The following is a 72089-nucleotide window of genomic DNA, read 5'->3' as shown; positions in this document are numbered from 1 at the left end:
GCGACCATACCTGAGTCAATTCATTGATCCTAACCAGATGGTTGTGCCCATACTATGGATCTAGATTATCATGTACTCTCTTATGGATGGCTGCGACCATACCACGTACATCATGTATTTGAGCTATCAATTGTATCTCTCAATGCAGATTCTCGGCGGCAGCTACATGTGTTCTTGTAAAGCATTTCACCCCTCTCTCTCTCTCGGGCCTCATGCTTTAGGGGGCATCTGTTACACAGTAATTTGTCACCATTGGTCACCGTCCCTGTTACCCCTGTTTCCATATATTGGAGGACGCATTCCGGGACTTGTGAGCAGTGACATAGTCTAAAAACACTTGCATTATGTTCCCCTGAGTATGCACTTCATGTTCCCTAAAGACACCTTCTGCAAATTATCCCTAAAAAGTGCCCTTTTTCCATTGGCGCGGGTCCACAGTGTCTTATCCACGCCAATCACTGAAATCCTCAAAAGGGGGTGTGACCATTGGCGCTCTGTCTTAGAACAACAGTCACGCCAACCAAGTTTGGTAATGATTTTGGACAAACGCGCACCCATATGTTTTTTCCCTTCAGATCACGAAGTCTTTTGAGGATAAAATCCATCTGATAGAGGTCGAGAGTCATCATCTATCCTTGACATCTATCCACAGTGGCTTTTCGGAGATAATGTCAATCCACAATGAGTGTCCTGGTGCATTGTATCTTCCTCCCTTCTCCATCTATAAAAGTCTGTCCTCATGCATTAGACAAGCTAGTTTTTGGAGTAATGCTAGTTGTGATTATGCTTGTCCTGAGTGATAGTAAGAGTCTTGAAGCATAGGGAGGTTATGCTGCCGGAATCCTGAGAGAGAGAAGGTCTATTGCAAGACATACATAGTTGCTCGCCCAGTCAGAGGATAGGTTCAACGTCAGAACCTTGGTTGTATCTTTCTCTGCTTATTATTTCATTAATAAACGACTACTGTTATGGTTCCAATCTCATTGTTCATCATGATAATGTTTGGTTTATTTCCTTTCTGACTGAAATATAGTTGTATGTTAGTGGATTTTATGCTTGTTCTCGTTTCATTCTTTGCATGTGCAGGTATCCATACGCGGGGATCGCAAGGATTGTGACCTGCCGGAGCAAGGGAACGGGATTGTCAACTCGTCTTCGACATTAGCGTTGGACTCCAGGTTGGTTCTCGTCATCCGCTTTTAATATACAACTAGGAACTTGCGTAGTAGCGCGTTTTGATTGTTGCTAGTCCCATTTTGGGCTAGTGGGATTGCCTCTGTCCGCAGAGGGGATTTACCTCTCCAACAGGCTCTCTCCATTAAAGACCAAAAGGTCACAGAGTTGGTAAGGAAAAGAGTCTGTGTACTCTAGTGGCTTGGGGCATCTAAGAACCACCGTACCAAGCAAATTCTGTTTCAGGAGACTCACATGGAGCTCCTTCATTGTAATTCTATGCTTTAAGACGCAATAAAAGAAGGCCACCACTGAGAGCTGGACCGGAGACATAGACCTGGAGGATAGGGTGAACTCCTTATTAAATCCTTGTGTTCTTATATTGCTTACTGTATTTCTCTGTTGTTTTCCATTTCAAGTGTCTGTGTATTTGCAATCTGATCGATCCATTGCCTAAATAACATAGACACACACCAGCACATGAGTTTGTAATACCTTCATGTAATAAATATTTAACTGAGGTCACTCATAGGGTGATTATCAGATCACTTGGTTGTATGTAACTCCTTAGCCATTCACTCGTTCTCAGCTATCAAGAAGTGAACACTCGAGCTAGTGGCTTCAGCATATGCTCTGGTAGTATCGGCCAATGTTGCTGGATACTTGCGCATGTCAGACATGATCACTCATTCCTCAAATTGTGAAAGAGATGTGCGATCCTCTAGAGTCGACACTCTGCAAGATTGTACAACTCTATGTTGGGACTCATCGAATGAGATGTTTTTCATCTCTCCCTTCAGATTGTCTCCAAGTATTTCAGTGTCTCCTTGGTCACTTGGGACTTGCTCCACTTTCAGATCCAGTGAAGCTGGTGAGTCAACCTCCTAGTGGTGAGGCATGAGGTTGATGTATTTCTCTAACTCTTGTTGGTCCATATTCATATCCATCTGTTTGAGTGATTATTCTATCTCTTGAGCAAAGTCATGCTCCTGCGACTACTCACCCTACCTGCTTGGTGCCAGCTATTCTGATGAGTCTACTGCCTGTACGAGCGCAGTTTCATCTATTTGTACTTGTTGTTCCCACTGTTTTACATGTTCTTGTTGTGTTTCCTTCTCCTTTTTGTGCAGCTCTTGTTCCTTCCAGAGTTTCTCATTCAACTCATGCAACTCCTTCTCTGTTTCCTCCATTCTCCATTTTTCTCTCTACCTTTGCATGTTCCTCCTATCACGTTGTTGCCCCTTCACCTCTATTGTCAAACCTGCTTTTTGCACAAGTTGGTAAGCTTGGAACTTGTAGCTTTGTTCTACCTCCGTGTTGTCCACAATATTCCTCTTGCCTTTGTCCTGCGCTGGTATGTTTATCTCTGCTGCTGCTCGTGCTAGTGCTCTCCTAGATTTTGCTTCATGTTTCTTTCCTAACCATTCCACAGGGCTGCCAACCGGTTCATTGGGCCTAGAGAAGCTGTAACAATATCTCCATGGGTATTCCTACGCCCAATGATACGCCCCGTTGATCCACTGAAATTGTACTCTCGTGTAGTGATATTTTACAAAACAATGTGGATCATATAGATTGTAGCTTCGAGCGTCGAATGGATATTTCTTGATCTCCTCCGCTTTGGCATCCACATGCTTGAAATTTTGTATCTAGTATAACCCGATCCGCAATAGAATAGTGAGCCAAGGTGCCTTCTTCTTTCGGTGCAGCCTAGCTAACAGTCTTGCCGAGATGTGGTATGATACTTCTTGTATGACGAGCTTGTACGTGGCAAACTTCGGCAAAACATGCGGAGGCTTCTCCGTACTGTACATACGTATGAAGGTGTTGGATGGTGAGGCATACCAATCCTCTTTATTGATCAGTACCTCCATTGTTGCCTTCGACATGCAAGGTGGATCCTGCTCAAATATCATCTTGTACACCAGGGTGACAAAATGATCTAACAATTGTGTGATAACTCCTCTAAAGCTACATTCAAACAACATTTTACAGTAAGTGTTCACAGAGGTCTCCACTGATGTTCGTGCCCACTTCAAGCCCAAGAACTCTTGACGGGCACAGATTGCATCCAAGATGAAGTGGACATGTATATTTCTTCTTGCTAACCTTTGGGCAGCTGTCGAGCCCTTGTTACCAGTTCCTTCAGCCGGTGAGCCAACATGTCAGACTAGTTGCATGCTTTCTCTTCATTGTTGAGTTGGTCCAATGTGATCACCCAACTCTGCGGGAAGGTCTTCGTTCTCTCTTGGCCATACAAGTGAGATGAAAATATGACCAAGTATTGATACGCCTTTCGTAGTATCTTCGTCTTGTAAACCTAGTTGGGTGTCATCCTAAATTTGGCCAGCTCCTTTACCCAGTTCTTCAAGATATCCCTGGAACTGGCATTGCTCCTAGGTATCCTGAAGGGTGTCTCCATGGTGATCATTGGCTTCGAAAAATGATACATTTGTTGATAATCCTGTGCCCTGAAGGTACCAATCTTCGTCTTGCTGACACTGCTCAATGTCATTGTCTCAAGATCATTGTGCGAGACAATCCAATGTATCATGTCCACGCAAGGGAATGTAGGATACCTGAATGCAATCCAGTACAATCCAAACTTGTGAATCATAAAATAGACTTGGCAGTCTTCGAGCTCTTCCCTAAATGTGCTTGAAAATGCATCATTGATCTCTTTCCATTTCATCTTTATGTCCTTGTCTACAATCATCTTGGTGTCTTCATAGATCAGCAAACTTGTAGACACTCGCTCAACTATTGCTCCAGCTACGCTTCCGTCGGTGTCCTTTGATCCTGCTCTCTTTAAGGCCATTGATCTTAAACTGCTAAGCTATGGATAAACACCTGCTATATCTAGAGACATGGCAACATGCATGGCAAGAAATCTATCAGCTAAAACCAAAGCAAATTTGAGGAATGACATGCAACATACTTGGGGATTGACTGGAAAGGATTGTGCAATTTTTCTTTGGAGGTCGGGACACTGGCTACCACAACTGCACAAAAGGCAGTTTGGACTACTGGGAGGCTGGTTGACTGCTGGAATTGTGCAAGGTGCAATCCCAACTAGCATGTTGGTTGTTGGGATTGCGCAATGCACAATTTTAGTTGGCAGGGATTGCAAGCGTAGTGACTACATTGCATGGGCCAGCAGTCACTGCCTCTCATAATTGCGCAATGCAAGACTAGAGGATAGTCACTAGGTAGAAATGCACATTTTCTGGGAGGAAGGTAGAGCCTCCCCTCTCAGAATTGCGCAATGCTGCCTTGATGAGGTAGAGTTTTGGGCCAAGGTTGCCCAGACCCACTGGTGAGGAACTGAAAGAAAATGTGGATGTGAATGCATGGCGATACTAAGTATAACTAGGAGTGAATGAATGTGCATGCAAACAGTGAATGGAAGATTTAGAAAATGGAAAAACATGCATGTGTGTGAAGCGAGTCGCCAAATCGGTGACCGTTCATGCAAAAGAGTGTCATGCATGTGACAACAGTGAAATGCTAACAAAAACTGAAATGGTGCTAGTAAAAGCTAATATGCATGTCGACGACAACAAGTGTTCATAGAAATCAAGCAGACAACACTCACACAAGCCAAAACACAAAAAGCGATAGAAATGCTGCAAAAGACAAGTTAAGCAGACTTATCTGGAAATAGTTGAGCTGGATGTGTCGAAGACTTCTGGATGTGCTCTAGGATGTCAGAGCTCCAAGATCGATGTGAAGAAGTGAGCTCTGAAGCGTCAAATAAATAAGTTTGATGTTCATGACGCGCATGCCACAAATCTAGGAAAAAGTGACACTTGGAAGAAAGTTTCTAAAACGATCTTTGCATGTAACCTCGAGCTGCTAAAATTGTCTTCCTAAAATATATGGATTCTTTTTGGATGTTGCTTTTTTCTATTTTAGGAAATAGTAGGCCATGTATGCAAGTCGATTTTTCTTGGTCTCGAGTAGAACCAGCCAACCCGGTGGCACATGCAACAGTCTGCTTTCTTGAGGGAGAAATTTTCCCATTTGTGGGATGGAGCTAGGCTGGCTTCCCAGAGGGATTGCGCAATTTCTGGGCTAAGCAGCTGACTGCTACCCAAAATTGCACAATTTCTAGGCTGAGCAGTCCTGCTGGGTCAGATTGTGCAGTTTTCTGAGGGAAGGTTGACAGGTAGGATTGCGCAATTTCTGAGCCCAGTTTGCTTCTAGTCAAATTTGCGCAATTTCTGGAGGGAAGGCTGGTTCCCCTCCATAATTGCGCAATTTCTTGAGGGACCTACTTAGCTAGCTACTAGACCAAGTCTGGGGAAGCAGCCTATGAGGGGAACGCAGCAAGCTATCATGCACAGGTTGTCATGCTGCTAGAAAACCACTGAAGCTCAAGTACTTGACGGTGCAAGACATGTTGTTGAGGATGGTTGGTAGGGAAGCTCCAAAACAAATCTAAGGAAAAATTTTGAAGGGTGGTTGTAGCTACTACAACAGGGTCCAACGTAAGAAACTCATTTTTGAATTGATGGGCTCTAATTTCACTTTTATTTCCAAAAAAATTATTGAGTTGTTTCAATGCTTCATCAGGGGTACGATGTTCTGTGATATGGAATCTAAGGTTTGGAGAAATAGACATCCCTATCAACCCACGTGCTTGATCTTGCTTATTTTCCCATTTGGCTAGCTTGTCGTCATCTTTAAGTTTAAATTATTGGCCTGATGATATTCTATAAAGACCTTTACTTCTAAGTAAATCCACAATGTAGGATAACCATTGGAAGTAGTTGGTGTTGTCAAGAATAACTAGGCATGAACTTTCTATTTTAAAAGAAACTGAAGCTGAAGATGTTGAAACTAAGTGTTCCAATGGAAAGATCTCAAAAAAATAGGCCAATTCCAAAAAAACGGCTTCCAAATGAAGAAATTATGGCTTTTTGAAGAAAAGTTGTTGAAGACGCCGACGAACTACGTGAATGTTAGGAAGTGAATGATAATGTTATATTTAAACCCCTCCCCCCCCCCCCAAACTTAATCTAATTAGCTCACTTTTAAAAAAAATTACTTTATGTGACCCACTTTTATAAAAAAGTAAAAGTCACTTTTACAATGGTACTTTATGAACTACCCACTACATTATAACTTAAATAAAAGATAAAATGACTTCGGAATTATAAGTGACTCACTTTTTATAGTGGGTGAGAACACTTTTACATAAAGTAACTTTAAAACATAAGTTACATGTGTTTTTTGAAAAAGTAACTCAACAAAAAGAAACACTTGAACCCAAGACCTCTATTCTCATAAAGTAACTTTGGACCAAGTGAGCTAGTTTAAAAGGTTAGAAATTTTGGAAACGAGGAAGGGGTTTTTTTTTTTTTTTTCTCACTAAAGCTTTGGAGTGTGTGTTTATTTGAAAAACCTCTTTTTTCCTACAAGACAAAAAAAAAACACACACAACCCAAAATGAACATGCAAAATAAATCCAAGCCTTATGGCTTAAAATTAGATTTGGTCGGAAACTAAATATTTCCTCAATATTTCAAATTTTCTGAGATCACACTAAGGTGCAGCGGAAAAGAGCATACTCATGAGAAAAATAATTTCTTTCTGTCTCTGGTTTGCCTAGATTGCACAGAGTGCGGGGCAAAGAGCATACGCAGAAATGAAAGGTATAGATCTAGTAATTAAAAAAAAATAGATGACCATAAACCGAAATAAACAGAGAGATAAATAACTATAACTCCAAATAAAGACTGTATACCTCCAGATCTTAAAAATGATGTAGCTAGGGCTACTGGAAACCTTCACATGTGAAACGAAAGGGGTTCCTCACTGGAATAGATGCTCCTACACAATAGAGAAGTCCTCTAGGCCTAAAAGTGATCAGAAATAGTAGATCTGGGAAACGACTGTCGGATGCAGTTGTACCAACTTCGAATTTGGGTCACCAATGAATGCGGCCCTCGAATAGCTCTGATACCATGTAGGAATTCATAGGTTAAGTTCCTTAGATAGAACACCAAAGGAAACCGCTCACAAATAGATCACAAATCGGTACACCAGTATTCTTGACATGGTTAAAACCCTCAAAGAGGGAAATAGTCCACGACCTGAGCCAATGCGGCCACTTCAGGAAATTTATTAATGTAAAAGAAAGATATTTTACATAAGCTTCTCTCATGAATGGTCACCTTACAAATGACTCTCCGTGCTCTTTAAATAGATATCATGGACCAATTGAGTGTTAAGCCACGAATTAAGTGTCGGTAATACCGAGGAGAGAATGAACTGTCAAATCACTTCATGTTTAGAACATATCATGACCGTCGAATTGTAAGTTACAAAAAGTACATAGTAAAGAAACACACTTTACCTAACTATACACTAAACCAAATTATACTTGACTATTTCCTATGTGTTGGAAATTCTAACATTTTATGTGTACCTTAGAACTATTTCTTTCCTTATTTGCAAAGACTTTTATCTTGGAAGGGTCAGGATTTAGCTTACCTTTCCCTTTGTCTGGTACTGGAGGAATAACTTGGGAAGCAGTTCCCTCTTTTTTCTCTGGTTCTCTTGACCTTTTCTTTGAAGATCTTAGATTATACTTATATTGGGGTTGTGCTTGCATGAAATATGCAAACTATTTGCAATAATAATCTCTATCTTCCTCATCTGTGGCTGCTTCTCTATCATGACTAGCCTCCTGATGAGCCATATTCTCATGTTTTTCTTCGGAAAAAGAGGAATACAAATTTCCTTACATCTCCTACGTATCCGACGATTTCTCATTGGGATCCTCTTCTAAATATAGAGGATGAGGGATCTGGTTGAGTTGTTCATTTCTCTCCCTTAGAAGTATTTGTAATGGAGGCCTTCTATACTGTGGGTTGTAACTCCGGTTGTTGACTTTAGAATTCTATTTGGAGAGACTCTTGTTCTCAATTTCAAGCTTTCCAACCTTCTGTGACAAACTCTTGATGAGTTTTTCCAGTTCATCCATCTCTGAGTTTGATGATTGTCTATCTCAACCATAGGAGGATGCCTCTTATTTCCCTCTTTTATTATCAATAGGTTCTTTCTTTCCTCTTGACTTTCCTGCTGAGGTGAAATTTCATTCCACCTCGAGTGCATCGATTTGGAGTTGATCTAGAGTGAGAGACTTCCTTTCCCTTAGAGTAAAGCCAAAGTCAGAGTCAAAGGCTCCCAAAAAATCTACTCGAGCAGTAGTTGGAGGAGGCTTTATCTCAGCTAGCAAGTTATTGTACTACTTATTTGAACCTTCTTATAAATTCTAAGATATCCTCTGTTGGCTTCTTCTTTATTTCGTTAAACTTTGTGAGGAGGTACTCATGGTTTCTCTTTTCACCCCATTTCTGTGTGAAAGGGTTTTCAAATTCCTCCTAGGTAGTGATGGAGGCATTGGGCAGGGCTTTGAACCACTTTCTAACCTCTCCATCGAGGGATTAAAAAAAAAGGTTTCATGACCACATCCAATTGTTCCACGTTTAGGTTCTCAACAAAGGCGCTAAAGGTTTGTTATGAAACTAGCTCACAAAAAGATATAAAAGATAGATCAACGCCTTACAATTCAGCCTCTTCGAGGGGGCAACCTCCTTTACATTACACAAATGAACAATTCTTGGATGATACAAATAACTAAACCTCCCTTCTATATATAAGAGTCTAAGGTGTCATAATATAATCAAGCCGACATAACGGTAATAGCATAAGGGCACAACAATAACAATAGTGGGTTTCTATGGGGCACACTAATAATAATATGGGGACAATAGGGGCACAATAGTAACAATAATGGCTACAATGACAATAGTAATGGGGGAACCACTAGTATTATAGGGACCTAACATGCCCCTCTCCTTCCTAAAAGTGTTTTCCTCAACGCTTGAGTGGTTCTGGATGCTTCTATATAAAATTCTCATCCTCCCATGTGGAATCTTCAGCGGATAAGTTTTTCCACTTTATGAAATATTCCGAAATTGATTGATTTCGTAGTTGTCGAGTTCTTGTTTCTGTGACTACTTCCAGTTCCCATATGATTTTTCCTTCCTCGTCAAGTTCTAGCAATATTGTTTGAACTGGGAGCTTGTCACCTATAACCTTCTTTAAGCATGAAACATGGAAAACTAGGTGCACTCGGGAAGCTGCACGAAACTCCAATTTGTATGCCATAGTACCAATCTTTTGCAACACCTTGTACGAACCATAATACTTTGGTGATAATTTATTATCCTTCTTAGCTTGCTTGAGGGACATTTTTTTATATGGTTGTAGCTGTAGGAATACCCAGTCACCTACATCAAAACTTATTTCGCTGTGATGTTGATCTGCCTGTTATTTCATTCTATTATGTGCCAACGCGAGGTTATCCTTTAAGAGTTGGAGAACTTGTTGTTGATGCCCGATGTGATGTTCCACTGCTTGAACCTTAGAATTTTCTCTTAAATATGATGTGATTGATGGTGGATGATATCCATAAAGTGCCATAAATGGGGTCATTTTTGTTGCAGTATGGAAGGAAGTGTTATACCACCATTCAACCAGAGGCAACCATTCAACCCATTGTGTCTGTTTATCAGATACAAAGCAACGAAGATATCCTTCCAAACATTTGTTTACTATCTCTGTTTGCCCATTAGATTCAGGATGATAAGATGAGCTATGAGCTAATTGAGTACCGAGACAAGAAAATAATTATGTCCAAAAATTTCCAGTGAAAATGGGATCTCTATCGCTTACAATAATCTTTGGGTTTCCATGTAGATTTTGAATTGTTTCCATAAATGTAGTAGAAACTATACTAGCTTTAAATGGATGTGATAATGCACAAAAGTGTGCATACTTGGTAAGTCTGTCAACTACCACATGATGACACTTTTTCCTTCGGACTTGGGTAAACCTGTGATAAAATCCATTGAAACCTCCTCCCAACATTGGCTTGGAATGGATAAAGGTCGTAATAGACCTGGGGTCTTAATTGTTTCAACTTTATTTTGTTGGCAAACCAAACATTCCGCCACAAACTTTTGAATATCCGATTTAAGGCCATCCCAAAAAAAATCCTTCTTGATCCTGTGGTAATTTTTTAAAATTCATGAGTTCCCTCCTAAGGGAGAAGTGTGCAATTCCATAAGAATCTTTTGTTTGAGTTGGGAATTCTTACATAGGTATAAGCAATCTTTGTACCATAACAAATCATTTTTCCAGCTAAATGTATCAGATGTACTGGGATCTTGTTGTATCTTTTGAATTAGTTCCCACACTCCATCGTAATTCTTCCATTCATCCCTTGCTTCATTTATCCAATCTGGTTGGATAATAGAAATGGCGCACAAAAATGCTTCCACATCCTCATCCTTTCTTAAGAGTGCATCTGCCACAACATTTTGCTTCCCTTTTTTGTAGATGATTTCAAAGTCATAACCCAACATCTTTGTGACCCATTTTTGTTTCTCTTTAGAGGATAATCTTTGTTCTAAAAAGTATTTAAGACTATCATGATCCGTTTTTACCTTGAAGTGTCTTCCCATTAGGTAGGGTCACCATTTCTTAAGTGCATGTAGTATTGCCAACATTTCCTTCTCATAAATAGCTTTGTGTAAATACTTTCCTTTTATTGGATGACTTTCGAAAGCAATGGGTCTTTCATCTTGCATTAAAACAACACCAATTCCATTTCCTGAAGCATCACATTCCACAATAAAGGTTTTTGTGAAGTCTGGCATAGCTAAGACCGATGCTTGGCACATTGCCTCTTTAATATGTTTGAAGGCCTTTGTTGCTTCTAGAGTCCATGAAAATGCATCTTTCTTCAATAATGTTGTTAGAGGTGTTGCTATTCTCCCATAATTCTTAACAAACTTGCGAAAATACCCTGTCAAACCAAGAAATCCTCGCAGATGCTTTATGGATGTGGGGATTTTCCATTCCTTAATGGCTTTAATTTTGCTAGGGTCTACCTTAACACCTTCATGAGATACAATATGACCCAAATATTCCACCTCTTGTACTCCAAAGAAACATTTGGAGCTTTTTGCATATAATTGTTTCTCCTCCAATATTTTGAGCACCCTGTCAACATGTTCAACATGATCCTTCCAAGAATTGTTGTAGATTAGTATATCATAAAAAAATACGAACACAAATTTTCTAAGGGTTTGAAAATAGAATTCATCAAACCTTGAAATGTATAAGGTGCATTGGTAAGGCAAAAAGGCATGACCAAAAATTCATAATGACCCTCATGAGTTCTAAATGATGTTTTCGGAATGTCTTTAGTCTTCATTTTGATTTGATGATATCCTAAACGAAGATCCAACTTGGTGAAGTAAATTGATCCATGCAATTCATCCAATAATTCATCAATGATAGGAATGGGAAATTTATCTTTAATAGTGAGCTTGTTGAGATCCCTATAATCCGAACACATGTGCCATGATCCATCCTTCTTGTGCACCAATACTACTAGAGCAGAGAGAAATTTGACTAGGTTGAATTATACCAGCCTCTAGCATTTCTGCAACCATACATTCAATTTCACTCTTTTGGGCATAGGGATATCTGTTTGGCCTGATGTTTGGAGGAACACTTCCTAGAATCAAATGAATAGCATGATCATGATCACGAATAGGTGGGAGGCCTTTGGTAGTCTCAAATACCTTGGAACGATTGTCCAAGACTTTTTGGAGTTCTGGAGAAATAGATGATTTCTATGTGGGAACCTCTAGCGAACATAATTGTGCAATTAAGTCACGTTGTTCCCTCTTTAGAAGATTTGTCATACCATTAGAGATGATTATCTTTCCTGGTTTCCCTGCAATATCCCTTAATTCAACTTCTTTTCCTTCTGCACAAAATTTCATGAAAAGTTCTTGAAAATTAAAAGTTGTTGTACCCAAAGATTGTAGTCATTGGAATCCTAGTACAACATCAGCACCACCCATTGGAATGGAAAGCATTGGGATATTCAATACATATTCTCCCATGGATAGCTTGATATTATGGCACTTTCTAGAGAAATTTATGGTTCCTCCACTTGCAACCATCACTTGACACTCTAGTGCTGGATATAGGAAGCAATTCAATTCCTTGGCTATCTTACAATGAATAAAATTATGCGTACTTCCCAAATCAATCAACATTATTACCTTTTTATTCTTGATATGTCCTTCTATCTTGATAGTTTGAGGAGTGGTAATTCTAGCCAATGCATTACAAGATATGGTCGGATTCATTTCTTCTTTATCTAGGGTTTGCTCCTGGAGTATATACTCTTCTTTTGACATTTCTTGTTCCTTTTCTTCCTCCTCTTCACAATCTATGTAGAATAATTTCTTCTCAGCACACTTATGACCTTTAGTGTATTTTCCATCACAACTGTAACAAAGCCCTTTTGCTCTTTTTTCTTCCAATTATTGTGGTGTCAACCTTGTAGGTTGTGGAAGACTATGGGTAAAAACACTTCCATATTTATAGTTGTGAGTGGTAGGCTTCCTGGTTGCCATAATTTTTCTTTCCATTTTTCTTGCTAACCTGAATGCCTTCTTCAATGAATCAAGTTCCCAAAGGCGAACCTCATGTTGGATATTATCCTTTAAAGTCACTATGAACACATCAATCCTATGCTCCTCTGGAATATCTTTTACCCTTATGTTCAATTTTTGGAAGTCCTCAATGTGCTCCATCATTGAACCCTTTTGTTTGAGATTTATCAATTGGCTAAAAAAGGTGTTGATTTTTGTATCCTCATAATGTGCTATCATTTCTTTCATAAAAATTGCCCAAGTGAAAATTTTTTATGAGAGCAAAGCCATCAATACCATACAAACTGATTTGGTTCCAAATATAAAGTTGCAATACGTACCTTTTGTGTGTTTTGCACATTATGGAGATCGAAAAATTGCTCCATCTGTAGTATCCATGTTCCGAGATCCTTGCCATCAAACTTCCTCATATCGATTTTTGGAACATGGTGGGTCTTCAATCCAACATTAGAGTCTATGAAATCATGATTAACATTTCTTGTGTTCTCACCATGAGTTTCCTTTACTACCATTTCACCATTAGTAACCATTTCTTGTAGCAACTTATTCAAATTTATCTTCAATTCTTCCATCTTAGGATCCATCTTAGCGTCCATGCCATTCATCTTAGCTTCCATGCCATCCATCTTAACTTGCACGCTATTCATATTAGCTTCCACACCATTCATCTTGGCTTCAATTACCTTTTGTGAGAGTGAAATGTGTTGTACTTGGTCTTGTAATTTTGATATATCATGTTGCATTTCTTCCTCTTCTTCACAAGTCATGCTAGAGCTTTCAGGTTTCTTACTAGGTGTTTCCATTTTCTTTCTTCGGGGCATCAATTAATGCTAGTAATTCTTCACTATTCCCTTTGAATTCCTTCAAACTAATTTTTCAAACCAATCTTATGCAAAAGTTAAAAAAAACTACACACCTTTTTTTTCACTTTGTAAGAGCTCGATATTGAATCTGTTGTATCTTTTTAACTGCGGATCTCAACTATATGAAATTGTGTCCTGCAGTAGCCCTTTGAGTCCTCTTTCTAACCTCGCAAGTCTGATCAAGATTGGATTCTCCAAGGAAGAGTTATGCCAAATCTCCCACAGTGACCTGATTATATACTAGTTCAGTAGAGCGAACTTGTATGGAGTGTCATGTGTCACTGTTTCGACCTCAGTACCTGAAACTGATATACAAAAAACCACATGCTGTCCTATTTCTAAAATGTCTTATGAAATTTTAATCTGATGCTCAGAACAAAAGTTATGACACCTATTTGGAATGTAATTCGGGAGTCTACAAAAACCCTAAATTCCTCAGATCATATCTCTGAAAATGTAGTGAGACAAGCTATGAAATTCATACCCGAAGTTCATAACGATTTCAGCTCAAATGGGTTTGTTTTTTATCTTCTAAACTATCACAGAAAATAAGTTATAATGAAACTTCCACGATGGCCTGTTTGGAGTAGCGAAACCCTAGAATCGAAAGCTCTAGTACCAAATGTTATGAAACCAGCTCACAAAAAGATAGAAAAGATAGATCAACGCCTTACAATTTAGCCTCTTCGAGGGCGCAACCTCCTTTACATTACACAAATGAACAATTCTTGGATGATACAAATAACTAAACCTCCCTTCTATATATAGGAGTCTAAGGGGTCACAATATAATCAAGCTGACATAACAGTAATAACATAAGGGCACAACAATAACAATAGTGGGTTTCTATGGGGCATAATAATAGCAAAAGGGCTACAATGAAAATAGTAATGGGGGAATCACTAGTATTATAGAGACCTAACAATATTTCAATGTGTCTCTCTGTCGTGTTATCATCTTCCCCATTGAACCTAGGCAGATGCTTTAGGTATTCCTAGGGAATTGCACTTAGAGGCTGAGGTAAATTATGCGGTGCATATTTATTTAGCAAGCAAATTGGAAGAGCCATCTAGATTAACGGAGGGGGATTGAGACTTGCCTGAGGAACTTGGCCCAAAAACACAGTGGTAAGAGTGGCTAGACTGAATGTAGGGTATGTCAGGGCCTTAGGAAAAAATCTTGAGTACTAAGTAACAATGGGATGAGAGCTGGATGAGGAAGCTTCAAAGGCTAGTGAGATGCTAGCACAGGCAGGGAGAGTTTTCTCTTTCTAGACTTTCCTAAAAAATAATCTTTCTGGGTCAGATACAAATGGGGCTTTCTACTGAGACGTATCTGAGTGAGTGTGAGGCCTTTTAAAAGCCAAGACGATAAAATGATGATGGGGTTTGTGGAGTCGCCAAGGTGATGTGGATGCAATCAGAACTTCTTTTCTCACCTACACAAATGTTGCTCAGTTTGTAGTATCCCAGGGGAAAAATCCTTCAATACGTTCCCCGAAAACGACGCCATAAAATGTTGTAGCTCCAAGAGACATTCTCAGATTGCTTACAAGACTAGTGCCTGGGCACATCTAAATTTTGCAGTGACTCAAATGATTCTCAGTAAAGGGATACCTCACTTACATTCTATATGTATATATAATGGGTTGGTTCATTCACCTAAAGGAGTAAAACATGAATTTCTGGCACTTATTCACATATACAAATCTCAAAAATATGCATAAAACAATGGAGGCTGAGTAGTTCAAGGACTTACAATTTAATAAGGTTTTGTAGATCAATGATAGAGAATAAGGAGAAGGAGAAACTCATCATATAGAGCATAAGGCTTCAAGAATTCTACACTTAACACATAGAGCTTGAGGCATTAAAAAATTTTGTACTTATTTGAGTTATAAGCATATATAATGGATAAAGGAGGGACTGAGTGCTATGATTCATGTAGCGCAAATTTAAAGCTATAGTTTCAATAATCCATATAGGAACATGTATAAACAATGTCGATACAAATGAATCTGTGATATAGTTAGAAGCACTTACATTAACATATCGATACAAATGAATCTGTGATGAGGCTTGAAATATTTTTAGTGGCTATGATTGCATGACTTCAGAGAAGAAACATGAACATAAAAAAGGTTTTAACAAAGGGATAACATATTATAATACTTGAAGGGGGAATCACCACCATTTCCTTGATATTCTGAAAAATATGTATTACAAAGCCATATAATCTGAAAATAACATGTAGTGTTTTCTTTAGAATTTATGAACCTTTCTTAAGTCTTGCTTCCTCATATTTATCAAGAAAGGAGAAGCCTTGATCATTCATTACATCAAAAATCTTAGGCCAAATCTCAACTGTCAGGTTGATTAGTTGTCTCGGCCAAGGATGGCTCTGTGGCCCAAGAACATTACAGAATTAATTGCCTCATTAAAGGGAGGCACATTACAAGACAACAATTTAGTCAAAATAAAACGAACATGATAAGAAGATATCTGTTGGCATTTTGGCACAGGTGTGGCGCTACGGTACAGGTGTTGTCCTTGATGGCAACTCTCTTTGATGACAGATCTCAGTCCAGACTACAAGAATGAAGAGAAATTCCATATACGCAGGTTCATTAAGCCCAAGTTGCGTATACACGCAGGTACGCTATATACTAAGTCGCGGATACGCAGTCTCGCTATATACGAAGTCGCGTATACACGCAGTTTCATGAACAGAAAAGGGCGTACATGTCGAGAAGCTTTCTTTTGGTCCATGGTAGTTAGTCCTCGGTACTTGAGCCTATGTTTTTGACCAAGGTATCTCGACAGGCGTGTTGATCCCTAGTTTTGAAGTTGTTGGTATTGGATTACTATGGTTTTGGCCCGTGGTATTGAGCAAGGCCTAAGACTATAAAAGGAGAAGAAGATCATTAGGCAAGTGTATTTGAAAAAGTCTTGAATATCTGATAAAGAAAGAGATCTAGTATGCAGGTTCTGGGTTGCTTGATCTAGGCTAAGGAGAGATCACACCAGGTGATGGAAGACTAGATCTAAGGACAGATCGGGATCAAAGGGTTTGAAATGAACTATCGGTATATGGTTGATTATGCGTATTTTTAGATCTGCATACTGACGCAATGTTATGTTCTGGGTATGACTAATGTCTGGTACAGCTGCAAGTTATGAGAAATTATTTTTAGATCTGTACGCAGGTTGTCTTTGGTAAAAGCGCGTGTATACGTGGGTTGGTCTCATTGAAGTAGCGTATATCTTTTGAAGTTTAATTTTTGGGGTTGCAATTGGGTCTGACTGTTATTGCAGAGTTCTGTAGTCTGCTCTGTGTTCTGGTGACTGGGTGTTGACAGGGTTTCAGTGGTTCAGCAATTCAAAGATTGATGATGCTAGTATTGGTTGTCTTGTGCTTCAATGATCTGTTATGAAAATTGGATGAATTGTGGTCTTCAGATTGTAATGTTGTGCTTCAGGAATATCCAGTCTGAAAATTGATGAAAAGTGGTACCTGAAGGAAAGAAGATTGTAGGCCAGCACCTACGTACTAGTATCTTAGCTAGTACAAGAGCAAAGGGAGTTGGAGCTCCCTTCCAGAAGAGTCTGGAAAACGAGAGAAGGTTGTAGCCTTCTGAAGGTTGTAGCCTGCGTACTGGTATAAGGCTGCACTAGTACAAAAGATTGTAAACTGAAGTTTTTATTAAAGAAAGATAGAGACGACTTGCAGCAGGTGGTTTTCACCCACATTGGGTTTCCACCTTATATCATGGTGTTCATGTGTGTGGCTTTTATGTGATGATCTGTTCTGTTATACTGCACCTGTTTACTATTAATATGGTTAATAATGTCCTGATGCATTTACTGAAGATAAGCTAACTGAATCATAAGTTTTCTGGTTATACGCTGGTTGCTTTAGACACAGTAGCGTGTACACGCTGGTTCACTTAACTGAAGTAGCGTATATGTTTCTGAGTATGAAATTGAAAAAGTTTTATTGATCTGATAATACTGATTCACCCCCCCTCTCAGTATTATTTCCAACAATTGGTATCAGAGCAGGTCCTTCAGAGAAGCTTGATCGCTTGAAGGAAGATTGTTCATCATGAGCAACTACGAGAGAGAAGCATCAATCAGGCCACCGGTTTTTGATGGGACAAACTTCAATTATTGGAAGGTAAGAGTTACTGCCTATCTTCAATCTCTTGGTACAGAAGTTTGGGATATCGTAGAGACAGGCTACACTTTCCCTTCAGCTACTCCTACAGATCCAGCCGAGAAAAAGAAATATGAAACAAATGCGAAAGCAGTCAGTACTCTATTGGGATGTATATCCCAATCAGAATTCATGAAGGTAATGCACTATAAATCCGCAAAAGAAATATGGGACAAAATTGTCACGAGCTATGAAGGAGACGAACAGGTAAAGCGTGTTAAACTTCAAACTCTCAGGATTAAGTATGAGACTCTCAGAATGTATAATGATGAAAGTGTGGCTAACTATTTCCTTAGGGTAGATGAGATTGTTAATTGCATGAAAAACTTGGGAGAAGAAATAAAAGAGGCTATTGTGGTTGAAAAGGTTCTAAGATCATTGTCCCCCAAATTTGAATCTAAAGTGTCTGCAATAGAAGAAAAGGAAAATCTACGAACTCTTACTATGTCTCAGCTTCACGGAATTCTAACTGCTTATGAAATGAGAAAGGGAGGTCCATCAGACAGAAGAGAAGCTGCTTTCAAGGCTTCAGGCAAAGAAGATTATTATGAAGCAAGTCACGTGCCAGAAGATGAAGAAGAAGAATCAAATTTTGTCAGAAATCTTCAAAGGGGTTCTGGAAGATTCAGAGGTAAGTTACCTTTTAAATGCTTTGCTTGTGGAAGAGTAGGTCATTATGCTGCCAAATGTCCTCACAAAGATAAGAATGACAAGGGAAAGGAACCTGTTAGATGGAACAAGAAACAAAATGAAAAGAAGAAAAGCTATTACACTCATGAAGATAGTGATGGTCTTTCAAATAGTGACGAAGATGAACAGGGTAATAGATATAAACTTTTAATGGCTTTTGAAGATGATGACTACATGGATGCTATAGATGTAGAAGGCTTTTGTGAAGAAATGAATAATCTCAAAGTTTGCTTAGAAGAGAAAAGTGCTATTATTGATTCTCTACAATGTCAACTGGCTGAAAAGGAAAAACATCTTGAAAAATTGGAATGTGAGATTGTTTGTCTTAGAAAGGAGATTGAGAAAACAAAAGCGATTAATCTTAAATTTGTTAAAGGATCTGAAACCTTGGATGAGATTATCAATGTGCAGCGTTCTCCTCTGATTAAGACAGGTCTGGGATATAATGGAGAAACATCTCAAGCTTCTACCTCTAAAAGTTATCTTGATGCAGCAAGGAGGAGCGAGCAAAGATCAAATAAAAGTCATCAGGTGAATCAGGGACAGTTTACCTCAAGAACAAATAAAGACTATCAAGAAATTCGGGGACAAGCTGCCTTAAGGACAAACAGAAGCTACAATCAGCCACAGGTAAAATCTTCCCAATTTGCCCCAAGAATGGATGCCAATAGAAGCTACAATCGGTTGGATGATAGATCTGATTATCGCAGAAATTTCTTTAATGGCCAATGTTTTTCTTGCCATAACTTCGGTCACAAGGCAGCTCAATGTGTTGCCTACAAGACAATCATGACTAGAGAAGCTCAAAAGCAAAGAAGTATGACTGGAACCATGAAAAGGACTTATAACAACTTTTCGGTTCTTGAAAATGAAGTTGAATGCTCTATTTGTAATAACTTTGGTCATGAAGACTCTGAATGCAGAAGCAAATTCTGGAAGACAACTCAGAAGGAACAAACCTCTAATGTCAGAACATGGAGAATAAAGGAACCGCAACCAGAAAGATGTGGGATAGCCTTTTATGCAGAAGGTCAAGAAAGTCTATGGTACATTGACAGCGGATGTTCGAAGCATATGACAGGGGACAAAGACAAACTTGAATCATATACCGCATTAGAAAAGGGAAAGAAAGTTTCTTTTGGAAACGATATCTCTGCCGCCATAAAAGGAAAAGGCGTTGCTCAGTTGAAAGAGAAGGTCAAAGCTGGAAATGTTTTGTATGTTGATGGGTTGAAGCATAATCTTCTGAGTGTCAGTCAGATGTGCGATCAAGGAACAGAGGTAATATTTAGATCAAATGGATGTTGTGTTCGTGATCTTGATACAGGTGAAACAGTGATCAAAGGAAGAAGGACTCCAAATAATCTATACATATTTGAAGAAAAACAACAATGCTATTTGAGCAAGGATGATGAACACTGGCTATGGCATCGGAGGTTGGGGCATCTAAGCTTTTCACAAATAAGGAAAGCATGCAAATATCAGGCAGTTCGTGATCTTCCAGATATCAAAATTCCAGACAACACCATATGCAAATCATGTCAGTTTGGAAAGCAAACCAGAACTAATTTTCCTGAGAAGGAAGGATCAGCTAGCATGCCTCTTGAGCTAGTACATACAGATACATGTGGTCCATTCAGAAAAAGAACACCTCGAGGAGAAGAATATTTGATATTATTCATTGACGATTTCTCCAGGTTTGTCTGGTTAGGACTTATGAAGCACAAAGATGAAGCATTCGAAAAATTCAAATCCTTCAAAGCCTTGGCTGAAAATGAATCAGGACACAAAATTAAGTGCCTCAGATCTGACAGAGGTGGGGAGTTTACCTCGAATGAATTTTTCGATTTCTGTGAAGAACATGGGCTAAGAAGAGAATTCTCTACAGCTAGAACTCCTCAGCAAAATGGAGTTGTGGAAAGAATGAACAGAACAGTCCAACAAATGGATCGTGCTATGCTTGATGAATCAGGTACTCCCGCAACTTTCTGGGGTGAAGCTGCACATGCTGCGGTTATTATTCTCAACAAAAAAATGTCCGAGTAAACAGCACTCAAACTCCTCATGAGCTCTGGTGTGGTAAGACTCCTTCGGTGAAGCACTTCAAAATCTTTGGGAGCAAATGTTATATTAAGAATACTGATGAGCAACTTGGCAAACTTGAACCAAGAGCAGATGAAGGCATTCTTCTTGGTTATTCTCCACATAGCAAAGCATACAAGTGCTACAATAAAAGACTTGGCAGAATTGTTGACAGCATTGATGTTGTGGTTGATGAGAAGGGATACATTCCTAGGCAAGTTCATCATGAAGACATCGAAGAAGATGAAGTCTACCCTCAAAGACAGAATGATGAAGAAGAACCTCAAGAAGAAGAAGAACCTCAAGAAGAACCAGAGGAGCAGACAAGAATGGAAGAAAAGACTCCATCCAGATATGTTCAGAAGAATCATCCAGAATCTCAGATTGTGGGGCAGAAAGAAGCAGGAGTACAAACAAGAAGAACAATTGCAGAAGCTTCAAGCTATTTGGCATTACTCTCTTCCATTGAACCACTAAATGTGAAAGAGGCATGCAAGGATGAATGTTGGGTCAAAGCAATGGATCAAGAACTTGAGCAGATCGAAAAGAACAACACTTGGGAATTGGTTCCTAGACCAAAAGATAAGAATGTCATAGGGACAAAATGGGTCTTCAAAAATAAATTGAATGAAAATGGAGAAGTAATTAGAAACAAGGCCAGACTTGTTTGTAAAGGGTATGTGCAGCAAGAAGGAATAGATTTTGAAGAGACCTTTGCTCCTGTTGCAAGACTTGAGGCCATCCGAATGTTCCTTGCTCTCTCAAGCTTTCAAAACTTCAAGGTATTTCAAATGGACGTGAAATCAGCCTTTCTGAATGGAGACTTAGAAGAAGAAGTATATATTGAGCAGCCAGATGGTTTCATTCTTGGGAATGATCCAAACCTTGTATGCAGATTGAAAAAGGCTCTCTATGGTCTCAAACAAGCTCCAAGGGCTTGGTACTATCGTTTGGACAAATATCTTCACCAACAAGGTTTTTCAAAAGGATCAGCAGATAGCAATCTCTATATGAAAGTTGAAAATAACAAATTGTTAATACTTGTTGTGTATGTAGATGATATTATCTTTGGCAGCAATGAAGAGGCTATGAGTCAAAACTTTGCCTTGGTTATGCAGAAAGAATTCGAAATGTCATTACTTGGAGAATTGACATACTTTCTTGGATTGCAAATCCAACAAAATGAAGGAGGTATTTTCTTGTCTCAAACCAAGTACCTCAAGCAGATCTTGAAGAAGTATGGCATGGAAGATTCAAAGCCAGTATGTACCCCCATGGTTACAGGATGCAGCCTCAGTGCAAATGATGAATCAGCAGCAGTTCATCAACCAACTTATAGATCCATGATTGGGAGTTTGCTCTATTTGACAGGTACCCGACCAGATATTATGCATGCAGTAGGAATTGTTGGAAGATTTCAAGCCAACCCAAAGGAAACTCATCTTCAGGCAGTCAAAAGAATATTTAAGTATCTTCAAGGGACTCAAAACTATGGCTTATGGTATCCTAGAGATACAGATCTCACTCTTCATGCTTACACAGATGCAGATTGGGCCGGAAGTGTGGATGACAGGAAAAGCACAAGTGGTGGTGCATTCTTCATGGGTTCCAGATTAGTATCTTGGTTCAGCAAGAAACAGAGTTCGATTGCTTTATCTACAGCTGAAGCAGAATACGTGGCTGCGGCATCTTGTTGCACACAACTTCTTTGGATGATGCAGACCTTGCAGGATTTTCAAATCACTTGCACTCCACCTGTCTCTATCTTATGTGATAATACAAGTGCAATCAGCATTTCAAAGAATCCAGTCATGCATTCAAAGACCAAGCACATACCAATCAAGTATCACTTCCTCTGGGAACAAGTGCTTGAACAAAAGGTCAAGTTGGAGTATGTTCCTTCTAAAGAACAAGTTGTTGATATTCTCACAAAACCACTGCCCAGGGAGACTTTTGAATATCTCAGACAAAAGCTGGGAGTAGTTGATGCTTCATCCTGTTGTTGAAGCCTGTTGTTCTAAAGAAAAGTTGGTATACGCGTGTTGTATAAGGGATATCCGCGTACATACGCTGATTTATGCAGGTGAAGTCGCGTATATGGAGTTCTGAACAGCAAGGGCAGACTCTGGTTGGAGAAGGTCTGAGATGGGTATGCCAGAATCCTTCAGGCACAGGTTCAGGGGGTGCAGCAGGCACAGTTTCAGGGGGGAGCAGCTTAAAGTCTAATAAAGCATTGTTGGCATTTAGATGCTTTTGGTTCTAGTTCACAAACTATGGTTGGTTTCAGGAGAAGGAGCACAGAAGGAAATCTTGGTTGCTGATCTAAAAGATGATTATCAGATGCTGCTGATGACTTTCATAAGTCTTGGTCTAGTTTTTTTCGTCTCTATGTCATGTATCTCTTTTGTGATATCTCTTTTATGGTGTCAAGGTCATGTAACGGCCTTTGTTGGTTTCCCCACTATGCCTGGGATGAATGATGTAATGTATTTGGTTGTTATATGTAAATTTCTGATGTATCCCCTCTTGGTTGGGAGTATGGATGTATGTATTGAGTCTTTTGGTGATAGGAAGGTCCTTTATGATGTATAAGTCTTGGTTCTCTTTGAAGAACATCTTTTGCAGATCTTGCCTACAGTCAGGGGGAGCATGTTCAGCACAGCAGAGCAGAGATATCAGCATGTACTCAGGGGGAGCACAACCCTTTGCCCTTGATGACAAAGGGGGAGAATGATTCTAAGGATCTTGGATCTTGGGGTTGCCATCAAGTCCAAAGGGGGAGATTGTTGGCATTTTGGCACAGGTGTGGCGCTACGGTACAGGTGTTGTCCTTGATGGCAACTCTCTTTGATGACAGATCTCAGTCCAGACTACAAGAATGAAGAGAAATTCCATATACGCAGGTTCATTAAGCCCAAGTTGCGTATACACACCGGTACGCTATATACCAAGTCGCGGATACGCAGTCTCGCTATATACGAAGTCGCGTATACACGCAGTTTCATGAACAGAAAAGGGCATACATGTCGAGAAGCTTTCTTTTGGTCCGTGGTAGTTAGTCCTCGGTACTTGAGCCTATGTTTTTGACCAAGGTATCTCGACAGGCGTGTTGATCCCTAGTTTAGAAGTTGTTGGTATTGGATTACTATGGTTTTGGCCTGTGGTATTGAGCAAGGCCTAAGACTATAAAAGGAGAAGAAGATCATTAGGCAAGTGTATTTGAAAAAGTCTTGAATATCTGAAAAGAAAGAGATCTAGTATGCAGGTTCTGGGTTGCTTGATCTAAGCTAAGGAGAGATCACACCGGGTGATGGAAGACTAGATCTAAGGACAGATCGGGATCAAATGGTTTGAAATGAACTATCGGTATATGGTTGATTATGCGTATTTTTAGATCTGCATACTGACGCAATGTTATGTTCTGGGTATGACTGATGTCTGGTACAGCTGCAAGTTATGAGAAATTATTTTTAGATCTGTACGCAGGTTGTCTTTGGTAAAAGCGCGTGTATACGCGGGTTGGTCTCATTGAAGTAGCGTATATCTTTTGAAGTTTAATTTTTGGGGTTGCAGTTGGGTCTGACTGTTATTGCAGAGTTCTGTAGTCTGCTCTGTGTTCTGGTGACTGGGTGTTGACAGGGTTTCAGTGGTTCAGCGATTCAAAGATTGATGATGCTAGTATTGGTTGTCTTGTGCTTCAATGATCTGTTATGAAAATTGGATGAATTGTGGTCTTCAGATTGTAATGTTGTGCTTCAGGAATATCCAGTCTGAAAATTGATGAAAAGTGGTACCTGAAGGAAAGAAGATTGTAGGCCAGCACCTACGTACTAGTATCTTAGCTAGTACAAGAGCAAAGGGGGTTGGAGCTCCCTTCCAGAAGAGTCTGGAAAATGAGAGAAGGTTGTAGCCTTCTGCAGGTTGTAGCCTGCGTACTGGTATAAGGCTGCACCAGTACAAAAGATTGTAAACTGAAGTTTTTATTAAAGAAAGATAGAGACAACTTGCAGCAGGTGGTTTTCACCCACATTGGGTTTCCACCTTATATCATGGTGTTCATGTGTATGGCTTTTATGTGATGATCTGTTCTGTTATACTGCACCTGTTTACTATTAATATGGTTAATAATGTCCTGATGCATTCACTGAAGATAAGCTAACTGAATCATAAGTTTCTGGTTATACGCTGGTTGCTTTAGACACAGTAGCGTGTACACGCTGGTTCACTTAACTGAAGTAGCGTATATGTTTCTGAGTATGAAATTGAAAAAGTTTTATTGATCTAATAATACTGATTCACCCCCCCTCTCAGTATTATTTCCAACAATATCTTCGTGCCCAACCCTATGATTGCCACTGCTTCAGGTTGGATTGTGCTCACGGTATGGCCTCCTATGCTTCTCAACCGACTCCCGTCGCTTCTGCCTTTACTTCTTGAACCATTCCTCCTTTAAAGTTTGGAATGGGTGTTATCCATTTCATGCTACAGTACCGAAACAGAGGACACCTTGGTGGTACCTCGTTTTCCCCCTGTATGGGAGACCATGCTGGGTAATCAAGTCTTCCCGAGCCACCAAGTCCTTTTTAACTCCTGTCAGCACCGACCCTGCTTCTTTCATGTAATAATGGGATTTTCTGGATCATCCCACGCTGGGTTTGAATGCACCACCTGTTTTCTTTAAAGCCACAACTGCCGACCCATCATGCCTTTAAAGGTCAGTCTTGCACTATCAACATCTTGATATACTTCGTGATGCTCTCTTGGTGGAAATATGGAAGACTTTCCCATGTTTCCCTTTTTCTTTAAACAAATGTTGTAAAACAGATGAATCCCAATCCCCCTTAGCCCCTTTCACTTTAGCTCCTTTTCGTAATTTTCTTCATATAACCGGGGGATGGAACTAGGGACTTAGCCTGAGGGTGTTAAAGCCCTTTAAAATCTTGTTTGGGGGCATTTTTCATTTAGTACATGAAATCTCGCACACTGACAACTTACAACTTTTTCTTTTAATACCTTCCCTTGAACCTTGCGATTGTCGATCTATGGGGTTAGGTCCACCCAAGGTATCACAATCGCAATATGGGAGAGAATGTGAGGATGAGTGGGTTTTACGGAGGGGGTCAAGAGCGGTAAGTGGTAAGTGAGGGGGGGTGTGAAATGATATGATATGGATACGTAGCAGAGGGGATTGGCGGGGAAACTGCTTTTCGGACCCCCCCCCCCCCCCCCCCCCCCGCCTTTGCTGATAAATGGAAACATGGTGGGGGGGTCTGAAAAGGCCTGGGAGTCATTGATCTAGGCGGAGTCGATCTGGACCATCTAGAGATGGGGAGCGTCTAATAGATATATGGTCTTTGAAAAAGGGACAAACCCGACAACTTTTTTAACTCTGTTTTATAAAACATCACATTCGGGGGGTTCCCGCATATCAAAATCGCAACATCGGAAGGGACTACGGTGGAGGAGGGACTTGACTTGTGTAATTGCGATGGGTGATGTCATCACTGCCACATGTCACCCTGTGAGTGGTGACACGTGTCACCCTGAAATTCCCCCTTAAGACCCCTAAAAATGCCAAATATGCATGCCACGTGTCCTCCGTACTACCCCGTCATTGTGATGTCAATTGCTATGTCATCATACAGGCCAATGGTATTGCGCCACATGCCCCCTCCTAGAGGAGAGAGAAAGGGGCCTTCTACCCTTGGTTTTTCATGGATTTCCTTTGTTAAATGATTTTGGCCTTCCCCAGAGATCTAACGCTATTATTGCAAAATCGTGACAATGCAAGGTTCTAGAGTGGTACACCTGTTGACCTGTCGATAAGCCTAGAGCCTCCAATCACCAATAAGCATGGAACCTAGATCCACCGATTGTGATTTGCGATGTCGGCGATCGAGGATTTCCATGGCCAAGTGCCTGTGTGCCACCCCTTTGCGCATGTGGTCACCGATATGCGATCTGCGATATCACGAATCGGCTGATCCCAACTTTTGATGTCTTCCTCTTCATCACTGCCTCAGTAAACCATGATTTGCGATGAGCCTGAACCTCCGATATTGTTCTCTCCTTCCCTTGAAAAGGCAACAGACCCTCTAAACTTTAACAGGCCATATATTTTGATCCAGAAATCCATTTTCAGACTTCCTTATAACATTGGAAAGCTCATTCCGAGAACTATGCAATGGAGAGGTTCTGATTTGGCTTCAAGTTCTCCTATGTCCTAGAAGATGGCTTAAAATTTCACTACTCTTTGGCAACTTTAATCAACTGAAAAATCATAATGCATTGAGTGACAACAGGGGTCAAACTTGAATTTACACCCCAATCACTAGAGTTGACTGGCTTAGCAGACTCATAGCCCTAAGTTTTTTCGCAATAAGGATTGTGGTAAGAGAATCGATCATTGTTGGGACATTTAGATGTGCCATTAGAATCCTGTTCTTGGGCCCAAGCATTACGCATACTATTGCCAAAATAGAAACCCAGAGGATAAATGTTTTGGCATTTAGGTTGGTCATTTGGCTACAAATTTGTGAATATGGAGAGCTTGTATTGTATTTTGTCCATTGTTGAATATTAGATGATACTGCACAAGAATAAGGGGTTAGGAGAACAAATAAAGAACTTGCCTTGAGAACAATTTATATACAATTAGTCCTAATAAACTCTCTGATTCAAAATGCAAACTCAACGTCTATGGTTTGTACTCAATTGACAATGCAAACAAGGATCTGAACAATCAAAAAGTACAACTTCCATCTCATTTCAAGTGAGACAAATTCATTATCATTGCTTGCTTCCTCTAACAGTGTAGCTTTAGAATGACTTTCATGATAACTTTTAGGCATATCCATTGTCTGATTATTATCACTTGAATTTGTTGAATCCCTTTTTGATTCTGCCTAAGCATGTGAACCATTCCCCATGCCCATTTCAATCATTGCTCATTCCTCATCCAAAATAGAAACAAAATCTCCATGTGCATCTTCAGGTTCTGTAGCTTGATTCATGTTAAATGTTATGAAACTAGCTCAAGAAAAGATAGATCAACGTCTTAGAATTCAGCCTCTTCGAGGGGGCAACCTCCTTTACATTACATAAATGAACAATTCTTCGATGATTCAAATGACAAAACCTCCTTTCTATATATAGGAGTCTAAGGAGTCACAATATAATCCAGCCGACCTAACAATAATAATATAAAGCCACAAAAATAACAATAGAGGGATTCTATGGGGCACAGAAATAACAATATGGGGGTAATAGGGGCACAACAATATAAATAAGGGGTATAACTACAATAGTAATGGGGTAATCACTAGTATTATAGGGACCCAACATGACCCTCTCCTTCAGAAAAGTGTTGTCCTCAACGCTTGAGTAGTTCTGGATACTTCTGCATAAAATTCTCATCCTCCCATGTGGAATCTTCAGCGGATAAGTTCTTCCACTTGATAAGATACTCTGAAATTGATCGATTTCGTAGCTGTCGAGTTCTTGTTTCTGTGACTGCTTCCGGTTCCAATATAATTTTTCCTTCCTCATCAAGTTCTGGCAATATTGTTTGAATTGGGAGCTTGTCGCCTATAACCTTCTTTAAACATGAAACATGGAAAACTGGGTGCAATCGAGAAGCTGCAGGAAGCTCCAATTTGTATACCATAGTACCAATCTTTTGCAACACCTTGTACGGACCATAATACTTTGGTGATAATTTATTATCCTTCTTAGCTTGCTTTAGGGACATTTGCTTATATGGTTGTAGCCATAGGAATACCCAATCACCTACATCAAAACTTCTTTCACTGCGATGTTGATCTACCTGTTGTTTCATTCTATTTTGTGCCAACACGAGGTTATCTTTTAAGAGTTGGAGGACTTGTTGTTGATGTTCGATGTGATGTTCCACTGCCTGAACCTTAGAATTTTCTCTTAAATATGATGTGATGGATGGTGGTTGATACCCATAAAGTGCCATAAATGGGGTCATTTTTGTTGCTGTATGGAAGGAAGTGTTATACCACCATTCAGCCAGAGGCAACCATTTGACCCATTGTGTCTGTTTATCATATACAAAGCAACGAAGATATCCTTCCAAACATTTGTTTACTATCTCAGTTTGCCCATCAGATTGAGGATGATAAGATGAGCTATGAGCTAACTGAGTACCAAGACAAGAAAATAATTCTGTCCAAAAATTTCCAGTGAAAATGGGATCTCTGTCACTTACAATAATCTTTGGGTTTCCATGTAGCTTTTGAACTGTTTCCATAAATGCAGTAGAAACTGTACTGGCTTTAAATGGATGTGATAATGCACAAAAGTGTGCATACTTGGTAAGTCTGTCAACTACCACCATGATGACACTCTTTCCCTCAGACTTGGGTAAACCTGTGATAAAATCCATTGAAACCTCCTCCCAACGTTGGCTTGGAATGGATAAAGGTTGTAATAGACTCGATGTCCTAATTGTTTCAACTTTATTTTGTTGGCAAACCAAACACTCTGCCTCAAACTTTTGAATATCTGATTTAAGGCCATCCCAAAAAAATTCCTTCTTAACCCTGTGGTAAGTTTTTAAAAATCCTGAGTGCCCTCCTAAGGGAGAAGTGTGCAATTCCATAAGAATCTTTTGTTTTAGCTGGGAATTCTTACAGAGGTATAAGCAATCTTTGTACCATAACGAATCATTTTGCCAGCTAAATGTATCAGAAGTACTGGAATCTTGTTGTAACTTTCCAATAAGTGCCCACACTTCTTCGTCATTCTTCCATTCCTCCCTTGCTTCGTTTATCCAATCTGGTTGGATAATAGAAATGGCACACAACAATGCTTCCACATCCTCATCCTTTCTTGAGAGTGCATCTGCCACCACATTTTGCTTCCCTTTTTTGTAGATGATTTCAAAGTCATAACCCAACATCTTTGTGACCCACTTTTGTTGCTCTTCAGATGATAATCTTTGTTCTAAAAAGTATTTAAGGCTATCATGATCTGTTTTTACCTTGAAGTGTCTTCCCATTAGGTAGGGTCGCCATTTCTTAAGTGCATGGAGTATTGCCAACATTTCCTTCTCATAAATATCTTTGCTTAAAAACTTTCCCTTGATTGGACGACTTTCAAAAGCAATGGGTCTTTCATCTTGCATTATAATAGCACCAATTCCATTTCCTGAAGCATCACATTCCACAATAAAGGTTTTTGTGAAGTCCGGTGTAGCTAAGACCGGTGCTTGGCACATTGCCTCTTTAAGATGTTCAAAGGCCTTTGTTGCTTCTGGAGTCCATGAAAATGAATCTTTCTTCAATAATGTTGTTAGAGGTGCTGCTATTCTCCCATAATTCTTAACAAACTTGGGATAATACCCTGTCAACCCAAGAAATCCTCGTAGATGCTTTATGGATGTGGGGATTTTCCATTCCTTAATGGCTTTAATTTTGCTAGGGTCTACCTTAACTCCTTCATGAGATACAATATGACCCAAATATTCCACCTCCTGGACTCCAAAGAAACATTTGGATCTTTTTGCATATAATTGTTTCTCCTCCAATAGTTGTAGCACCCTTTCAACATGTTCAACATGATCCTTCCAAGACTTGCTGTAGATTAGTATATCATCAAAAAATACTAACACAAATTTTCTAAGGAATGGTTTGAAAATTGAATTCATCAAACCTTGAAATGTTGAAGGTGCATTGGTAAGGCCAAAAGGCATGACCAAAAATTCATAATGACCCTCATGAGTTCTAAATGCCATTTTCGGAATGTCTTCAATCTTCATTCTGATTTGATGATATCCCGAACGAAGATCCAACTTGGTGAAGTAAATTGATCCATGCAATTCATCCAGTAATTCATCAATGACAGGAATGGGGAACTTATCTTTAATAGTGAGCTTGTTGAGCTCCCTATAATCCAGACACATGCGCCATGATCCATCCTTCTTGTGCACCAATACTACTGGAGCTGAGAAAGAACTTTGACTCGGTTGAATTATACCAGCCTCTAGCATTTCTGCAACCATACGTTAAATTTCACTTTTTTGGACATAGGGATATCTGTATGGCCTGATGTTTGGAGGAACACTTCCTGGAATCAGATGAATAGCATGATCATGATCACACATAGGTGGGATACCTTTGGGAGTCTCAAATACCTTGCAATGATTGTCCAGGACATTTTGGGGATCTGGAGAAATAGATGATTCCAATGTGGAAACATCTAGCGAACATACTTGTGCAGTTACACCTCTTTGCTCCTTTTTTAGAAGCTTTGTCATGCCATTAGAGCTGATTATCTTTCCTGGTTTCCCTGCAATACCCCTTAATTCAACTTCCTTTCCTTCCGTAGAAAATTTGATAAAAAGTTCTTGAAAATTAAAAGCTATTGTACCCAAGGATTGTAGCCATTGGACTCCTAGTACAACATCAGCACCTCCCATTGGAATGGAAAGCATTGGGCTAGTCAATAAATATTCTCCCATGGATAGCTTGATATTATGGCACTTTCCAGAGCAATTTATTGTTCCTCCATTTGCAATCATCACTTGACACTCTGGTGCTAGATATAGGAAGCAATTCAATTCTTTTGCTACCCTACAATGAATAAAATTGTGGGTGCTTCCTGAATCAATCAACACTATTACCTTTTTCTTCTTGATTTGTCCTTCTATCTTGATGGTTTGAGGAGTGGTAATTCCCGCCAATGCATTACAAGATATGGTCGGATTTATTTGTTCTTCATCTAGGCTTTGTTCCTGGAGTATATCCTCTTCTTTTGACCTTTCTTGCTCCTTTTCTTCTTCCTCTTCACAATCTATGTAGAATAATTTCTTCTCAGCACACTTATGACCTTTTGTCTATTTGCTATCACAATTGTAACAAAGCCCTTTTGCTCTTTTTTCTTCCAATTGTTGTGGTGTCAACCTTGTAGGTTGTGGAATACTAGGGGCAACAACACTTCCGTCTTTATAGTTGTGAGTGGTATGCTTCCTAGTTGCCATAATTTTGCTTTCCATTTTTCTTGCTAACCTGAATGCCTTCTCTAATGAATCAGGTTCCCAAAGGCGAACATCATGTTAGATATTATCCTTTAAAGACCCTATGAACACATCAAGCCTATGCTCCTCTGGAATATCTTTTACCCTTATGTTCAATTTTTGGAACTCCTAAATGTGCTCCATTATTGAACCCTTTTGTTTGAGACTTATCAATTGGCTAAAAAAAGTGTTGCTTTTTGTATCCTCATAATGTGCTATCAATTCTTCCGTAAAAATTGCCCAAGTGATAAATTGTTTACGAGAACAAAGCCATTGATACCATACAAACTGATTTGGTTCCAAATATACAGTTGCCATACATACCTTTTGTGCGTTTTGCACATTATTGAGATCGAAGAATTGCTCCATTTGTAATATCCATGTGGCGGGATCCTTGCCATCAAACTTCCTCATATTGATTTTTGGAATATGGTGATTCTTCGATCCAACATTAGCGTCTATGGAATCATGATTAACATTTCTTTTGTTCTCATCATGAGTTTCCTTTACTACCTTTTCACCATTAGTAAGTATTTCTTGTAGAAAATTTGTCAAATCTGTCTTCAAATCTGCCATGCTTGTCTTCAAATTTTGTTCAAATCTATCTTCAAATTGTCCATCTTAGCTTCCATGCCATTCATCTTAGCTTCCACGCCATTTATCTTAGCTTCTGTTAACTTTTGTGAGTGTGACATTTGTTGCACTTGTTCTTGTAATTTTGATATATCATGTAGCATTTCTTCCTCTTCTTCATGAGTCATGCTAGAGCTTTCAGGTTCCTTACTAGGTGTTTGCATTTTCTTTCCTCGGGACATCAGTTACCGATAATAATGCTCTACTATGCCCTTTGAATTCCTTCAAAATAAATTTTCAAACCAAGCTTAAGCAAAAATTTAAAAAAATATACAAACCTTTTTTCACTTTGTAGGAGCTCGATATTGCCTCTGATGCATCTCTGTACTTTCCAATCATCTAGTTCTGAATTTGTGACCTATAGTAGCTCTCTGTGTCCCCTTTCCAATGCCACCAGTCTGATCCAAATTGGATTCTCCAAGAAAGAGTTATGCACAATCTCCCAAGATGACCTGATTATAGACCTTTCCAAAAGAGCGAACTTGTATGAAGTGCCACGTGTACAATTGTCTATCTTTGGTTCTGAAAACGATGTACAAGAAACTACAGTCCGTCCTCTTTTTGTACCTTCTTACGAAATTTCAATCTGATTCCCAGAGAGAAAGTTATGACGATTTTCCCCAGGTCACCTGTTTTGAATGTAATTCAGGAGTCTACAAAAAGACCAACTTCCTCAGATCATATCTCCGCAAATATCGCGCAAAAAGCTCTGAAATTCGGACCCAAGGTTCAACGCGATTTCTTCTCAAATGGGTTTTTTTTGAAACTTCTGAAACATCACAGAAAAAAAGTTATAGCGAAAATGCCACGATGACCTGTTTGGAGCAGCGAAACCCTAGAATCCAAAGCTCTGATACCAAATGTTATGAAACCAGCTCAAGAAAAGATAGATCAACGCCTTAGAATTCAGCCTCTTCGAGGGGGCAACCTCCTTTACATTACATAAATGAAAAATTCTTCGATGATTCAAATGACAAAACCTCCTTTCTATATATAGGAGTCTAAGGAGTCACAATATAATATAGGCGACCTAACAATAATAATATAAAGCCACAAAAATAACAATAGAGGGATTCTATGGGGCACAGAAATAACAATATGGGGGTAATAGGGGCACAAAAATATAAATAAGGGGTATAACTACAATAGTAATGGGGTAATCACTAGTATTATAGGGACCCAACATTAAATCATGTCTTTGCTTCCTTAGAACCCTTTAGTTTAGGGGTCAAACTTTAATTTACACCCCAATCACTAGAGTTCACAGGCTTAGCAGGCAAGAATAAGGGGTTTAGATTGGGATGTTCTTATTTTATGTGAAGCATGCAATGCTTTTGAAGCATGTTAAATAAATCAGAATATAAATTTGGTTTGTACTGCATCTTTCCCTTTTAGATTATGCATACCTTTTACTAAGAGATGTAGTTTATATTTTATCTCTACAACTTCTCTTGTCAGTGGACAAAGACTACAAAAATACGTTTACCATAAGATCTCGAATGAAATTCCTGAAGGGCCTTATTGTGTTGTTTACATGCATACTTCCGTACAGAGGGGTGAAAAATTCCCTAGGATGTCTACATTGTGGTTGATCTATGAAGAACTTCCTTTGGCTTTTAAAGAAAGGCTTCAAGTGGTGTATTTCCTACATCTAGGGATTCAGTCAAGGCTGTTTTTTGCAACCCTTGGCCGGTTCTTCTTGAGTGCAGGGTGAGTAATAAGCCGAGTTTTCATTTTGATTCAGTTAATTTATTAGGACTAATTGTATATAAACTATTCTCAAGGAAATTTATTTATCTATTATCCTAACCCCTTATTCTTGTGCAGTATCATCTAATATTCAGCGATGGACAAAATACAACACAAGCTCTCCATATTCACAAATTTGTAGCCAAATGACCAACCTAAATGCCAACACATTTATCCTTTGTGTTTCTATTTTTGGGGGGGAATGGATGCATATCTAGAACATATGCTTTCATCTCCAACATATTTCTATCCTCATTGTTACTATCTGTATGTTCACATTAACACTCTCTTCTACTTACTACAGCTAGCATGTAGTCACGAAGGCCTTCCACATACTAATGTATTGTTGATGAGAGTATAATAATTTCATTTGGTTGAGCATTAAGATTTGTTTCCCTTCCTCTCTCCTATATCATATTCTCTGTCAAATCAGCAGTATGTATACCAACACTGCTCCTTTTGATGGTTGTATATTTATTTATTTATTCTGGAAAGTTTACAGCTGCATATGGAGCTTTAGAGACGAATTTAAGAGTATTGTGGAGTTCAACCCTCGTTTCTTCTATGGACGTTGTAATAAAAACGTCAAGGTATTCTTCTATGGACTCAGTGTGTTTCCTTCGGGAAGTTCTTTGTAGACACTTGAAGTCTATTGCATGATTCAGGTTCTATGAGAAACAAGTATGGCTAATGCATTCTCTGTAGTGGTATTGCCCAAGTGCACATACAACACTTCCCTCAACTTAAGGGTCATCACAACCCATCAACTTCGCTACAATAAATTCAACATCCATGTACTTATCAAAGCCCAAAATTTTCTTAGAGGACACAAATTTAGAAGCACAATATACAAAGCTACCGCTACCATAGTTGAGATTGAAAACGAAAGTGATATAGCCAGGCGTGCCCCAACGCTACCCTTTAAAGTTGGACATGGTTTGGATTTGCATAGATTGGAACCTAGACTACCCTTGATTACTGGAGGAATCAAGATTCCTCATGAAAAAGGTTGTGATGCTCACTTTGATGGGAATGTGTTGCTTCATTATGTTGTGGATGCAATCTTAGGAGCATTAGGTCTACCTACTTCTATTACTCTACCTACATTGTGAAGAGTATCTAGCAGAATCTTGCATGTCTCTATATCTGGAGCGCATCCTTCAAATTCAAACTAATTAAAGGCCTTTAGAGCTTCATTAATATTACCATACTTACATAATGCACTTATAAATACACTATAAATGTCACTATCTGCAATGTAATCCTTGTCAAGAAATAAGCTAACAAGCATATATGCTTCATGCACCTGCTGCTTTAAACAAAATCCATTTATCAAGACACTACAAGTATTGATATCAAATAAGAAATCTTATTTTAGCATTGCATGCAAAATCTTTAATGCTTCCAACATCTGGCCTTTCTTAGATAAGCCCTCAATTAAAGTCTTGCTTGTATCAAAGATCATGCACCTCTCTGTTTTTCACTACATCATCAAGGACTGTAGTTGCTTCATGCAACATTCCCTCTACATGCAACATACTCTCTTTATAGAGGGCATTCAACACATGTATAGATAGAAATATCAGTGCATTTCCCACTTTATACATTCCATCCAGGTGTTTTTAACAACAATCATTGTACCAACTATAGAATATTTATGAGAAACATTCAATCTGTGGAACTCAAAATGCTTGCTTCTCAATCTGTCTATATCATTTTCATTTTCCTCAACAAAGGCTTCATTAGAATCTTCTCTATTGTAGTATACTACCTTGGCAAGCACAACCAAATTTGTTTTTTTTATCATCTAAGTTAGTAAGCAAAGCTCTCCATATTCACAAATTTGTAGCCAAATGACCAACCTAAATGCCAAAACATTTATCCTCTATGTTTCTATTTTGGGGGGAAAATGGATGCATATTTGGAACATATGCTTTCATCTCCAACATATTGCTATCCTCATTCTTACCATCTGTATCTTCACATTGACACTCTGTTCTACTTACTACAGCTAGCATGTAGTCATGAAGGCCTTCCACATACTAAGGTATTGTTGATGAGAGTATAAGAATATCCTTTGGTTGAGCATTAAGATTTGTTTCCCTTCCTCTCTCCTATATCATATTCTCTATCAAATCAGCATTCTGTATACCAACACTACACCTTTTGATGGTTGTATATTTTGTTTTTTTGGAAAGTTTACAGCTGCATATGGAGCTTCAGAGATGGATTTAAGAGTATTTTGGATTTCAACCCTTGTTTCTTCTATGGGAGGTGTAATAAAAAGGTCAAGGTATTCTTCTATGGACTCAAACCTCTCTAGGATATATTTAACCTCAAAAGCACATGATGCACCTTTTCTTGTTGAATTCATTGTGAGGCGTGTGACCTAACCTCACACATTTTTTCAATGTTATCAAGCAGAGGACTGCTACATTGCACTTGCACTAAAAAACTCAATTATTGATTCTCTCTTCATTAAAATTGAGACCTTCATGTAGATACCCAATACCATGAGTCAATACAAGATGCAATTTTTTGAAGATAGCATTTCACACATGTAATCAAAGCACAAGGGATTTGGGGATTTCTCCACTTGAAGCACTTTGGAGTTAAAGTATTGAAAATATAGCCCCATGTTGAGCTTCTTTAAGTCCAACATCGAGCTCACTTTAAAAAAAAATAAATGTCAAACATCCCGCCGTAGTCTTTTTTCATATCTTACTGGTGGATTTAGAAGAAAAGTTCCTTATAAGAAAGGAAATTTATGGCTACTTTGGGATATCCTTATTCTAGATGATGATGATGATATTGAACCCCAACTAACACAAAGAAAACTTGTACAACAGAACAGGTTAGGGTGCATATCAGCTCAATCATGGGAGTCTCCTGCAAAAGGAGAAACCTTTGATGTTGAATATTTTCCTTGAGAAACCCTTAACTATAATCTTAATTTGGACAAGATTGTAAAGAAACAAACTCGCATAAAAGAGAAAATGCATCTCCTTATTGTAGGATGGAGATTTGGGTTCAAATATCGTAGGGGGCATCATGATGTTTGTTATATTTCCCCTACAGGTCAAAATTACTATTCTCTTTTACGAGCATGTTTGGCATGGAAGCAACAACAAAATATTCAGGGAGTAATAGATGGAAATCATGACGATAATGTGGAGGCTAACAAGTCAAGAAAATGCTTTTGGGGGGTGTTTCTTCATTTCCTCCTCTTGCAAAAAACTAGGGCATGGGCTGCAAGAAACATGTCTTCAAACGTTGTATGTCCAAAGAGGTTAAGAAGAGTTTATAGGTTTAGGGAAGTAGTAAAACAATAAAACAACAATAATGGTAAAACAATAAAACAACAATAATGAAATTGTTGAGGATGCTTTGAAAACTAACATAGGACTAAAGAGAGAGCTTTGACTAGGAAAATGTGATGAGAAGTGCAAGCGCACAAGGACTGAAACTCAAAAAGTCAAGGCAAGGTCTACTAGCAATTTATGGATTTGGTAGTAAAAAGAATAAACTTGGTTTAGAAGATTTGCTTGAAGGTCAGAAACGGAAGAAAGGAAGACCATGCCCCCTTGTGAATAGCTTCCTATGCTACCTATGCCCAATTTTTACTACACTCTCAAGGATATTGTATTTGAGGCTGCAAAGAATAAAGAAGGATTAACTTGGTCCATTCACCATCCGACACACATATTTGGCTTCTCTCCTTGGAGCTTGATGAATGTTTTAGGCACACTGTGTGTTTACACTGCCATTTGCAAACATGAGGGGTTGTCTTTCAAGTACCCAGGGAACAATATTTCATGGGAATAATTTATGGATGCATCTTATGCAGAATTGATTGCAAAACAAGAAATTTGGCTGCCATAGATCCTTATCAAAAGAACTAGGCCTTTGATTATGCTAATGGAGATGTGTATAAATGGAAACGTCAATAGAATACTTGCACAAAAATTTGATCCGGAACCATTACCATATGAGGATGAAGGGTTCAGTCTGAATGAGGCAATGAAAGACAAAGGTCTGGTCTGGGAAGCAATTTTTAATGAAAGTAAGCTCTTGGAATGAGCACTTGGGAAGGAAGTTGTGCATTCCTCTATTTTGAGTAGATTGTTTGATTGCATTACATTTAACATTAAGATTTATTTTTTCATTCAAATTTGGCTATAGTTAGATCACCTAACATATCACATTTTTTTCATCTATTCTCTTCGTCCATATGTGCTACCGACTTACGACATTTCCTTTGCAACATTTGGTGAAAATATTAGTTCCAGTTATCACGAACCATGAAAAAAATATATTGGCTATCCAATCGCTTTAATTCTGGTTAATGTAAAAAAACCTATATTAGACATCCAATCACTTTAATTCTGGTTATTAGGAACTATACAGTGTTTAATACCCATTGGTGTGCTTCATGATATTTCTGAATTCAAATATTAAATAATTCATTCACTGAGTTTTGATTTCTTGAATGAGGTCTGGTCTTTTAGGCTATGTGTTACTATAAGGCGTGTGATAATTTTATAGAATTTGGAAAAAATATTCCTCTGATAGAGATAATGACAATGTGGTTGCGCAGGGTTTTGCGGTATTTATTTTTATTGTGTAAGAATTCTAAAATTAGTGTTTTTATGATTTAGCGAAGACCAGTGTCCAGCGCCATATGTTGAAGTTTTAATTCTTTTGGTGGCAAAAATTAGGTCAGGCGCACGAGCGCATAGTTCACGTGGTCAGGGCGGAGTACTTTCCCGCTCCCCACCCATGATCGATTCTCATGGTTTATGGTGCTGCACGGCAGCATATGTGGTTCATTTGGCATGTAATATATGTATAACTATGTGATTGATCCAATTGTTGGTGGAAGCAATGTTGACGGAAAACGGCGGTACGATTTCATTGTATGAACAAGGTGGTAGGGAGGTACAAACACATTAATTGTGATTGTATGTATAATGTACGAACATGTTGAATGTTGAACGATCTGAAGCAACTAACAACTATATGTATATCATTGTTTATTGTTGGTGGTGTATTGTTCACTGATACACAATAATTGTATAGTGGCATAACATCATATGGAAATTTGTATAGTGCAAAAGAGGCAAGGCTAGTGGTGGTGACTGCGAACGATGGATGAGATCAAGATAGACTATATGCTATCAACAATTTTAGCAACAAATAGGTATAGCTTTTACACACTCTTTTCTTTTTCTTTTTTAATTATTTATTTCATTTTATTTTTTCAAATTCTTTTCTTTTAAAAAACAAAATTATATATATATATATATTCTTTTTTTTTAATATAACTCATAGGAATTTTTTTCCCTTTCCTCTGCTCTTTGTTTTTTGATATTATATAATTTTTATTTATTTAAAAAAATAATCAATGAGTTGGATTCTTATATATATATATATATATATATATATTCAAAAACAATTCTTAATGTCTTGTTTTTTTCCTTTTAAATATCCAAAGGCCTAATTTTTTTTTGCTTCATTACAAACATTAGAACTGGGGAAACTCCAAAGATTTTGAGAATGTGGCTAAAGCCTGACCAAAGGCTCAGTGATAAAAAAATCTTGACTCTAATACCAAATGTGACGAACAAAGTTCATTCACAAGTTAATAAATCCATAATACTTGGAATATAGTAAAGAATTACATGTGTTAAGAGGTTTCGATGCCGCGACCTCCGGGTGTTAACTGTTATGGCCGCTCCTACACCAGTCCATTAACCGGATGTTACCTGCTCCGGTCTATCTCGTGTCTACCCCAACTGCTTACGGTTACCCTCTCCCAACCTGGTTTTCCGGAACCCTCAAGTTTTTCTCCAACAGTTGACTGTCGTTTTGTTGTCCTAGTCTGGCAGCGGTTGTTACACTAAAATTTGTCACCATGACTATTTGCAGTTAGTATGGCTCCATCAACTGTTATACTATCCTCCTTAGAAAGTCTTATACCTCTGCTCCTCATGTCAAACCCCAAGAAAGAGAGAAAGTCCTTAAAAAGTCAATTAGCTCTGGTTACGCAGTTTCTCTTAGCCTTACCTGTGTGTACGCACCTCAAGTTAATAACACCTGGTTTCTTGTATTTTAAATGCATGTTTAGGGAAAGATAGTGCTTAATTGTCTTGTTTGTCACTAGAGAGCCTTAGCTCGTAGGGAGTTCGGTTTTGTCCGCAAAATTGACTCTTTCCGCATGACAAAATGGCGACTCCACTGGGGAATCCATGGATTTGATTGATACTTTGATTTGAGAAAATCTGATTTCTTTCTAGTTTTCAACTGATTGACTGTGAATTTGGGTGGAATAGCTTAGGATTGAGTTAGTTTTTATTTTTCTTGATTTTGAGAGAGTACGCACCCTCTGCGTTAAGCACAGTGCGTACCTGTACGCACTTTTGTTGTGTACACAGAGCGTGGCCGCACCTGTGCAAATAGGCTGCCTGCGTACCCCTGTCAAAAGCTTAGAAAATTTCCATTTTTTCCTTTTTCTCCTATTAGATTTTGTTTATAGCTTGTTTTTGCTGCCTAGATCCACTGTTCACCTGTCAGAAGCTTTCATCTTGGCTAATTTCATTGGCATTCCTGCTTTAAGCTTTTATCAATTGGGTGTTTTGAGTCTCTTTTTTTAGAAATTCTAAATTTGATTTCCTTTGGTCATTACTTGGAGGTTTGTCTCAGTCTTTTCACAATTTTGCATCTTTTTGCTCTTGTTTTTGCAAAAAAAATTCCCCCTCATTCGCCAGGGGGGGGCTAAATTGTGTATGAGTGTTAATCGCCTTTGAGTGTTTTTATTTTTGATCTTTGGAACTCTCACCCAATTTTCTCGACTTGCACTTGATTGGTTCTTAGATTACATTAGAATCGTCTTGTGTTTGAGAATTCTCTTGCATAGATCACATTTGCATAATTAGAATTCTCATTTTCAGAATATTAATGAAAAATGTGCATAGATTACATTTGCATACTTTTCAAGTGAATTGTGCATAGATTACAATTGCATAGTTTACATTCTGAAAAATCAATCGTAGATTTAGATCAGTTTTCTTTGATTTGAATTTACACAAAAATAAATATAAAAAAAAACTATTTTGGAATTGATTTGCATTAGTTTTTCTTGATGAAATTAGTGCATTAGAGAATTTGTTATATTTTCTCTTAGTGATCAATTTTTTGCATTGTTGGAAGTGAATGGAAACTCTCTCCCTACTTTAGTTAGGATTCATCGAATTGAAAGGATTACATTATCATATTCGATTGCATTCAGTTTTGAGTCGGGTCATAACACCATTGGTTTCGTATCCATTTAACCCTTTGAGTAATAACAGCCTAAATAACACAGCGCTTAATTAAAATTCATATAGTAATTTTTACATTTCTAGGGCTCTGATACACCAACATAGCTTAGGATAGTGTCTTGGAGTAGGAGAGTAATTAACTCTCCAAGACAGTAAAACCAAACAAGTAGCTTATCTTGCGGTAGGATTAATCCAACTGTTACATTTATACTCTGGGAAAGCTCCTCTTAAAGGAGAAGCACGAGATCGTGTCCGAACCAGTGAGGGAATCAATCCTCCTTCATTGGGAACGACGCCAGATATGCACGTACTACAAACGGTAAACCTCAGATTAACCATTGTCGAGGAGCCTGGGGTCACTTGTCGGTAAACCTTGGATTATTGTCAAGGAGCCGGCAAGGGGATTGAGCTTGTTACTCTGCCCTTGCGTGCTATCGGATCGTAGACTGTTCCCCCAGGTATATTTGTTGCTGTTGGTGACCTTAGTGACCATTATCTTTAGGGTTCTACCCAAGGTGACGGTGGAGGGAAGATCCCACTGTACCTGGAGTAGACGTCGGCTAGACTCACTTGGATTTTCTGGGGGGTTCACTTCACTCGAGACGGTTAAAGTGAAGGAACTTGTGCCAGTCTATTCATTAAGCAGGTTGCCGGGGTAACTGTTCCACCTGCCACTTCTGTACTGAATTCTGCGATGTTGGATTTCATCACCAACTAGTGTTTTCGGTCCGGAAGGTTACTGTTTGTGTGTGGTTTGACTCCTAGATTTGATAGTGCGTGTTAATTTGTTTGTTTTTACTTTTAGAGACCATAGGTGTGAAGTGTGAATTGTGAATTTTAATTGTTAGGTGTGAATTATGAATTGTTAATTTTAGTTTTAAATTGTTAATAAAATTCACTGAAGTTGAATATAATGGCAAATGTTCCGGAATTTACCAACCTAGGAACCCTCCTAACGAGAATCCTAGTACTTTTCCTTACTTTGGAAATGTTGGTCCTCCTTATATGGCTACTTTGTCATTACCTGGATTTACAATAGGTTTACCAATATGGTTATTTTCAACTTCGTTGGCCCCAAATACTCCAATTGTTCCACCTCAACCGAATGCTTCACCTCAACAGAGTTCACCATCTCAACATCACCAACCTTCTGTTGACCCTTTACCTTCTTCACCTAATTTTTCTTCCTCCATTTCTTCCTCTTCGCTTGGTAAAAGCCTTGACGCTAGTAACTAGGTGTCCAAGAAGGAGAAGAAAGGGAAGAAGAAGAAGAAGAAGCAAGATAAGAAAGAAGTCAACCAACCAACCATGGCTGTAAGTGTTAGTTGTGTTGAGGAAACCTCCAACATGCATCGTAAACCCAAATACCCTTGCAATCTTTGTAAGGGTGACCACTTCCTTATCAATTGTCCTGGTATTCCAAAGGTCTTGGAAGTATGGTCAAAAAAATCACATCAACTTTCCATTGATCCATCAACCAGTGATAGTCAGGTTCCTGGGAAAAAGGGTAAAGTTAGGTTTCCTTGTAAGTTATGCAAAGGGAGTCATCAAACTCACATTTGCCCTCACATGGATGAAGCCTCAAAATTGTTGGAAGACCTTACTGTTCCACAGCAAGAATTTCCAACTGGTTACCGTAAACTTTCTCCCAACCTGCCGTCAACTGACCGAGTGATTGATCTAATTTCAAGTACAGTCGATCACACTCTTCCATTGGAGAGTGAAACTCATGTCACTCAGGTTGATGATCCATTAGTTGATCAAGTGGTCGATTCAATTTCACATTCGATCGATCCCACTTTCCCTTTAGAGAGTGAACTTCATACCGCTCAGGTTCTTCTTGTTACATCAGATTCTTCTATGCCGGGGGACATTTCACCTATTTCCACAGAACCCCCTCCAAGTACTGAGGTCTTTTCCTTTGATTGGAATAGATTGACAGAACCTCGTCTTCCTTCTTCCATCCCTTTCGAAATCATTGTCAAGGCTGGTGGTAGGGACATGCATCGCACACAGGTAGATGAAGGCGCTTCTGTTAGTATATTATCCTCAACTACTCGGAAAGCTTTGGGTTCCCCTCAGCTTGCACCTATTACGCAGAATCTGAAAGCTTTTAACAAAACCATTAGTGAACCTTTAGGGATCCTTCCTAAGTTTTCTATTACCTTGGAAGGTAAAACTGTCTGTATTGATCTTATGGTAGTTGGAGGTCCCTTGGATTTCAATTTACTCCTTGGGCAAGACTATGTTTATGCAATGAAAGCTGTCGTATCGACACTCTTTCGCGTGATGTCTTTCCCTCACAATGGCAGTATTGTGACTGTAGACCAAATTTCATTCCCTAGTCTTGTTTCAACTACCAATAATATGACACCCCTAAATGTTCCTGCTTCTAAAGTGGTATCTACCCCGCCACGGGTTAATTATGTGGCAACTGGTCCCATGTTTTCAGTTACCGATGTAAGTGAACCTCTCACTGTTTGCTCATCTTCCTTTGATTTAGATCCGGTAATTGACATGGAAAACTCTATGGGATTACTTGAACACGATGTTCTTATCCCTTTTGAGTCCCTTGACATGTGTTCCTTCCAGAGAACTATTCTTCCTTCTGATGAAGACCTCTTGGAAGCCATGATCAAGGTATGTCCATTGACATGTCTTTCTTCCAGTTGGAAGCCATGATCAATGCTGCGAGGATAGTTTTGTTCCTGTGTCAACCTCGTTAAAAAATGAAACAGGCTAGTACGAGGAAAGTTCCTTTTACTGTGTCAACCTCGTTAAAAAATGAATCAGTGTGTGCGAGGATAGTTTTGTTCCTGTGTCAACCTCGTTAAAAAATGAAACAGGCTAGTACGAGGAAAGTTCCTTTTACTGTGTCAGCCTCGTTAAAAAATGAATCAGTGTGTGCGAGGATAGTTTTGTTCCTATGTCAACCTCGTTAAAAAATGAAACAGGCTATTACAAGGAAAGTTCCTTTTACTGTGTCAACCTCGTTAAAAAATGAATCAGTGTGTGCGAGGATAGTTTGTTCCCGTCTCAACCTCGTTTAAAAAATGAATCAAGGATTTTATGAGCATAGTTCCTTGTCTTGTGTCAAGCTCGTTAAAAAATGAATCAAGGATTTTATGAGCATAGTTCTTTGTCTTGTGTCAAGCTCGTTAAAAAATGAATCACGGATTTTAGAGCATAGTTTCTTGTCTTGTGTCAAGCTCGTTAAAAAATGAAACAAGGGTAGGTTATGTAGGTAGATTGTAGAGAGTAGTCATGAGCATAGTTCCTTGTCTTGTGTCAAGCTCATTAAAAAATGAATCAAGGATCTTAGAGAATAGTTCCTTGTCTTCTGTCAAGCTCGTTAAAAAATGAATCAAGGTTTTTAGAGTAGAGTTTTTTGTTAGGTAGATTGTAGAGAGTAGTTATGAGCATAGTTCCTTATCTTGTGTCAAGCCCGTTTAAAAAATGAAACAAGGGTTTTGAGGATAGTTCTTTTCCTGTGTCAACCTCACTAAAAAATGAAACAACTCCCACAAGTCTTTCCAAGATTTTGAAAGTGAACCTTCATTTTATCCAGCTGGTTGAATGCAATGAAGCTTGGGGGGCATGTACCTCGCTTTGCATCATTGTGTTGGGGGCATGCGAACTTATAACAAGCATAGTTTTTGTTTCAATCTTGCGTAAACATGAAACTGAATCCGAGCATAGTTCTTTTCCTGTGTCAAGCTCATTAAAAAATGAAACAAATCCTCCTCTACTTGAGTCGAGAGTTTGATTAGATCTCATAAATGTTAAGTTGTATATTTAGGTTAGTTATTTCAGTGTTTTGCATAATTTTCTTACAGTTTTAGGTCGATTCTTTCAAATGATCTCGTGCATGAACCTTCATTCCATCCAGCTTGTACTTAGTTGAATGAAATGAAGCTGGGGGGCATGCGCTCTAGCAGTTACGCTTAGGGGGCATCAAGCACAGTTTTCTATCTGTTTCAAGCTTGTGTAAAAATGAAACTACTTTGAAGCATAGTTTTTCTCTGTTTCAAGCTTTTGTAAAAATGAAACCTATCTCGAGTCAATTTCAGTTATTTTCAAGACTCATTAAACTCATGAAAATACCGAGATTATTTTGCTATCTTTCATTCTCGTAAAACAAATGAAAATGCCAAGTTCTTTCCGTCTTTTCCTTCTCGTAAATTAAATTGAAAGTCGGCCATATGAGTACATTTTTATCATTTTTTCGAACTCGTTAAAACTTATGAAAAAATGAAAACCAGGAGTACATTTTTATCATTTTTTCGAACTCGTTAAAACTTATGAAAAAATGAAACCTTGGAGTTCTCTTTTAAGCCCTTTTCAGACTCTTAAAATATGAAAAGATTGCCGAGCGTTTCTTTTACACTCGTTAAAACGGAATTAAAAGACGGTCCTCTTATAGCCCTTTTCTGACCGTAAAAACATGAAAAGATTGCCGGATTTTTGTCGTTTCAAATTCGATATTGGAAATAAAACGACGTGTCCTTGATCGCTTTTTACTTTTCAGGTCAGAGACACTAATCATGAAAGTACTCCTTGGTCGTAAAGATCAAGCGGTTCTCTCAAGTATTATTTTATACTTTTTCGGGCTTGGGAGACACAAATTTACGAAAAAGTTCAACCCTGGAGTCTTCTTAAGTTTTTTCAGACTCTCTAAAATTGAAAAACGCCGAGTGTGGCCTATACGGGACTCGTTAAAATTTCACAGTAAAGGACCTGTTCGATTACAAACAGGAACGGACCACTCCTTCTTAGGGTTCGAATCTAAACTAAGTTGGACTCATCCGAAGGATGAGCTTATAATCAAGCATATGTTATCCTCCTCAAGCTTGTAAAAAATAAAGAGGTACTTGCCAGAAATGGTGGGGGAAAAGAGAGAAAAATGAGCCTATTTGTTATCCTTTGTCTCAGAGAAACCTTATCACCGCTCTTGAACACGACACTTTTCATTCACCTGGGTTGGGAAATCCTTTGCCTCACAGTTGATCAAACCACATTGAAAGTCTTCAGTCGGGTATTAACTTTGGGTCAATTGTCACCAAGCCATCTGTCGTGTCGTTATGTGTTCAAGAGGTCACTGCAAATAAACCATTCATCTGCAAAATACCTGTCATCCATCTTGACTATCCCTGAGTCAGTCCTTACAGCTACATTTCTTCAACTTGAACTATGATTTCGTGTTGTGGGCTTGCCTACGACGGATCGCTTTCTATCGACATCAGCACATTATCTAAAAAGATGATCTAGAAATCGTCAGTACCTTGAAGTCTGCATGCATCAATGGCAGGTTTCTCGCCTTTGACGACAGTTTACATCATTAACTTTCGATCGAAGGATTCTGTGACATGTTCGACATCAACACATCCATTCACATCTCATGGATTGTACTGGGTACTTTGAGAACCATTGACATCACTGGTGGTCTCTCTCACACTTGTTAACAGTTTACATCATTGACTGGTAATCAAGTGGTTTCTACCATGTTCGACATCAACTCATTTATTCACATGGATAGAATCGTACTATTTCGGGAAGTAGAAATGAAGACCCTGGATCTAGTTTCTGCCATCCAGGCTGCGAGGAGTTTTGTATTCATTATATAGTAGACTAATTATAAACAGATGGTTGCGTCCATACTGTGTCTACATGAGTCTATGATTATGATGTACTGCGAAATCATTCCTGTATCAGAGCAGTAGTTAGTTTGTTAGTTAAAGTTTTCAATCTGAGTATGGGAATGCCTACCTCAGCGATGATATGATCTCATATAATGTATTTTGTGTTGAATATTTGCAGGTTCCGACTGGGCTCTCCACGAGATAATCCTTGAAATGATAAAGTACTTCACCCTTCCTAGATGATATGAAACCCTAATCTACTACAGGCTTCGCACTTTAGGGGGTAATCTGTTACACTAAAATTTGTCACCATGACTATTTGCAGTTAGTATGGCTCCATCAACTGTCATACTATCCTCCTTGGCAAGTCTTATACCTCTTCTCCTCATGTCAAAACCCAAGAAAGAGAGAAAGTCCTTAAAAAGTCAATTAACTCTGGTTACGCAGTTTCTCTTAGCCTTACGTGCGTGTACGCACCTCAAGTTAATAACACCTGGTTTCTTGTATTTTAAATGCATGTTTAGGGAAAGATAGTGCTTAATTGTCTTGTTTGTCACTAGAGAGCCTTAGCTCCTAGGGAGGTCGGTTTTGTCCGCAAAATTGACTCTTTCCGCATGACAGCGGTCATAACTTCCCCTAACAATGGATGACCTGGGTGATTTCCTGGACCCTTTGGAGGATGTGCCCTCATGGTCCCCCACTAAAACCACAGATTCCGGTTTATTCCCTTTCATTTCCAAGTTGACGGACGAGGTAGAAGCCCTTCCTTCGATCACCAGACCACTCATCTCGTCGGTTTCTGTTCCTGAGTCTGCAGCCTCACCTCCAGCGCTCATCTCTCAGACCAGCTTACCGTGTTCGCAAGCTCACAGTGCTCCATTGCTCAAACCTGATTATCAAAACCCTATCCCCTGAAAGCGTTCTGATTCCTTCAGCGGGGATAGGTCTCATCTCTCCCGACCCCCCTCAGGGTTCGAAGACGAAGGCTGTGAAGCACTCAGCATCGAGGTCCTACTCGGCAACTGCACAGGGTCATTTTACTAGCATTGGTCCCATATCAGGTATTTTTGCCACCATCCCTCAGGAGGCAACAGAAAATCCTAGGGTTTCTCTGGACCACTCACTCACGGGTTCTTCTCAAGAGGCCACAGACACAGGGGTTCCAGGACAACCGAGAAAGAAACGAGGCCCTAAAATTCGTGCCTGCGTTGCGCCACTCAACATAGTTGAAGACATCAATCTATTAGACGCCATGGAAATTGCTGCAAAGGTCTTAGTTGGTAGGGTACGTGGTCGACACTACAGTGTAGCAAAGCTTCAGAAATGGGCCTCAGACACTTGGGGAGAAAACCTTAAGGAAATACCAAAGGTTCAAATCCTTGAAAAAGGGTGGTTCGCTCTACACTTTAGCAGCTTGGAGCACACAAATTGGGTTCTTTCCATGGTTTTGTGCTTAGACCTGGCACCAATTCTCCTCCGACGCTAGACTCCCCTTTTCGACCTGGTGAGGGAAAGGGTTGACACAGGGCCAATCTGAGTTCGATTGCTCAGCCTTCCTCTACACTTCTGGACCGAGGATGTTTTCAGACTCATCGGAAATGCACTGGGTATCTATCTCACTTTGATCAATCATATCAGACACCAGGAGATTTAGTCTACGCGAGGATCTTGGTTCACTTGGACCTATCTGAGGGTTTACTGGAGTTCATTGATATTTGTTGGAGGAATTATACCAGAAGGCAACTATTGGATTACGAGGGCATCCCCTTTCGGTGCCGTCACTGCCATAAGGTAGGGCATCCTTTTAAGGACTGCCCTCTGCTGAAGAAGAAGAAATTTCAATCTACTGAACAAGAAGGGGCCTCTCAGCAACATACTTATCAGGAAGCACTGCCCAGGAGACAAGTTCCTTTGGCCACTCTGGACCCGGACGCAACACAGTTTCTGGACACTCAGCAGAAGATTCCTGATGATGGGGCAGTAGCACCTCCTATGCCGAAGAAGCAAGGGTGACCACCAAATCGATCACAGCCTTCTCAGTCTCAGCCACAGTCGCCTTCTGGAGGCCTGCCATCTTTGGGTATGAATCCTACCATTCCTCTCCCCGCTTGTAGTTCTTCTCATTTGGACTGTTATTTATCTAGCACTTTCTCTTCTCTGCATATGTCAAATATTGAACATCATTCATGTGCTTCACCACCTAAATCGACTCCTCTCACCTGCCCAATAGCCTCCATTCCCATCTTCTCCCCTGCACCTGCTCCAGATCCCTCTCATACCTCCCCGTCCACTACTCTCCCCACCCTGGCCCCCCCTCCTGGTCGCTACATGACCCACTCACAATCGAAAATACAAGCACAGGACCATTTCGAACTTGAAATCCTCCACTCCCCCCCTCCCCCTAAAATCATGAGGGGTCGACCCTCTTTTCTTTCAAAGGCAAAAGGCACTGCAGAAGATGAAATTGCCTTGGGAGTTTAATCCACCATACCAGGGATGCTTAGAGCAAGAGGATCCCATCCTCCCTCTTCATGAAGATCTTCTCCTTCAACTGTAGAGGGCTGGCTAGGCCGAACAAGAAACTAGCCCTTCGTAGATTGTTAAAACACGAACCGTTGGATATTATCTTTCTGCAAGAAACTTTGGGCTCATCACTTGACATTGCGCAGTCCCTTCAAAACATGCTCCCAGGATGGATATTTTTTGGTATTGATTCCCATGGGAGGTCGGGTGGTCTTGCATTGAGCTACAACACCCGCACAATCAAATTGCATAATTGCTAGGGTGGGATGGGTCATCTAGGAGCGGACATCAGTTCGACAGAACTGGGGATTCATTTCCATATCATAAATGTATACGGCCGGTGCCAAAATAAACCTGTTTTTTGGCAAAACCTCCTAAGCTCGGATTCTTTGAAGACTGACCACCTGATCCTGGGGGGCGACCTGAATTTCTCCATTGGTCATGCTGAATCCCGGGGACACAGGGCTCAGAGAGATTCTCTCTCGGATTACTTTTTGACTGAACTGGAAGCCCACCATCTTATTGATATTCCCTCAGCTAGACCACAAGTTACTTGGAGAAACAACAGGACAGGGGATGACAGTCTGGCCCGTAGACTAGATCGTTACCTCGTTAAAGAAAAGTTTTTGGATTTAGGTCTACATATCAGACACTGGGTTGGCTCTGGGGAGATATCTGATCACCTCCCTATTTACCTAGAAATTGTACGGGGGCGAACAAAACCTAAAGGTCCTTTTAAATTCTGCTCAGTCTGGCTCAAGGATGACTCTTATAAAAAAATGATCTCTGATTTCTGGAGAGCAAACCCCCCTGGGAGAAGAGAAGACAGCACCAAAATATTTATCCAAAAGATGTCCAAACTTTGGGCCCTTAATAAGAGAACGCAGGAGAATCAAACCCTCCATCATATTGAAGCTGACATTTCCTCTTTTGAGAACAATCTGGGAGGTATTTACTCCTCAGAGGAACATAAGGATAGGATGATTTCTCATTATGCAGAGAGGGAAAGAATTTTAAAGGAGAAGGAGGAAATCTGGCGCCTGAGAAGCAGAGCCATCTGGATGTTGGAAGGAGATGAAAACACAAAATTCTACCATAACTTTGCTAATGGAAGAAATTCGATCAACACCATATGGCAACTCCAAAATGAACAGGGGCAGGCTTTAAATACCTTTCCTCAACTTGCTGATCTGGCCTCCACACACTTCAAGAAAGCCTACCAAGCCCCCCAGGACATTAATCTTGCAGAAATCATCAGGGTGGCATAGCTCTTCCCCAGATATGTGGATCCCAGGGAAAAGGATGATTTAACAAAGGCAATTACTCTAGAGGAACTGGAACAAACCCTAAAATGGTTCAAAAAGGACAAAAGCCCTAGGCCTGATGGATGGTTGGTGGAATTCTATTTGGCTTTTTTCAACATCATTGGGAATGATCTGCTCCAAATAATAGAGGATTTGAGAAGCAAAGGGTTTCTTGAAAATTCTATTACTTCAACTTTCATTGCTCTCATTCCTAAGAAAGACAACCCGGAAACCTTCGAGCATTTCTGCCCCATATCACTCTGCAACTGCATATATAAGATTATTGCCAAGATAATTTCCAACAGGATGAAACCCATCCTATCCAACCACATCTCGCCGGAACAATTTGCTTTCTTACAAGACAGACAGGTTCATGAAGCAGTTGGCACTGCTTAGGAGGTTATCCACACACTACACTCAAGACGGGGCAAAGGTATGATTTTGAAAGTTGACTTATCTAAAGCTTTCGACAGAGTGAATTGGCTTTATATTAGAATCTTGTTAACTCATCTGGGTTTCCTGTATATATTCATTAAATGGATCATGAGCTGCATTACTACTATTCCCTTTAGTGTTTTGGTGAACGGAAGTGCTTCTCCCTTCTTTACCTCCGGAAGGGGGCAAAGACAGGGATATCCTCTTTCGCCATTGCTTTTTCTTCTCGTTATGGAAGGTCTCAGCAATCTTATTAAAGATGAGCACCAGAGGGTCAGACTAAAAGGTATTAAGATTACGGAAGGTTGCACCCTAACTCACCTTCTTTTTGTTGATGACATTCTGGTTTTCATCAATGGTAGTATTGGGGACATCAGTAGTATCAAGGCTACCTTCACTCTCTTTCAAATGGTTACAGGAATGATCATTAACAAAAGCAAGTCTACACTGAATACAACTGAGTGTACTCTGCATGAGATATTTTTTGCCCTTAAGCGCTTCCATTTCTCCCAGTTGCAATTAGCAGATGGCCTCAAATATCTAGGCTACAAATTAAAGCCTCTAGGTTATAAAATTGCTGATTGGACTTGGCTAATTGCCAAATTGGAAAAAAAGGCTAAGCACATGGTATCTTAAATACCTTTCGAGGGCTGGAAGACTCACTCTCATCAAAAGCATCCTTGAGGCCACCCCAGTCTATTGGATGTCCTTGGCTTGGATCCGTAGAGGCATTCTCAACAGAATACAAGCCCTCTGTTGTAGGTTTCTTTGGCAAGGAAACAAACAGGGCAGGATTTTTGCTTGGGTTAGGTGGGAGGCTCTAAATCTCCCAAAAAAATGGGGTGGGTGGGGCATCAAAAAACTAGAGGATTTCTCTTTAGCACTTGTTGCAAAACTTGATTGGAAATTAGTTGCAGTAGATAGCCTATGGATGAGGGTTACATATGCAAAATACGTAGCTCCTCTACACATCATGGACTGGATTAGGAGAGCACATCAAAGTACCTCCGGGGTCTCAATCATCTGGAAGGCGGTTCTTAAATCCTTGAGTCCGATCAGAGAAGGTATCACCTGAAGGATCCGATCTGGCAACACAGTCCGAATTGGTCTTGATCCTTGGGTGGCCTGTGGGGACATGCACCGACTACCCAGGGACCTCATTCTACATCTCCAACAACAGAACTTAATTTATATTTCTCAGATTGTGGACCTTGAAAATTCCACTTTTCTTCATCAAGCTTGGAAATCCGCATAGCACTTAAACATACCTCCTTTTTTGTCTCAACAATGGGAGGAGTTCACTCAAACCCCTTCGGACGCCCACATCTGAATATGAAATTATTTGGGCTCTATCTAAAAATGGCAGATACTCCCCGAAGGAAGGATATTTGACATTCGCTGCACCGAGGAAGCCACCTCTGTTGTCTGACTGGTGGAGACATCTTTGGAAATTGAAGGCTCCCCCCAGATCTAGACTTTTAATGTGGACTATTCTTCGAAACAAGATACCAACAGGAGAAAATCTTCTCGAGCGATCACAACATGGGCCCCACTAGTGTTGTCTTTGTAAAAACGTAAATGAAACAACCTCTCATCTTTTTTTATAACGTACAATGACTTGTCATATGTGGAAGCTAATCTTACAGCATATCAAGATGGACTGGGATCAATTTACTTGCTGCTCGGCAAGTCTGCTATCAGACTTCCACGTCCCCAAAGTTTCAAAACCTCCCTCTCCTTACCTGTTGGACAATATGGACAGCTACGAATTGCAACATATTTCAGAATTTGGTGCCTAATTGGGATGCCTTGGCAACAAAATTCATTGTTTATTACAATATTATCCCGAATGATCATCCTCCCAGCCATCGACGCAACCCCTCTCACCATCAAATCAATTACAACAAACCATGGTCTTTCTTTGACGATGCTACCCAAGAACAACGATATGGTGGGGGGGCTATTCTCCACCTTTCCCAACAACACTCCTACAGCGTGTTGATTGGTCTTCACAGATGCACAAACAACTTAGTTGAATTCTTAGCCGCAAAACACACCATACAATTTTCTTTGGAGAAACATTGCACGGATTTGCAACTTCATGGGGATTCTAAAATTATTTGTGATTGGCTCAACAGAAAAACTAGATGCTCTTCATACACATCACTGCATATCTTGGAAGAGATTTTGAGATTGATATCACATTTTGATTCTTTCACTTGCACACATATTTACAGGACGTAGAACGGAGCTGCCGACAACCTATCCAAAGAGGCTGCGATCAGGGAGTCAGGCATCTAGTTGATCAGAGAACAGGAAGGCAATACTTTCTTCCAATATTACCACAGAACTTTTATGAATCTGAATATTTAACATGTCATGGTTACTTTATTCATGCATACATATATTTTTTATTAGGCTTTAAGCCTTTTTTTGTATATATAGATTGTCTCAGTGCATATTACATACTGTTACTTTATTTTGTACATCAGTTATGGTTTTATGGTTGTCCCCTACGTGGATCAATGGCAACTTTTTTGTTTTTCATGATCTCGATAATGCTCATCATATGCAATAGCATCTACAACATGTAATTTCCTCTTTCCTAATGAAATTACGATTTTCCCTGATGGGAAAAAGTAAAGAATTACTTGTAGGAGAAAATAATATATTGTATATTATGTGAATGAATGATATGTTTTGAATACAATGAAGGCCCCATTTATATACTAGGTGGGAAGTGCCCTTTCATAAGGGTCATGGTTGTTAGTAGAGTCATGTCCTTTCATATATGCCCCTTCATTATTAATAAGTTATTGTTATTTATAATATATATTTATGTTCATAATAGTTTCTTGGCACACTTTTATGTCATAACATTGCAATGTTATTTGTTGTTCATCACATTGTAACATCATAATTATTTTTCATCACATTGTAGAGTCATTTATTATTCGCCACATGGCAACATTTTGTTATTTGTCACATTATGACACCATTCTTTTGTCCAAATTCCATGTCATTTGTTGTTCATCACATTGCAACATAATTTTCTATTCGTCAAACTGTGACATCGTTTGTTTCGTTACATTGAGTGTCACGATGTGACATCATTTCTTGTTCATCACATTGTGATGTTGATATTTTTTATCACAATGTGACGACAATTTTTGTTTGTCACCAATTACCTATAAATGATTGTGGTTGACCATGTTCGATCATGGTGCCTATGTTGAGTATTATAGTCCATGAAAACCATGTTTACTATGATTGACTAAGGTTGACTATGATACACAGGTTGAACATGGTTGACCATGATGCCCATGTCGAGTATGGTGAACCATGTTGACTATGTGACACCCTTTTTTGTACAATTACAACATCAATTGTTGTTAGTCACATTGTCACATCATTTTTTGTTCATCACATTTGGACATCATTTATTGTTCATCATATTGCAACGTTGCAATGTGACATTGATTTTGTGTGTCAAATTACAATGTCAATTTTTTGTTTATTAATTATTGTATTAATGTCTTCTAATGTATGTTAGTGTTGGTTAATGTCTACATATAAATGGATATATTTTATTGTATAGTTATGTCCATGTATAGTTATCTCTATCTATAGTTATAAATATATAGCTAATACTTATTAATGTATTAATGTATAGATTAATTTACTCATTAATTAATGTATAGTTATTAAGGTATTATTATAAAGTTATTAATTCACTTTCTCTTAAAGTTATCCCTAAAGAGTCCATCACCCAAGTGGAAGTAGGCACGAGGAATCCTTTTGTTCCTCAAAAAAAAATATATATATATATATATATATATATATGTACTTTCTTCTTTTTCAATTTTGAAAGTCCTTCGAGGCAAGCTACCATGATTAGTTTGGAGGGCTGATTTCAATTAGGGTGATTTTTAGATAGACATTGCATCCTAATTGACTTGAATTTGAGATTGTTGATCATTCTCACTTAAGATCTAGCATTTTAAAAGGTTAAATTTGTCTTAGTAGGGTTGATGTCATCTTTCTTAACAATTTGCGCCCCAAAACAACCCTAACCTAATTGAATTTCATTTAATCTTGTTGATCATTCTCACTTAAAATCTAGCATTTTACATGGCTAAATTTGCCTTGGTAGGGTTGATGTCATCTTTCTTAACAATTTGTGCCCCAAAATAACCCTAACCCTACATAGTGTTTCAAATTAGGGCTTAATTTGAGGGTTTGTCTTCTCCTTTGTTGATTACATCATTTGTAAACCTTAACATGGTGCTTGTATGCCTAGATATTCCTTTATTAATCTATATCTTGAAACCCTAAATCACACATACCTCAAATTTTTCAGTTAGTGTTCCATTACTTCTCATTTCAATCATCTCAATTATTTAACAATAATATATCAAAAACAATACTCCTCATTCGAATTACTCCTCATTCGAATCATCTCATTTATTTAAAGATAATATATTAAAAACTATATAATCATATTTTCCTATACTATAAATAAATATTAATCATATTTTTCTATACTATAAATAAATATTCTATACTATAAATAAATATTTATATATATAATTTTTATAGGTTTATATTATAATTTTTTATTTTAAAATATAGTTAATTTTTTTAATAAATCATTATTAGTTTGTTTTTAGTATATGGTTTTTTTATTAATAAAAATTTCCAGTTGAAAAGAGTTTTTGGAAATATTAAATAATATTTACAAGACAATAATGAGATATCAAAAATTATATAATGACTATTTATTATTATTTTAAATTACATATAAAAAAAATACATAATTATTTTTTATTAATAATTTAAATTATATTTAAAAATATATATAAATATATATTATAATCTTTATCTTAAAACATAATTATTATTATTTTTTTATAAATTATTATTAAATTAATTTTATATTATACTAATAATATATTAAAAGAACATATAATTTTTTTATTAATTTAAAATTCACTTAATATATGAAAAATGAAAAGATTTCGAATAAAATCTAAGTTATACATTAAATCCAATGACCCTCACATAACCATAACCCTAACCCTAACCTATCTCTAATAACCCTAAATCCACAATTACTACTCACATCTCTACAAATACCATATTGCAATGAACAAATGACCAAGTACTTTGATATCCATAAGTCTAAGTCCATCAATGCTACTCACATCTCCGCAAACACTATATTGCAATGAATAAATGGTAAAGTACTTTGATATCCATAAGTCTAAGTCCACCAATGCTACTCACATCTCCGCAAACACTATATTGTAGTGAACAAATGGTAAAGTACTTTGATATCCATAAGTCTAAGTCCACCGAAGCTACTCACATCTTCGCAAACAATTTATGCCAATGAATAAACGATCAAAGCTCTACGACAATTCCAATAACTTGAGAATCTTGTACTTGGGAAGTTGATGAGCATCATCAATAGGTCAGAAATCCTATGAGTAGGGTAGTCCGGAATTATGATCACTTTGAATGTACTATTTGAAGCTAAAGTTAGCGTTGAATCTCTACATAAAACCCAGTTGAGTACTCGACTCAATGGGTTAAAAATTAAAAAGTGTCGAACATGCAAACTCTTCATCCTGTTTTTCATAGTATTCTTATTTAGGTTGAATTAAATACAAACAAAAATTACAAGGTAAAATATTTCAGAACCTTTAAACAATAATGAAATAGCTAAGGAAAGATGTAACTTAGGTAAAATATTTCCGAACCTTTAAACAATAATGAAATAGCTAAGGAAAGATCTAACTTGAATATTAAATTTAGGAGAGAAATTCATTTCTAATATCTAGAAATAGAAGAATGTTAAGATAGATGTGCGTAGTCCCAAATTTGGAGTGATATTTCAAGTAGAAAACCCTAGTAATTAGAAGCATTAGGGTCTAACTGGATAGTATTAGAAACTACTTATCTTAAGCTATAAAAATGTTAAGTAAAGGGTAAGAATAATATCATTGTTTTTCCTCTTGCAATTATACTTGAAAATTGGTAATGGATTAGTTGCAACGAAATGAAATCATCTGATTCCAATTGGACTAGTGGCTCAAATCTATTCAATAAGTGGTGAAACAAATGATATTTAAATTTAATTCAATAAGTGGTGAAATAAATGATATTTAAATTTAATGTGTTAGTCTTTGGTTTGAAATTGAAAATCTGTTCAAATATTTTTCATATAATCGGTTTAAGAGTATATAAGACAGAATATTCTCTTGAAATCAAATATTGTCTATTGATTTATGTAGCTGAATAGAAAAAGGTTTCTTGAATCTTTCCTCATTATCTGACTTTGATCCACATATTTTCTGTCATATCTGGTGGTTCCCATATAAATATTGCTGTACTTTTGTTTCTTTGATTAATATTACACAATATATAACTTTTTTTCACGCTGGAAAAAATTAAAATAGACACATTTACATTTGCCAACCTAATAAAATCTATATTTAAAAAACAATAACAACAATATCCTCCTCTAAAATTAAATGCCTTCAAAACTGCAAAATTTTGATTAAAAAAATAATTTAAGAATAAATTAAATGCCTTCAAAACTGCAAAATTTTGATTAAAAAAATAATTTAAGAATAAACCTAGAATTTAGTTATCTTTAAATACAATGAATCAACAAAGCTACTCATCAAAGTTACAAGTTAACTAGCCCAACAATAAATTTAAAAGTCAAATTTCAATAAACCTGGAAATAATGGCACTAAAATTATGAATCCAAAGTCAAATTTCAATAAACCTGGAGATCCATCTGCATGACATAAATTTTGAATCCACACAAAGATTTATTGTTTTAAAAATTGCAAAAAGTATTAAATCACCCTCCACTTAAAGTTGCGAGTGGAGATCTTTGGGATGTGGGCCAAATAAGCCTGAGAATGATGCAAATCAGATGGCCATTTCTCATGACGAAATTTAGGTGAGAACCTCCATTAAAGAACGCCTTCGGGGTAATTAGGAGTGTATAGATGGTACATAACGCCTTGCGTATTCTTCATTATGGATTATTTTGATTATTCCTCGAATATTTGGGACATTACGAAACAGTATGAATTAAAATTATTTTTAATAATTAAAATATTTAATAAAATTTGACTTTTGAATTTCGTAATAATATATAATTTATTTTTAATGAGATGTTTAGACCATATGGATTAATTTAGTATCTTAATGTACTTAATGATGTTTATATCCTATGGAATAATTGAGAGAAGATATTAATATGTGATATTATATTAAAAAATAAAAATAAATTTTAGATTTATAGTTTTGAAATAGAATACAAAATTAAGAATATTATTATATATAAAAAATTATTTTTCTTACTTATTTGATTAATTTATAATAAAAAATTATTTATATTTATAATTTATTGACAAAATTATATAAAAATTATTATTTTTTAATTTCTCACAGAAAAATATTATATTCATTCATAATTGATTACAAATGATTAATTATCTTACAACCAAGTAATAACATAATAATGATGATAAAACAACAACAAAAAACTGATGTATATCATATGTTGATATATTTATGATAGAGAAAAAAATAACTATAAATATTCAAATGTCAACAGTTAAAAAAAAAATCAGTTTAGATTTCTGCCGTCAAAATTCTTAATACAACATAAAATTAAATGATCAAAAATTTTACAGCTCAACCAATTTAATTCTTCTTTATGCTTCATAGAACTTAGATTAATACTTAATAATATTATTTTATTTTAAATATAATTAAATTATTAAATGAATTAGATTAATACTTAATGATATTATTTTATGAATATTTCAAAATGTATGAATATTTCAAACATTTTGGATAGAAATTTGAAACGTTTTCTATAAAATCAAAAGTTAGATCAACAAATTTGGAATCAATATTTATAATTCATCACTAAAACAATATTATTTTATTTTAAATATAATTAAATTATTAATTATTTTTTATAATTAATAATAAATTTTTCTAATTCATATAACAAATACATTAAAAAAAAATGCTTCAGAAGTTAAAATGGATCTGCATCACTGTATTTCGGGAATATAAAAAGGCGCAAATACAAGGTTGATGAAAAACATTGTAAACCCCATCTTCCCATGGCATCAAATTTGTAAACAGAACTGCCCATCATTTGAAAATTCCCCAGTACATTCAAAGGTTCACCAAAGTACTTTATGGGCATAATAGTAACAGAGCCTCCAAAATATAAAAAAAAATTGTTCATGTTGTTCCAAGACGACAAAACATGATATACCAATGTCTTATCTAACTTTCTACAAAACGGTGCAATCACACAATTTCAACTAATATCTAATTCTCCTCCTGCTGTCAAAGTTTGCATTTCATTTTTCAAACCTCTCAATTTCTCTTCCAACTCGAAAAGCTGCGCACTCTCCTTCTCATCCAACCATTCCTCCACACCATTCAGCATCTGCACAATATCCGCTGCCACTGTTACATTCAGCTCTCCCTTAGTCTCGGCTTCTTTCACTCTGCTTCTCATGTTGTAAACGTAATTCTCTAAATTGACTCTGGCAGTGCGCTTATTCTTAACCTCTTCATCCTCCCTTCTGAATCTCTCGGCATCACCTCTCATTTTCTCGATCTCCTCTTTGCTCAGCCGACCACCATCGTTCGTTATAGTAATGAAATTGCTTACCCCACTTCCCCTTTCCCGGGCTGACACCTTCAGAATTCCGTCTGCGTCCAATTCAAAAATTACTCTAAAGCTTGCTACTCCACAATGGGCTGCCGGAATTCCCCTCAACCGAAATTTACCGAGCAAATTGTTGTCCGCAACCATTGCTCTCTCGCCTTCATACACTCTAAAAGACACTTCTACCTGATTGTCACGCGCTGTAGTGTAAGAATCCTCCCACTGAGTTGGAATGTGAGTATTTCTCGGAACGACTACCGACATTACACCCCCTGTAATTCCGATCCCAAGACTCAAAGGCGTGACCTCCATGACGACCAATTGGATGCCTTCATTGTTCAAGGCTGCCGCCTGAAGTGCAGCTCCATATGCAATAGCCTCATCGGGGTTTATGCTTTTGCAGAGTTTTTTTCCATGGAAGAAATGTTGAAGGAGTTCCTGTACCTTTGGAATCCGGGTGGAACCTCCTACTAATACAACTTCGTTAATTTCTTCTTTGCTCATCCTGCCATCTTCCAGACATTCGCTGACGATTCGCAAGCACTTGTCAAAGAAAACCGTGTTGAGCTCCTCGAACTTGGCTCTCGTAATTTTCATGTGAAAATCCAACCCTTCGTATAGACAGTCGATATCAATCACAGTCTCTGCCACGGAAGACAGATTTCTCTTTGCCCTTTCGCATTCTGCCCAGAGCCTCCGAAGAGCTTTAGCACTTATCTTCATTTCCGTTTTATTTGTTCTGTTGAAATGTTGAACACAGTGATTGAGCATTCTGTTGTCAAAATCTTCGCCACCCAAATGCGTGTCCCCTCCGACAACCTTCACCTCAAATTTACCTCTCTCGATATTAACAATGGAAACATCAAAGGTGCCTCCGCCAAGGTCGAAAATCAAGACAGTCTTCTTTCCATGGGAGGAATAAACCTCTGTACCAAATCCGTAAGCTATAGCCGCGGCAGTGGGTTCATTAATTATTTTCATGGCGTTAAGACCGGCAATGGTAGCCGCGTCTCTAGTAGCCTTCCTCTGAAAATCGCTAAAATAGGCCGGTACAGTGATAACGGCATTCTCCACTTCAGAGTTGAGGTACGCTTCGGCCGTCGTCTTCATTTTGATTAATACCATCGAAGAGATTTCCTCGGCTGCAAATTTCTTCCTTCGACCCTTGTAATCAACTTGGATAAGGGGCTTTTCATTTTCTCCAGCGATGACAGTAAAGGGCCAGAGTTTCATGTCACTCTGCACAGAGGGATCGGTAAATCGCCTTCCAATGAGTCTCTTGGCATCATAGATGGTATTCCGGGGATTTGTGGCCATCTGGTATTTTGCAGCGTCTCCCACAAACCTCTCGTAGGGAGTGAAAGCAACGAAGGAAGGAGTGGTCCGGTTGCCCTCATCATTAACTATAACTTCGACTCTATCTTGCTGCCACACTGCTACGCAGCTGTAAGTTGTCCCTAGATCAATGCCAACGGCTTTACCTCTACGTTTCGCATCCACCTCCATAATGTTAATCGCTAGTAAGTAGAAAGAGCATGCAATTTATAGATTTAACAGAAAAATTCTGGACCACGGAAATCCACTATATTTAATTTTGTTGGTCTTCTTCCTTGAAAGTGTAAGTGTCAGTATGCCAAATAAATGGTTACAATTACTTCCTTTAATTACCATAATGTCTACTATATTAGAAGTGAAACTCGACACGGATGAAAATTGAAGTCAGATTTTCACATCTGTCTCAGTCAATACGCCGTCAGGCGTTTCACGTCATACAGTCATTTCTTCTGACCTCACAACGTAATGCGTTGTCTACGGATTCCACGGTAAATTATTTTTTTCTTAAATCTCAGATTTTTCTTTTTTCAAAAAAATTAATTATGGGTACTTGAATCAATTTTTTTTTGTGTGAAATAAGTTCTTTAGTTCAAATAGATCTACATTTATACGGTATCAATTTTACATTTTATATGTAAATGTAATTTTTTATTTTTTTTTATTAAAACTCTAATTTAATTTTTATGGGTATATTTTTAGTGGTCGTGAGGATAGAAGTTTTAGATATATCCCAAAATTAATTATAACTTTTTTATTTTAGATTCAACTAAAAAAATGTTATAAAATTAAATTAAAATAAAATATTTTTATTATGAAATAAGTTATGGTTTTTGGGCATGTGATATTGATAAGCCATGATATTGGCTCATCGTATTGTATTGTAAGAAACTCTATTTACAAGTTAATGATATCCATGGTAAAGTGGGGGTGAATCTTTTCATATTGTTATAAAATATTTTGATTGTGAAATAAGTTATGTTTTTTTAGGCATGTGGTATTGATAAGCCATGGTATTGTAACAAAGTCTATTTTTTACAAGTTAATAATGGTTAAAAATCTTGTGATATTGTTATAAAATATTTTCGTTGTGAAATAAGTTATGGTTTTTGTATTGATAAGCCATAGTATTGGTCCATGGTATTGTAAGAAATCTTGTTCACAAGTTAATTAAAAAATCAAAATATAGAAAATTGAATTTTATTATTTTTATTACTTTAACTTTTTATTATTAATTGAGCCAACATTTAAATGTTTACATTAATGCCTACTATCACTTTTAACATTTTTTTACCATTTTAAATCAGCTGACGTTTAAAATTGTTTGCATACTTACATTACATCTTTACATATACCCTGAGTTGTAGAGCGCCTCTCAGCGCAACAAAGAGATTGCAATATCAGTTAGCTTTGTAGCTCTTTCCCATATGCATGGCACCAGGAATTACAATTTGTTCCATCCAAACTATCATTATATAAAATTAAACAAGAGGCGACTTCCAAAAGCAAGCATAAAAACATTCTTGTAGTCCCGAGCCAAAATATTAGTTGAGGATTGATGCAATGCGTTTCAAAAACTTCAACAAACATTGAGAGAGAAGCTTAAGAATATTACGCAGCGTTAAAACATCATCCCTCCATACAGTAGTACAAAACTTCCAAGATGGGCACAAAATGAGTTGAAGGCCACCATATCCAACAACTAAAGCAATGTGTTATTCACCAGAACCAAAACCATAATATATCATTCAAAAATCCGAAGCCAATAACTTTAATAAAGAAAGCCATAGATACCTGCCCTCATTTGTCTTCCCCATACAACTCATTGTTTGAAGAGATCAACACAGGTGTATACAGACTATTAGCAGGAGGATCTGTGAGGTCGCCCGAACCCAAATCACAAACCAAGAAAGTCTCCACTTGTGCCAAACAAGCATCCACATTGTTCAAGCATAAACGAATGTTACGAACCATTCTTTAATGTCCTCCATAGACGAGAAAATGTTGTAATTTTCCACATGTTTCTCCTTGAACAGGAGATGGAGAAATGTTGTTGTCTGTTGACTTAAGGCCAAGGAACTTATGAAATTAAACATTCTTTTCCAGAAATGACCAAGATTTGGAAGCCATTTTTCCCTCACACCAACCAATTTAGAATCAAAACCATAAGGATGGTCTCCAGCTCGACACTTTCCAGATCCAAAATCTCCCTACGAATCTTGAGGGGTACTGAATCAAAAGCAATGACCACTGATTTGTAAGAAATAAGACACGTCCTTTCTTGCCCCACTGGGCATTTGTTTCCTTGGAGCCATAAAAATTGTTAAAGAGAGGCAATGAGGACAACCAAAAGAAAGACCGTGATCTATAAAAGACACTGAAGGACAGAGAGGGATGCCCTCAATTCTAAACTTGTAGATAATCAGGTTGTCCATGAAAAACCATTCCATAAGGCCACAACCCAAGAGATTATATAGCTCACTACATGTATAATGTTGAACACAGATTTAACCACAAACCATAACACCAGGGCCTCGAGACAAAGGACATTGAAGGATGGAGAGGGATTCCCTCAATTCCAGACTTATAGACAATTAGGTTGTCCACGTAAACCCATTCCATAAGGCCCCAACCCAAGAGATTATATAGCTCACTACACATATAATGTTGACACATATTGAACCACAGACCAGAACACCATGGCCTCGAGACAAAGGACCAAACCTCAACAATATATGAGAAACAAAGAAGAAGAAAGAAAACAATGTCAATTCAAAAGACTCTTGAACCAAGGACTATGAATGCGGGTGCTCCAAATTAAACAACACAAAAAAAGGTCACACTCAAGGAGCTATCATACCCAAATTGACAGAAAACCCACACCTAGAAGAGAAATTGAAGTGATAAATAGGGACCCACGAATTGAAACTCATCGAGAGACAAAGTTGTTGAAGGGAAACCAAAGCCAAACACAACACCCAAAATCAAGCACTCCACCCCCAAACGCAAACAGGGATAATACAAATGTATATAATTGCATAAAGACAAACCAGGAGAACAAACACCAACACCTACAGAGTGAGTAACCAACGATGGAAGGCGAGGTAAAGACCTTACCTCCATGCACCTTCTGCCTGAACCAATGACCATCGCCCATCCTAAACAAACATTTAAAGCACCTCAAGGCACACATACTAATAAAATGCATTAAATCAGTCCGTCCACCACTAGTTGAGCTTAACATAAGTGTTATACTGATTCTTGTCCAAAATCGATTGTAATATCCATTTGTACACCCCCATCGGGGGAAGGTTTGTTTGCTTCAATCAAGGTGTCAATGGGCTCCATAGCCGTTTGCCACGAAGTGATAGGCCATTGAACATCCAAATCCAGATCAATATAACAACAACCCATATTGGCAAAAAAATCAGTGGCTTGGTTGCCAGAATTGTGAGTGTGTTGAATGAAAACATATTCTAGCATGTCCAACAAAACCTTTATATTATCTACAATCCCCTCCAATATCTAACTCTTCATTACCTTTTAGGAATTCTCATCACTTAAAAGTTTTTGAATGCACTATATAGCTATGAATGAATCCCCATCAATCATCAACTTATACACCTACCAAATGGAAATTTGGATGCCTTTTTCTAGAGCCATGAACTCAATCATATTATTTCTTGCAATCCCACAGTGCATCGTATGTATTCTCAAAGGTGAACATTTCTCATCGCGAAAAATCCCTCCAAAACCTATTAACCCTGGACTGCCTTTTGATGCCCCGTCAAAGTTTAGTTTAATAGGATTACTAGGAGGGGGGATAAGAAACATTTGAGTATATGGATCAAAAAATAGCTCGTCTACTATAAAAATTATCCTCTAATCCAAGTTTAAATTCTTCAAATATAGGCTTCGACATCATCTGTCATCCAATCTTCTGAGGACCATGGAACCACTAAAAGGGGTTCTCTTAAGTAAGAAAGAACCAACTCTCTAATAACTCCCCCTGGGTGTATCTTTCCTTGAAAAATTCGATTATTATGTTCTTTCCATAGGTTCCAAAGAATGAATCCAATGAGTATAATTCAGGCCCAATTTATGATAGGATTTTTAAATTTCAAAAAATGGCATCCCTCCAACAAAGTAGAAAGAGTTTCATGTTCATATAAAGTAATACCAAATTTTCTATGAATGATAGACCATACCTCCAATGCTAAAACACAAGTGAGAAAGAGGTGGTGCATTGTCTCTTCTTCCTGGCTACAAAGAAAGCACAACGACAGTGCTTCATAACCTTTGCGTCTAATTCAATCCCAAGTTAAATGTCTTTGTATAGCCAATAAACCAGAGAAAAAGGGAGATTTTTGGCCAATAAACACCAAACCAAATCCTTGTCCAAATAGCATCCTTGTCGAAGGCCAAATGCTCTGAAATAATTAAGTAGGCTTGTTTTAAGCTGAGTATACAATTGGAATCTTACCCCATCTTAGTATGTCAGAACTTTGAGAGCATCTAATACTCTAATCCCCCAACTACTGTTGGAAAGTAGCCCATGGAAGTTCATTCAATGAAATTGGGTAATCCTCCTTCACCTTCCAACATCTCCAGAATGTAGAATCATTCATTTTCTTCTAATAGTCACAAACTCTCACTGCTCCCAAATTTCTTAAAAATAATTGTAAATTCTAGAAAGTGTCTGAGTCACCTAAACAGGGCAATTGTTCCCAAACCTTATCCCAAAACAAAGTCAAGTGACCTGATCAAATTTCCCAGAAAGCATGTTTTCTCATGACTTCTCTGCTCTTTTGTGCCTAGTTCCATAGGCTAGAACAAGTAATGTGCAAATTATGGCATTATCTGTTAGACACCTAATCCTCGGGATTAAGTTTGGGTTAGTTTGTGTTATGGAGATTAGTTATTGAAGTCCAAGAAGACCTGGAAACTGAATCAACGGTTTCATTATGTATTTATATGTACACTATGTACATCATTCTTTGATATCATCGTTAATAATACAGTTAATTTGGTTTCTAATTTTCTTGTCTTATAGCGGTATTAGAGAAAAGGTTTATCTTCCATGTCAAATAAGTGAGCCACTAATTTTGTGGCCTTCTTGAATGCTCCTCCTTTCTCAGAATTTTGTTTTTAAACCTTGGTGTGAATATTCTGGTAGAGAATGATGAGATTGTGTTGAATAAAGAAGATGGACTAACATACGAGCCTGTCTAATGTTCGTGTTGTGTGTGGAGGAAGACCTATTGTTCATTTCTATTTGTGGAGTGTTTCCATAGTGAAAATGCATATTGTAATGTTCATATGGTGTTGCACGCATAAACCGTGTTGAATTTATAATATTCTCCAAACCCCAAGTTTGATTGTAACCTTGGCGTAAAGATTCTGGTAGAAAATGGTGAAACTGCGTTGAATAAGGAAGATGGACTAACATACAAGCCTATCTAATGTTCGTGTTGCATGTGGAGGAAGACCTATTGTTCGTTTCTATTCGTGGAGACTTGTTGCCATAGTGAAAATGCAGATTGTAATGTGCATATGTTATTCCACACATAAACCGTGTTGAATTTATAATATGCTCCAAACCCCAAGTTTGAATGTTGAGGAAGCATTATTGGTAAAAGTTGTCCAGACTCATCTTGTCGATTGGAAATGTATTGTCGGGGAGAGAGTTAATATTGTTTCCCGTAACTGATATTCTTTTGCGAAGGAATTGTTGAAGCTTTTGGCCCTCTCTACTTCAATGTATATTTATATATAGCACACAACACTGTGAACTATAAATATATTTTCTTGACATTCCATTTAACCAATTTTCAAGAAACTACCATGTGATTCAACTCTATCAACAAGGTTGGATTGGATCCATGAATGAACAACGAATTATGAAATAATCTATCAAATACATATTTTGGTGAGTTGATCATTGTTCTACGAGGTCATCAACGACATATGCCTCAGTGATAGAGCTCGAATGCGTGTGGTATATTTCAATATTGTTTATATATATTGAAAAGAACTAGATTTTGGTTTTGGGAACCTTTGAAATCACATTTACTATAGCGGGAAGTGATGGGCCTATTTACAGAGGGGCCTGAACCACTCAAAAAATTGTGACCAATGTCTGAAGAAATTTGGACTCATGAAATTCGCTGAGAAATGCGTTGGGATCCTGGTCTCGGTCCTTGCCCGTTATTTGGTTGGTGAAGAAAACGTTGGTCTCGAGTTCAATTAATAGCATGACATGAAGAATAGCACACAAGAGGTCCCGAGCTCAATTAATTAGCAACACATGCCTGCAATATTGATATATGGTGCAAATCTAAAAAATCTAGCAAGAGAGTTCTGCTATGCTTTTTTCAAATTCATGAGTGCAGATAGTCTACGTTGTTGAAGGAGGAGTTTCGAAGTTGTGCATGTGGCTTTGTATAGACATAGATAGCAAAATAAGATTGTGTTGAAAGAGCACGTATCAAAGTTGTGGAAAGAAGGATGTCGTCACTGGCAAAGAAACTAAAGAGGTAAGGAGTTATCTTGCTTCGATCCCACGAAGGCTGCAATTTTGTTGGGGCTTGTAGATTACATTGCACACAAACATAACTGAAAAGATTAAAAAGAAAAAAACTTAAATGTTTTTATGCTTTGCTCTGTATTTGTCACAAGAAACCACTATATTAAAATTTGTGGATGCTATGTTTATTAATTATTATAACGTGGAGGATTTTTTTTCCTGGATCCAAGTTGAGGCATGTAGAAATGAATTAATAAATCGCAAGGACACACATAGATTGTGGTATGAAACGAATTGTATTGAAATACATGGTTGGCAAGGCAGAGGAGAGGTCAAGCATGAGATGTCGGGAGGCCAATAGATTGGAATGTCCTTGTAGTAAGTTTTTTTGTGTTTCTTTAAGAGCTCCAAATAAGGAAACGATTACTTGCGAAGGATTTTTATTTATTTTTGTCTTAAATTGGTTGGAAAAAGGTAGCATATATGAGAGTGACATATATGAAATTTTATTTGTCAAATTTGATTACAAACTTGAACAAGATTGAGAGTCATATTTTATCTAGCATATTCTATTGTAATTGGGTGCATTTTCGGTGGTAGCCTACACCCCTCTTTTTTGAAAGTTAATTGCAAACAAAATGGCCAAAATCGATGATTTGTTATAGTTATTAAGAAGTCTAATTTCATCTATTGTTCATAACAAAGTACAAATTGGAAAATACACCTTGTCTGATATTAGAAATTGTTTGCAAAATGCACAAGAGAAGATCGTGTTTCTGCAACTCGAATCCCTATTACAACGAGATGAACTTGAACAGAAGCATTGTGATTCTGAACTGGTTTTTGTTCAGAACTTTCTTTTTTATTTTGACTCCCATCAATAGTCAAAGTTTAATCATATTTGTAAAGACATTTCAGGAGAAAATTTGGATGCAGCTAAACGTTCTAATGTGAAACCTACAGTTCCCAAAACATTTGTTAGACCTTGGAAATAAATTACACATAACAAAAATATAACTAGCGTGGGATATGATAAAGATGCTTCTTTTTATGTTCCTGAATTTTCAAAACCTATATAATTTCATAGTGCCGGATTTTTGGATGATGTTGTCCCACAACAAATCGTTAGATGCCAACATTGTGACAAAGTTGGACATGAGAAAGATCATTGATATGATCTTCATCCTTGTGAACATTGTGGAAAGAAGAACCATCATTCAAATAGATGTTTCAAACATAAGACTAATGCAAGAGAGTGAGTTAATTTTGGATGGATTGCTTCTTGGGATTGGTTTAAAACTGCCAAGAATATTTACAAATCATACCACTGGTTATGTTCGAGAGTATTAACCAGCCTTGCAGTGATGAAGGGTACTTCATCTTCTCACCCTGTATCCGACAAGGGGGGAATTGATAGTCTGCTATAGGTTCGAAGATTTGTCAAACGAGCATGAGTTAGAGATAATCAAAGTTTACTGCCACAACCTAGACTCTGAGTTCAGAATCAGATTCAAAGGTGTAGACAAAGTTGTTTTTATTTATGGTCTATGAGGATGAGCATGCTTGCATGTTTTTAGCATGCTAAGATTTTTAATAAAGCACTTCCAGAGTTGGTTTGTTTGAGGAATTGTTATGATAATTCCAGAGTTGGTGGTCATCCTTAAACCATCAGTAGTTGAGATATTGAGTTCTCCCACATTTTTGTATCGTTTTTGGTTCTCTTGAGAACCACCATCCTTGGTTTGTGGTCATCCTTTAAAAACCATTTCTGAGAGACATTCAGCTCTTGGTTGAGATGCATTTTTACATTTTTAGCTCTCATTTTTGGACTTTGATGCATCCCTTCAGATTGAGGGGGGAATGTTACACATCTAATCCTTAGGATTAAGTTTGGGTTAATGTGTGTTATGGAGATTAGTTATTGAAGTCTAACAAGGCCCAAAACCTGAATCAACGGTTTCATTATGTATTTATATGTACACTATGTACATCATTCTTTGAAATCATCATTAATAATACAATTATTTTGGTTTCCAATTTTGTTGTCTTACATAATCTACTTGGGTCTGCAAAGGGGCATATTTCTGCAACCAAATCGTTTTCCAAAGTTCATTTCCACCCATCGCCACCATAAATTTGCACTAAAAGCCTTACTCAACTTGTTTGTATCACATAAGCCCAACCCTCCCGACAACGTTGGTTTGACCAACTTGTCCCAAGCTACTAACAACCATCTCTTAGCCTTGTTAAAACCCCTCCAAAGAAAATCTCGCCAAATCAATTTGAGCTTACAACAAACAACTTTCAGAATTGACGTGGAAGACATTTGATAAATTGGTATTTCCTGCAAAAGAAATTTTGTTAAAATCAAACAACCAGCCAATTTCAATGTATGGAAGGTCCAATTATTAACTTGAGTGGAGAGTTTTTGCATTAATTCCTTCCAACATGCAGTATGCTTTGTGTTCAATGCTAAAGGTACTCCTAGGTATTTGGAAGGAAGCTGGGATCTTTTAAACTCCAACACCCATGTTAAATGACCTTGAAGTGGCTCTTTACAATTACAGAAAAATATACTTTTCTTATCCTTATTGATGAGAGTTTCAGAGGCGGCAATAAAAGTTTGTAACGAAGGGAGAATTCTTTTAACTTCTCTGAGGGTAGGAGGACAAAATAAAAAGACAACATCAACAAATTATTGATGAGTAATTAAAATATCTGCACAAAAAATTCACAACCCCATAAATGGATCATGTTTTATTTGATCCAGTATATAAAAGTGTGGAATGTTTTGGCTCATATATGCAGGGGAAGAAACCTTCCCTTGCATTGCATCCTTAAAAATGATTGAAACCCTGTTCAGTGTCCTCGCACCAAAAACACCCCATGTAACCTTATGTTCAGGATGACGGTTGAATATTTTAGGACATTTTAGTCTTTAGGCTAGGCAGAAGCATGAAGAACCTTTCCTTCGAACAACAGGAATTGTAGAGTAAAAAGAATACCCCATTTTTGTTCAATGAATTGTTTTAGAGTAAAACCATGATCTATGCTTCTGGACCAGAGGGTGGATTTACCACATAAATTTCTGATAAAACTTTTTTATGGTTTACACTTAACCAACTTAGTTTGCCGAAGTTTTTGAATCCCACAAGGGGATTGAAACCCTTCGCATTGAGAATACATGTGCAAACCAATTGGAAACGACCATAATACTCCATATACCACACTGTAAACGAATATCGACTCGCCACCCACTCGGCCAGAGGCTACGGATGCGCCAGGAACCAGACCAACCAGACGGATGTTGCTCAGGTCAGCATTCCATTGCAGAAAAACCTTAAACGAACGAGCCATCCTTCCACCTTTCGAATTTATATTGTATAATTCATATAGATAAAGTAGAAATAATATAAATAATTGACCGAATTAAATTAAATGATGTTGCATTGGATCGGGTGTTGATACGGTGGGGTATCTATGTTAAGCATTTTCCACTCATCTATATCCCACACCCTCCTTATGTCTAAAGCAAGCTTTTTCCTCGAATGTCATGTGATAATATTTATCGTTAAATGTTTCTAAACACTCTCTCTAATTAAAAGAGAATTCCTACCAACTTGTCAAAAATGAAATGCTATGGTTTAAAAGTCACAATGCATTAACTATGATAATTTTAATTATTAAATATTTGAAATCACAAACTGAATTATATGTTATCTTTAATTAAAATGACCATAATTTATTTCTATTCTTTCATGAACTTAAACTCAAAAAATACAAAAGAAATACATTAAATACAATTTCACCAAATTTGTTCGTCAAACAAACTAAAACTACAACTACATGCATAAAATTCATCTATATGAAAAAACAAATGTTTTAAATATAAACCTATAGTTTAGGATATATTTGATTTTATATTTGACTAGTCAAATTGTATAAATTTAATTATTAAATCATTTAAAATTATTTTCAAATAACCACATTTCTAACTCAACTATAGCTAAAAACTTCTTTGAATTTATCAATTCATTTTAATATAAAAATATAATTGAAATTTTGAAAATATAAATTTTAAATGAGGTTTTTTTATTTCAAATAATTTTATCTTTGCACATAATATTTCAACCAAATAAACTAAAAAGTATATGCACACAATTCATGTATACAAATAAGTAGTGACATGCCACTACGTGGCTCTTGTTTCAATTGTTTCACTAAATAATTATGCACCCTTAAAAAGTTGACAAGCCTTTGTCTATATTAACATACAACCTTGTAGTTGTTGGTG

At 37.8% G+C, this 72089-nt stretch overlaps 2 protein-coding genes across 2 annotated transcripts; one reads left to right on the top strand and one right to left on the bottom strand.

The window, feature by feature from the left end:
* The first annotated feature begins 49745 nt into the window (after positions 1-49745).
* Positions 49746-50747, top strand: LOC149266438 (uncharacterized). The gene has a single exon (XM_089408239.1). The coding sequence runs from the start codon at positions 49746-49748 to the stop codon at positions 50745-50747; it is 1002 nt and encodes a 333-aa protein (XP_089264365.1).
* Positions 50748-59580: 8833 nt separating this feature from the next.
* Positions 59581-61443, bottom strand: LOC149266437 (heat shock cognate 70 kDa protein-like). Its single transcript, XM_089408235.1, has one exon. It carries the CDS (start codon positions 61441-61443, stop codon positions 59581-59583), a length of 1863 nt encoding a protein of 620 aa, XP_089264361.1.
* Positions 61444-72089: the final 10646 nt, after the last annotated feature.

The sequence above is a fragment of the Pinus tabuliformis genome, chromosome 6 (assembly GCF_031772625.1).
Source record: "Pinus tabuliformis cultivar Carrire ecotype Pingquan chromosome 6, CPIR1, whole genome shotgun sequence".
NCBI lineage: Eukaryota > Viridiplantae > Streptophyta > Pinopsida > Pinales > Pinaceae > Pinus > Pinus tabuliformis.
Note: the sequence above shows the minus strand (reverse complement) of the source record. Positions and strands in the feature narration are given on the sequence as shown.

Coding starts and splice junctions, on each gene's coding strand:
- LOC149266438 (XM_089408239.1), top strand. CDS start 49,746: ATGGGTCATCTAGGAGCGGACATCAGTTCGACAGAACTGGGGATTCAT.
- LOC149266437 (XM_089408235.1), bottom strand. CDS start 61,443: ATGGAGGTGGATGCGAAACGTAGAGGTAAAGCCGTTGGCATTGATCTA.